Raw genomic sequence first — 72089 nt, 5'->3', positions numbered from 1 at the left:
TTTTTACGTTTTTATTTGCATACATTACATTTACTTAGATACATCAAGACATTATTTAAAAGATCAAAACGTTTTCGAACGACTTAAGGTACACCTAGACCTCTATTTACCCAAAAAAATGAACTTCAAAGAATGTTTATAAAAGTCTGTCACAGAGTTGGTTGATTTGTGATGCCGCCAGCGTGGCCCGTGTCATCATCGCCATACCACAATCACGGGCAACCGTGTCTGTGGTATTGTCATGCAAATCCGTGTCAGAGGCGTTTACTTTTGTTCACGTTTTTCGTTTACACCGTAATGTAAATATGAGTTCAGAGGTGGCGTGGTGTGACTCATGGTGAGCGAGAGTAGGTACCTATGCTCGTATTTTTTAAAAACTTACTGGTATTTTGTCTTCAGACTCAACTTTGTTTTAACTTACAACATGCATAGCAGTGAGCTGAAGTTGATTCTTGGTCACTGACATCAAATTATGAAAATATTTTCTTGCATTCTTCTATTAGCTTCGCTATTATTAGATATAATAAATGGCGCATATAAGGCTCCATACATCTTTGAGAACTTCATGACTTTAAAATTAACGTCATCAAAATAGCTTAGTTCTTGTACAAAATATTAAAAAAAGCATGATGGCCAATGAGAAAAAAAAGACATTTTTTAATTAAAGTTATTAACCTCGTTTTAATACACCTAATAATAGGTGTGTTATGGATAAAAATACCAAATGTGGACACAATACTTTTATAAAAGTTCAGTGATTTATTAAATCGAGTTCAGTTTTAATATTTCAACTAAAATATTTTACTTACCAAAACTAGATTTTCATCGATTTATCTATCCTAAGTGGGCACTATCAATATATTTCGGAATCATCCATGTGTGACGAAGGCCGAGCCTCCGAATGGGGTCAAAAGGGCCGCACCACTTGCCTGACCCTATTCCGCGACCTTCCACTCAATGCGGACATTTGGTAGTCATCCTGAGGCAGGAAGGGCTATTGTTGGTTATTCCATTAAACCTAGCATTATGCCATTATGGTTGACAGTTCGGATTAGAATGGAAGAAGTCAAATGGATAGATTAAATGAAAGAATATACCTACCTAATAGGTGTAGTCTGCTAATGGTTGGGTTCCTGATTTTTAGTTTTGGTGAAATTTATTATAAAATACCAGTGAAAAAATATGAAAATCGAAACTACTACGCAATAGCAATCAAAGAGATAATTTTAGGTCGCTTTTATTTTTTAATATATATATAATTTTAAGTGTGTGTGTGTTTTTATTTGTTGTGAAGCTCTCATATCTCATATACATTCGCGAATTGAAAAATACCCTCATTTAGTTCATTTATTTTGGTGATAAAGCTAATAATAACAACATGTATAAATTTGGCAGGTAGTGTCTTACTTTTAGTTTATCTAAAAGTAGTGTACCATAAAATTATCAATTTGAGTGAGCGAGTTAAGCAGACGACATAATAACTTTGGCAAATAAATATAACAAACACATTCATTATATTTAAATGATGAATCACGTATGCATAGCACATATATCGAATGATCACATTCGTGAGTGCGATATGAATTTATGATTAGCAATATGCCAATTTGTATGAGCGACACACTGTTTTTTATGTCGTAAAAGCAACAAAACGATCTGTTAATACATTAAACATTTCCAATACTCGGAACGTTTTCAATATGAGGTACAATGGCGACGTTTTTAATGAATGAATTTCTATGCAACAGCTTAAAAACAAACAAACAAACTTAAAATATTTTAAGTCTGATTTAAATGCAAAAATATTTAGGCCTTTAGTCACAAATAGGTATGTTGCCAATGCATGGAAAATATTTACCATGTAAGGTACTTGCTCGTAGATGAAAAAAAAGAACTAAGTATTCTTCTTTTACGCGATGGGCTATTAAACTGTCACTATCTGAATTTCAATTCCATCAATAAGTCTTTATAACTGAACTGTACTTTACTGTGTAACTTAAGCTATTAGAAGATCCAGCTCGACACCAAGCCAAATGAGTTCCTTTTTGGATTATAAGAACAGTGTGACTAAAGGGCATACCTACATGATTACAGCGAGACTTTTCGGGCGGGGAGTTAAGGCTCTTTCTAACAGCATTTGCGGAAAAAGCTGGTCACCAAGACCAAGGTTCAACCCTTTTTCTTGGGGGATGAACCTCAACCTTCGACTTTGCCTTTAAGCAAAATGTGCAATGCAAATAACTCATAACATCAGTATTAATATGACCTATGGTTAGGTGCTATAAGGTATATTAAACACCAAGGTATGAGGGATCGATTGGTCTCAATAAATATCGTAATTAACTGATAGCCGTGGCCGAGCACAGCTGTTTGTTATCAGTAGGTGCCATATCAGTATCAGTCGATATCGAACCTGTTTGTTTGATTGTCGCACTTGCTTTCAAGGGCGATAGATTGCAATAATAACTTACGTTCATTACATATAATACGTCTTTATTACCTAACGGGGAATACAGAGTAAACAGTCTTGATAAGAGTGGATAGCCACAATTCAGTTATTGAATGGCATTTACTATTAAGTCCACCATTTGTAATTTAAAGTGAGAGTATATTTTTTTCCATTAATTTGAGAAGAGAGTGTTATATTTATATGTATTTATACCGTCTCAAGAATAATCGAAAAATACATTTTCAATAAAGTTTTATATTCTACTAGCTGCTGAATTACGAAGTCTTGTATTATTAATTTATCAACGATTGGACGTGTAAAAAATGACAGTTTGACTATCTCTTCGATTATGTTATCAGATTACTAATGATAGATACATGAAAAATTAGGATATTTAATATATGTATATCTTCATGTACGCACAAATAAAATATAAGGTAATTTTAATAATTTTTGAACCTTATATAGCGAAACTAAAACTATAGGAAACCTTAAATCACAAGGGAGAAGCCAAAGAAGTTGCGAACTGTCCAACCTGGATGTTTTTATACAAAACTTGTTAAACAGACATCCAGCTAGGTGTATTTCTTTTCCGTAGTTTATTCTTCAAAACAATGTATTTCTATACTTTAACATCAACTATTATAATAGTAGATGTTAAAGTCAAGTCGACTACTTATTTTCGACCATAATGACATACTTTCTGAAATCCGTAGGTATATCCATATATTACAAAACACACCTACTTAATTATTACTTAACATCACTTAAATAAGATTTACAAAAAATATTTACCGGTGCTCATTCATACTGATTTTTTCACTTACTACATAAACTTTTTATAATCATTATCAGTTTTTGCTACAAGAAGTTTCATGCACAATAGTCATAGAATATTTTTTACTGGAGTTTTAAAAAGTAAAAATTATGAGAGGACTATAGACCTCACGTATTTTGATTCCGACGCTGCGTGCCACCAGTCACAACTCTGTCACTGGCTCACATAGTCTTTACTATAAAACCTTGTACGATATCGTAAACGTCGTTGCGGTGGATCCGATTCACTAGCGGCTGAAGTTTGTATTGTTATACTACAAATACATATATTTCCCACGGATGTCGTAAAAAGCGACTAAGGAGAAAGCTTATAAACTTGGTTGATTGTACTTGTAGGTGATCGGCTAACAATCTGTCACTATTTAAATCTCAATTCCATCATTAAGCTATACAGCTAATCGTGGCCATTCTGTCTTTTCAAGAGTCTTAGCTCTGTGTACTCCACAAGGGATATAGACGTGTTACTCTGAATATACATATGTAAGTGAACCTTCGCCTGATCCGAAATTTCTATCCCTTACTTATACTTTTTTAACTATGTTGCAGTGGAATTAAGTTTCTTGACGATATCGTCCCTCATCGTTAGTAGGGGCCAGTACAATCACATCAGCACGCATTCACCGTTATTCTGTGATTGCGCGGCACGCGTGCGCATGGGCCGCTTTCCGACAAAACTAATGGACAAATTGCTCGATGTTCATTGTAGACTGGCCTGCTAACTCGGTTACGCTTGTTATGCTGCCATGCTGGGTTGAGGGTAAAAAAATGTGATGAGGTTATTCTGGTCCCTTGAAGATCTCAAAATTCCCTTTAAAATCTTAATTATGAGTGGTCTTGCCGAGGATTGTTGCAAAGTTTTTATAAAGCAAATCATATATTGCATTTTCAGCCGTCGCGTCAATTTCAAAGAAGAAGTCTCACAAAGTTTTACGGGCCCTAGGTAAACCTTGGGAAACTGACAAGGTTCATATGTCAGAAAGTAATTCTATTCTATTTTGAAGTAAACCTCACAACTATGAAAAACTTACCTATTAAGTAGTGCAATACTTACTAGATACTTTATTAACAATTTTCTTACAAAATTTAATGATGTATTCCAAAGAAACACTAAATAATTCTTTCACTTTTGTGTGCAAGACAACATATTAATTTTGTTTTCATCCTTTCCATTGACGTTATTGTCGCGTGGTTACGGCCACTTTCTCATGGCCAGCGTAATGATTGTCGGCGGGTTTCGGGCACGATTATAATACGTTATTCAGCACAACATGTCCGTTTGTTCATTGATCATTAGTGTTGTCTCACATTGGTGTAGCTTACATACATAGAGTCATGTCTATATCCCTTGCGGGGTAGACAGAGCCATCAGTCTTGAAAAACTGAAAGGCCATGTTGAGCAGTTTGACTTAATGATAGAATTGAGATTCAAAAAGTGACAGGTTGTAAGCTTAATGAAGAATCGCGAGTTTATAAGCCTATCCCTTAGTGCCTCTTACGACATCCAAGGGAAAGAGATGGAGTGATCCTATTCTTTTTTATATTTACCTATGCAACGTGGCATAATTATAAAAAAGTGTAGCTTACATACTTTCAGTTAAAGAGATTTCGTTGTTCGATATGCTGTTTTATAATTATAACTACCTAGTCTTATACAAACCTGAAAAGTACTTGACAATGTATTATTAGTGTAAGTACATCATCCTCCTGGTCTCGCCTCGCGTAAGTCCCGTTGCGTCATCACCCCTTTGAAAATGAGCCCGGGTTGCTATGATTATGATGACGGTGATTGCGTTGCCTTTCTGACCCAAAATGCAAACTTGCTGAATTGCATTTTTATGTAGAGCGACTGGCGATCGAATCCCCTCCGTTCCCAGTCGTCTCGTGAACTTTATCGGTTACGCACATATATGTATTATAAATTATTCCATTGGCAATAAATCTATCAGGAAGTTATTCGTTTCACTCCCTAAGCCCCACCAGCACACCCGACACAACGAAACATAACCCTTATTGAGTCATGGTTACACATCCAGTTGCTTGAATGTTTCTTGACAATATTTTTCCTCACCGCAAGAGTTCCAGTTAGCAATGAAATCAGAAAAGAGTCATCGATACATATTGCGGTTGGGTCCGAATCTATACAGGACGTAAATGAGCCATCGACGCTCGTCTTAGTATTACTCTACAAGTGTTAAAAATACCTCAAGTTCTGCCAGCCCATCGATTATTCAGTTGCACACAGAGACTCATTCACTAGGTACATTATGATGAGCTTGGACTTTTACCACACACAGCGTACATCACCAGCTAATGTTCAAACATTTTAACACAGAGCAAAAGACGCGCGAATATTGTTTTTACTCTGAGTTCGTTACGGTACTTTAGTCAATTAGTGACGAGTCTAGTAGAATGTTGGACTACGTGGAATCGTGGAAACCCACGTACTTTCCTCTACACTCTGTAGTTTGAAGATTTGTTGAAATATAAATACAAAATAGTATATAAGATATTTTGTATACATATAAAGTACAAAAGTTCCATAAAATTTCAATAACAGGATTAAACTTTACAAACCAACAATATTTATAATAATAAGTAATTTATTTAATTTTTGTATTGAATATTAGAATATATATACAAAGTTCAATATAACTTTAGTATGATTATAACTACTAAGTACCGCTGGATATTTGGTACAAAGACAAAGTACAAGTGGGTGTCAAAGCAAATAAGGTCAAACTCAAACGGGCGCGGCGGTCTGTGCTCTGTGTACTTTATATTATAATTACATACATAGAAGGATGTGTCCGTACCACATAAGGAAAGTCGTTCCTTCACCTCTGTCCGTGCCTCTCAGTTCACTTTCGAAGGAATGTTGAGGGGCGCTCTCAATGAGATTTTATCAGAATGGAATTGGTATTAAAGACCAAATAAAAATGATCATCATTCGAATATCCATAATGTTTGTGTGTTTGTTTGACTTTCATGCCAGAACCATGATCTCCATGAAAATTCGTACTCCAAGAGATTCTTAAAAGAAACAGATGAGAGCTAATCATGAACTGAAGATAATTTATTTAACTCTTTATACGAATCCGTTTTTGGGACGGTACGGAAGAGGCACAGTGGCCGAAATACCGGCGTCTGCGCAGCTGCGTAAACTTGTACGCGATTCAAAGAATGTTCCTACCTACCAATAAGCCAACACAGTTTTGTAGAAGATGGAAAATTAAGCCAATTCAACAATATGATTCCTAGCAGAGTAGAAATGGCATTGCAAAGCAGATTTTATTTTTTACACCATTGAAACGTTAAAATGCTAGATCTAGTTTCTCATAACACCCCTTTTTACCGTCGGGGTTAATTATAAACGTCTTCAGTCGAATAGACAACCGGGACACACACTAGCAGGAATACGATCCATTAGTTGTCTCATTGTATTTGAAACATACTTAAGTTTTTATCCCTTACTGGGTAGTCATATTAGAGCAGTTAGTCTTGAAAAGACTGAAAGGCCACCTTCAGTGTCAAATGCTAGCCCATCGCCTAAAGAAGAATCCCATATTTATATGCCTGTCCTTTGATTGTCTTTTGCACAATGTACAATCTGCATGGTAAGAGAAGCAATTGCCACTTGCTACGTTTTTACTTCGATACCAAAGCAGTATAGATTATTTCAGTATTTCAACATAAGGAAAAACTAGATTTTTATGATAACGCCTAAGTAACAGCTCTATCTCTCAATGGCAAGCGTAAGGTCTGTCGCAGATTACGAGATGCATTATAATTGGCTATTGTTCTACGTGCATTGTCTGCCTTTGGGTTACAGGGTATAAACTGGTAGCTTTCCAGGGAACCGCTACTGAACTAATTAAGAACATTAAGAATATGCAGGAAGAATTTGCGTTTTGAATATCATTATGATATTTTTAAAACTATAATCAGCTTCTTAATATTTTACCCAATGTTTCTGAAACTGTCCCGTAATGATTTGAAGTAATAAGTCGTGTCGATTGAACGCCCGAATTTTGACGATTTCATTTTTCGGTTAAATCTGTTTTGACCATGAAATGTCATCTCATTTATAAAGGAATCCTATCCTATCTTAATCTTCTAAAAATGCAGCATTAGCACAACAAACTTTATTAGCTTTTATAACATTCAGTAGCGGTATAGCCCATAAAGACTGTGATGTAACCCGAGTATGCAAATTCCTCAGATTACCGTCGATGGCGGCGGACAGTTGGCAAACCAGTCTATTTGGCTAATTTGCTAACGGGATTCAACAAGGTCGGCGGTGTTCATGACACTGCTGGACGGCCACACGCTGGTCAGTGAGTTAGGGTTTCCGGAGACTTAAAGATAACATCTATTTGTCTATAAGTTGATCGTATCATGGAGGAAGAGAGGCCATATATTTAAAGTTTTCTGGCGGCTCAGCCGTAAAACGTCTCTTTCGAAAATTGTCCTCGATGATACGCATTTTAACTAAAAGAAACTAATCTATTCACGCGGGCAAGAGTAGTTTTGCGTTTGTACGTTTTTGTAAAGTGTGTTATAATGTCTCCAATCAGGTCAATGACCAATTTTTTGTATTGCGTGGGTCTTAGATGTTTATCTAATTATATATTTATTATGAAATAAATGTGCCAGGAGGAAAGCCAAACATAAGTCAAAGTTATAGGTACACTTCGTCATCGTCATGTAATTTTTTACATGACGATGACGAAGTGTACCTATAACCAATAGAAAAGTTTTCAAAAAAAGATGGATGTCTAAAATGCCCTGAAAGTGTGTGTGCCACACACATATGAGGAATTATAAGTTGATCGTTTCATTAAATGTAATAGACAAGTTGTCCTCTTACAACCAGGTCAGTCAGACATATTTGACGAGTCGGGCAAGGTCAGCAGATCGGTTAGTAAGACCTGTAAAGGAAATTTTCATAAATCGTGCACTAAGTTTGTCGTTCTACTTTTATTGTGATTCTGTACTAACTAAGGTTATACTGTTTTTTTATTATAAAACCTTGTTTGCTCCCAATACTCATAATATAAGCAAATTTCCATTTCAAGCAGTTTGATAAGGCGTTATTTGATTTCAATGAGGTTCTGATGAAAAGCCTTGAACGTTACCGAACTTGCTAAGGCATAAGTCTTATCATATTCTATTTCTCTCTATCCTGAAGAGATATTCAATAATTTTGAGGTCCATCATCCCTTTATCACCATTACGTAAAGTGCACCAAATTTTTCCAAAAGATCTCCAACTTGAATAATATGAAGTCTGTAATTAATTATATAGAAAAAAAAAGTAATTACTTAAGCAAAATTCCTTTTCAGAGAGATGAGGAAGGTAATATAAAGTAAAAGTTCATCGTAGCGTGCCTTCTTTCTCGTTTTCACTAGCATTTCTGCCGACTGGAACAAGAAAACAAAAGCTGGCCAATGATAGGCTTGCTGGGAATTCCTTTGATCTGGTGTAATTAAATAAGGCGTCTGCATTCGCTTTTCTACATGGAAATGCTAGCTAATAGCCCACATTTTCTGTCCGGCAGTGCAATCGCGAATGCTAACTATTGCACGCTGCTCGACATGCAATTCCGTTTTTGTCATCACAACAATTAACACGACAAACATAATATTTACTGTAGTTACTGATGCTTCTTTGTATGTTATCTAGAACAAAATTATTTTAAGTATTTTGTTGTATTGATTAACTATTAGGTACCAGTAAATGTTGTTGGGTTTAATTTATTCATACTTAAATTTAATAAGTATAAAATGCATCATGAAAATGTTCTGCTAGATTTGATACATCAAAGATAATTCGATCACATCCAAGAATAATCGTAAAAACCCATTAACAGATATTTCTGGAATGTTTATGATTTTAACAAACACAGGCTTTGATCTCGGCAAGCGTAGGCTTTTCTACCGTTGTTGGTTGTTTCGGCAACATTATCACAGAGCAAAGAACTACTGGCGATGCATGTACGTACATTCCTTAAAGTAGCTATATAAAAGAGAAACAAAGAAAATAACGAAAACAGCACAAAAGGCCCTTAGTGAGACTTTTCCAGCCAAGTTATAAATACCATTTATAAATTACTTGCAGGCGGAAGCCTGGCGTTTCATCCATCTGTGCTATACCTAGACGTTCCACTTTACTGATGTATAAATATAACATTTATACAAATAATTTTAAAGTATAAACCGTTCAGTTATGTCGTGAAAGAATGCCTACCTGCCAAATAAAATTCATCCTTCGAGAGATACTATAAAATATGAACTTAAAACTAAAACACAATCATCTTTGTTCTGTGATAAGTCGTGTTAATGACATGGATCGGTATCGGAGAAAGCTTGAAATCGGAACATTGGCGTGCCTCAAAGATAACGTTTCTATCGAAATTAAAACTGTTCCCAAAAATATTTCATTTCGTTTCGACGATGGCAGGTCAGCTGTCTGCGTTGATAGATTGTCTCTAATTACATGGAAGATTTTTGTTTGATCAATTTTTGAGTACTTATAAGATTCTACCTCGGCCACCGGTGACTCTTTTCTGATTTCTGAGTTAACCGCTGTATTACCGGCGAGGGAAAACATTGTGAAGAAACCTGCCCATTCGGACAATTGAATGAGTAAACATGATTTAATATGAGTTAAGTTCCCCTGCAAAGGCAGCAGAGCTCAGACTGAAGTCGTTTTGTGTTTTTTTTTATTTCAGAACCTTAGGCTCTTCTCCAGAGAGGTGAAGATGTAACCGGGATTAATTTCAAGAGGAAGACAATTACTTCTTTTAGTAAAAGAATGCGCTTATGATGATTGAATTATATGAACAAATCGACTAATTAGCACTCTAGAAGAATGGTGATAATGCGATTATAATGAGGTAACAATATAATGTTACTTATCAACGATTTGACTAGTTGACTAACATTAATAAATCTAGATTAACAAGGTATATATAATGGCCTTTTTAAAACCTGAAAAAAATCCAGAATAAGTTTAAACTTACCTGTAATTATTTCTTTAGATTTATTTAAAATGCGGATTTAATTAAAAAACTTGCTAAATAAATTTGCCTGTTCTAATATCAGCTAACCTATGTGAAACATAATGTAGGTACCATAATAATACCTAGAGGAAACAAAAGTTATAAGTGGTTAGTTTTTATAAATAGTTTTATTTAACATTCAATTATAGGATATGCTTATAAAGGATTCCCCTTTTAGGCGATGGGCAAGCAATCTGTCACTATTTGAATCTCAGTTCTATCATTAAGCCAAATAGCTGAACGTGGCCATTCAGTCTTTTCAAGACTGTTGGCTCTGTCTACCCCGCAAGGGATATAGACGTGACCATATGTATGTATGTATGTAACATTCAATTATAGATTTACCAAATACTTGTAAGTCAAACCAGATAAAGGTAACGACTAGACAATTAATTAAAAAACCAGTTATAAGCACTAATCGCCCGAACTGACCTTCATAATATTGATTCTAAAACGTGTGACCAAAAAAGATTTACCGCTAGTTTTTAGCGAAGTATTTGGCAATAATTAAATGATTTTTCAGTGAGATGTACCGTACCGTTCTCCTTTCATTAAAAATGCGTGAGAAATTTCGCAGTAATACCAAGTCAAATTTCCTGAGACGGTATAACCTTATAATGGTAAGCACAATTTCCTTCCCAAGTGAATTGTAAGTTTAAGACAAGTATTACGGGATACAAACTCATCGATTGGAATTATATAGATAAACATCGAAGACCCAGGCCAATCAAGAAAGATCATGATGACCTGGCCGGGACTCAAACCCGAGACCAGTAGTTTGATGAGCACTATCCCTGCCGAAACATGCTGTTATACTACATACAACTTCGACTTGCATACAACAAATTGTCTTTTCGCCACAAGTTGAACTGCCAGACTGATGTGGGTTAGTCAGGTATTACCTTATATTTATGTTAGCCAATTAGTCAATTAAGTGATATTTCTACAAAGTTATTCCCGTTTGAACTCCATGACCCTTTTAACAGAGGAAATTCTGGAACATAGTTGAACCATTAGGTGAAAGGCCCATTCCATCCCAAATTCCCAAAAATTCAAAGATTCATTGTAAAGGTTACTTTAAAATGCGACCCTAACTAACACTGAATTTTTAATATTCATCTATTCGAAAATTATTCATTAAATTAATACTAGTTTTTCACCACGAACTATTTTCAGCGCCACTTAATAAGCAACGTATCTACTGAAACTGTATACTTTGAGATCACATATTTAAACGTCATATTGATAAACTGATATTGATGCGTAACGAACATAAAAAATCTAGTAAATCAGGCGAACAACAGACAAAAGTTATCTCGTTACAAACTATTTACAAAAAATGTATTTCTGCCCAGTTTTTTAATACCAAGCCATTGCCAAACTATCGTCTGGTACACCGTTAATCTTGATTAGGCAAGAAATAGATCCGAATGAACGCGAAGCACGCACGGCACAGCAATTTCAATATATTGCTGTAATCTTTATCATTGAAATCTTATCAACAGATAACTATCTCAGATGTTGAATTCTATTTTCCGCTACCATTGCCGCCGTGGAACAGAGATCATTATAAATTCATAAAAATAATCCCTACTACGAGTAATATATTAAATGCGAAAGTAAGTTCATTTGTCTTTTTGAAATTTTTCGTACATATAATTAAGAATCTGAAGTAGGATATAGGGTACTTTTCATTCCATTATAAACTATTGTTTCTGTTGATTTTGAAAAAAAAAAATTGGTTCTTTGCGACAATGTACATTGTGATGTAACCAATAACAGCTATTTCAATATATTGCTGTAATCTTGTATCGACGGCATCTTATCAACGGATCGCTATCGCGGATGTTGGATGCCGTTTCCAGGAACATGTTTAATTAAAAATAAATTTATTGAAGATAAGACTTATTTACAGTTCTGTTTATTCGTAACGTTTGGGAAACTTTCGCTCTTTAAAATTTAAGTAAAAAACGTTATTAACAATAAAAATAATTGGTTTGTTATTGTTTTTAATACACTTGTTAAAAACACTTTATTTCTCCATGCATTCCGTTGTAGCATACTTGCAATGTTAACCATAAATATAAACATACATATGATTACGTCCTTATCTTACAGGGTAGACAGAGTCAACAGTCTCGAAAATACTGGAAGGCCAAGTTCAGCAGTATAACTTAATGATGGAAATGAGATTCAAATAGTTATGGGTTGTGGTTTTCCCCTAAAATAATTATTTCCCTTGATTGACTTGTACAAAATCCACGGAAAAGGAAGGTCAGTATAAATGTAAAAAAATACTTTATAACGAATATGGAATTATAAATATTATTTTATCCCTACAATGTATACTTACCCGTAGAAGGCTTTTTGATATCTTACAAAACATGAGGAAATACCTTGATTATAATAGTTTTGATGATAAATTAAATAATAAAGACATTTTATTGTAAACATAAGTGTTTTTAGTTTCACCGTACAAAAGACATCAACGCGATAATTAAGATTTTAAATTTTTTGTCGTTTATTGCCTAAAAAATATTTGATTAAGAACTATATAGCTCAAATCAAGCACACGAACTTCCGTTCCGCACTACTCAATCATCGAACTGATTTATGTAGTCATGAAATTATGTTCTAACATTAAAAATAAAAACATACTCATAAATTTGTAAGAAGAAATAGACCATTTCCTCATCAACCTTATCCCTCCTAATAAGTTATGCTTGACGTATGAATATGCGATCCACCGTACCGTGACTCGAAGACGGCCGGCGCGCGGCAGCCAAGGCGAACCGGTGCGCGAACTTGACATTCGTGCGCCGGCGCAGCTCCTACGCCGACCATTAGGTAGTTGATACGGTTGCACTGATTTTAGACACGTGTTTCCTTTATTTAAATTAAAATTTTGACTTCCAATTCAAACAACGAAATAGTAGGAAGAGTGTGAACAGTGAGCTTATATTGAGACTAAGCAATAGAATGATGAAAGGAATTTGGAAAAAAATCATGTGGTTTTAACTGTTTGTACTTACACGCTAAACTCTGGAACTACAAGACGCATTTTATGAAATTTCTTTTCGTTTTATAGCTATTATTGAATAGCTGGGCAACATATACTATTTATATCCGAGACCTCGCTCCCGTAGGAATTTCTGGAAAAAATACTCTACTTGTGTGTTATTTCATTTTACATTCTACCCGTATACTAAGTTTCAACAAAATCCGTCCAATAGATTTAGCGCTAAAGAGTTATAAACAAACATAGACACACATAGGCACAAACAAACTTTCGCATTAGTAGGACTAGGATAGGTTATCCTCCATGAAAGCAAGATACATATTTAGTTTAATGTCACCAAACTATGTCAACTAGATACCACAACGCCGCTATAGATCGAGGCCGGTATTGTTTCCGATATGAAATATAATATCGAATGGCGGATTATGAAGTGGCAGAACAATACCGTTGCGAAACAGCTTTGACGTGTTAACAAAGCCGTTACTTACCAGAAAATCTATAATCAATGGCATGCATTGTCATACTCGTATTGAAAAAAAAATTAAGTAGGTAGGTACTTAGATGGTTTGTAAACACCCAACGAAATTTTCAGAATGATTTAGTTAGTTATAGTTTTGACAGTATAAAATATATGTTGGCAAATAGTTATTTTATTTTTATACATATTTAACTTTTCTTATAAAATGGCATCATATCAAGGCGATAGTAATAGGCAAAGGTGATTAACTAAATACAGTGCAAACCACTGAATAGATAAGCTAAAATTAGGTATTTGGTAGATATACCTACCCAAAAAGTGGCGAGCGTCTTTTCTGGTCGCCAAGGTATTCTTAGATGTAATCCTCATGTGTGAGCGATAAAATGCTTAGTGCAAAGGATAATAATAAAATCTGGAGTATTCAACTGTTACGAAAATGTATTTATTGCAATAACCTTATATAAATAACAACTCGATTCTGCACAGACGCAAAACGAGCAATTGCTGTATTTTACATAAATAGATAGGATTCTATGTTAACATTACAAATGTTAAGTAATTATATTTTAAGGCAATTTCATATCACAATACTTGGTTTGACAGAAAATTTGTATACAATAGAGAGAAATATTTAAATGTACTCATATAGGAATAATATTTCAGTTCTCTAATAAGGCCACAGTTACAATAAATTTAGTAAATTTTACCACCTGGCACGTTAAATAGAAACAAAACTTAAACACGTACGTAAAAAAATATTGCAACAATTAACGCTATCAATCTCAATAATTATTATTTGATCTATTAACTATGTATATTAAATTAAATTGACTAATTTATTATGATGCTAAATTTTAGACGCAATTTATTAAGGCCGCTTGTACAATTGTGAAAGCGCTGTGCTAGTGTAATTTAAATCCAAAAATCCAGATTTACCCGAAAAAGCAGAGCTATGGACTCGGTCCACGTATGCCGCGACCCTTAAACGACCTTTTCAATTCATTAGAGTCCATATAGTTGCCGTGTTAATAATATACACTACTAGTACACAATTTACAAAAATCAAGTTACATTCCCATTTTAAAATAAAATTCGTATCATATATTCCCGCGATTCATTAATTAATTAAAAATAAATAAGGAATTAAGTACAATTTCATATTAAAACGCTCAAAGGCCTGCTTTGAGTACAAACGCCAGTTCCGACGCATGGCCTCAGTTTCCTAATTACCTACGCAAGTAATTACACGTGCTAACTCATCATAATATTATATTATTTTATGTTAATATTACTCCAATTTATTTTTGGAAACAATGAATGAATCATAAGTTATTTAACCACGGTGCAATAAACAGGTTTGTAAACACATTTCTTTGCTTTTTCTTGTGATCTATGTAACCCCCTTTAGATTTCATAAATTAAGACAGATATTAAGAAGAAAACAATACCGATTTTTGCTTACTGACAACCCTCACTAATAAATTAGGGTAGGCAGAAAGTGTATTGTTACCGATAGATACGATCGCAACCCACGGCGCGCTGGTATTCTTTCACTATCAATTGTTTGGGGGTTTTAATTGAATGCTACCATTTTTCTCACAGTAGGTACGTATCGAGAAACACAGAGAGCAAATAATATGCCAACGTGTTACATACGCCAGCCGCGGCGCCGCACAACCGCGGTGCGGGAAAGCGGTCCCACAATAGTCTACCAGTTTTTCAGCAGCGGAGATATACTGAACAATAGGAAGAAACTATACTACTCACACTCGGGAGACGAGTTCGCATCATGTATTGACTGCGCTTTCCAACGCGCGCATGCGCAAGATAATTGCTGCTACGGATAACCATCATTTGCATTGTTAACAATCTGGAGAAAATTAATTGGTGCACTGTCGATCAGGCGGCGAAAGAAAATTGATTGGCAAAATTGAGGCACTCGCGGAATTTCAGCATTTGCACAAACTGCTTACCTATTACGATTTTGTACTCATGTATGCAGCGTGTAATATGACCTTAGCGCCCCGTATGCACTGCGCGATACGTTCGTTATAGCTAGGACACACGTATCAGGTTTCAATGTAACATTACCGAATGTACTGACACTTAATTCGGCCTTGTATCAATTTCACTCTGTGGTCGATAGATTTTACATTTGCTCATAGTCAATCAATCACATATAAGCGTAACACGCCTATGTTACACACTTAATCCACGAGCCTTCTAGTTGTTATCATATCACATTAAGCTGCCCCAGCTTCCTGTTTTTGTTGTATAATGGATTCCCACTGCGCAATTAACCTCGTCGAACTTGGAGCAAGGAATTCTTGGCCAGGCTCGAGATCGCAAAGTTGTGCCAACGATTTTGCTGGCTTCAGGCTACCTAGAGAGTCTTGTCCAGAACTGTTTCTTGGCGAGGGTGAACGTAATTCCTCATTCAGAGCTTCGTATAGTTCACCTATTGACTTAGTTGCCTTTAGCTTGCCAGGCAATGGAATGTCTTCTTCGTCTGATTCCGATGTTGTTTCAGAGTCGCTGAACTCGAGGTCGAAAGGTTTTTGTTTCTTCCTCATACGTTTGAGTTCGTGTTCTCGATCTTTCATTTCCCTCAGTTCTTTCTGAATCTTTTCCTCGACCGGCACGAAACCTTTTCTTACAGGTTTTCCCTCGGGTGTACGAGTAATAGCGGCTGGAGGCATTTGGACTGGACTTGTGATGACCGGAGATATAGGTATACTAAGAGGAGGTGTTAGGACAGCTGTCGGGGAAGATGCTACTGGAGAAGTGACTGGAATTTTTCCTTTGTTTGCTATGAACCTTTGCATGATACCTTTCGTCCCTGTTTGGGGAGTAAACCGGCGTGTGTAACCATTTGTATTCAAAAGTGTAGGGACGGGAGGCGGAGATGGCGCAATCGGCCCAAGTAGATGTGACGTGGATACTGCTCTGTTGAGAGCTTTTTGGGGTTTGATATCATCATCTCCGTTGACATGGCCATTCTGATGGTTAACATTGATAGTAGATTCTGACAAAAGTCTGTTTATCCTGAAGTGTCCCTCTTTGAATTCCCGTTCTCTTTCTGTAACCTCAATGATTTCCCTCTGGATCCTGGAGAGGGGATCTTCCTTCAATAATGACTGTAAAAGAAAAGAAAAATTCCATTAACTTCATTTTGTGACACAGGAGTTGGATTATGGCCATGACGAAAAAGAGTAATTTATCAATCAATAGGTAGTTTCGATACCAAGTTTTATAAAACAAACTTTAATTAGATACATTAACACATAGATACAGTACAATTTTCTGCGCCACTGAACCATAAAGACCACTGAATTATAAATTATTAAGAATTTTAGACGAAATCTTTTTTTTCAGATTTTGTTCTCCTATATTTTAAGTGAGTAGGTACCTAATAGTTAAAAACAAAATATCCACAATCATGATAATTTCCAAGTATTCATACAAATATTACTTTTCTTCTTATAACATATTGTACTGCCTTAATCTGCCTGGTGGTACGCAGGATGAGGCCCAAGTTGGTGAGCAAGAGAAAAATAAATTTATGCCTACAAAATTAACATACAAACTTACACAACGTTTGCCCCTAAAAAACAAAACATTCCTTCGATTGCAATGGTAAACTATTTCCCTGCTCAACGTAGTAATATAGCCGTTAGTGAGTACTATTTCTAATTTAGCATGCATTGCACGTGCAAAATCTTATCAAAATCAAATGCTATGAAGTCGTCCAACCGAACAACACGAGTTATTTCCTTTAAACGTTCATTACTAAATGGTAATTAAGAGTACGCTTGCCGGCTTCGCTCGTGTCAAGCCAAACCTTTTGTAAAGATCCCTTTCCGTCAACATTCTGGGATATCCTGCTCTTAGTCCACCTTTTGACCGAAAGGAACCCACATTTCAGATCTCTAGACCCATCGGTTTTGTCTGTGCGTTGGTGTCAGTCAATCGGTCAGCATCTTCCTGCCGCTGAAGAACGTCCCGTTCTGTTTCTTGGAGGAGACGCTAGCCTCAAGGGGGTTAAGTGCTTAGGCAGTTTGTAGCTTTTTGACAAATAGGTACTAATGTATTAAATATACCTAACTTTATTTTTATTCTAATGTAAAATGATGATAGAATGTGCATGCGAAGGCCTTTTAAATAATAAAATATTGAGTTTCATTTTGCAGTCGTTTGGGTATTTGTAATGTGTCATTTGCAATTGGTTTCGTGTAGCAAAACATTTAAAAAGATGGTAATATCGTAACTAGTTTTTTTTAATATGATCTAAGTACTATAGATACTAAGTACCTACACTTTGAAAATGAAAGCGTAACTATTAGCAGTGACACATTAAAATTATCCACTAATATTAATGCATTTAGAAGTAATAATGTCTGTTGTTTGATAATAATCATACATTATAGAAAAGATTCCGACTGGCGGTTGTCTTTTTATGAAATCTCATTCATATAATCACGACTGACTACATATACATTAGTATATTAAGTGTCATGTCTTGGAAAATGATTGCGTTTTCATGAAAGAGGTCACGCCGGGTGTGTCGCATCGCAGAAATTGCACACGTTGACCTACGCACGACATATACGGACATAGTGTGTGACGCAATATTACTTATGCGAACTAAGTAGGTAAATTATGGTAAATTCGAAAGTAAGTTTATCTGTTTGTTTGTTTTCCCTTCAACCGTTATCTACTGAACCAATCTTCTTGAATTTTGCGTATATTAAATTAGAGTCTAGAGAAGGACATAGGGATTTTTTTATCCCGGTAAAATCTTTAGTTCCTGTGGAATTGCGTTGCGAATGAATTGCGAAAAACCTGTTTTCTTTTGTACCTAGGTGGCTCTAAGCTGCGGGTAAAATCTAGTACAACATTATAGCAAAGAATAACATCGTAATAAATTTATTAATATAAGGGAAAACACAGACTGATTGACCGACATATAAGACACAGCGCAAACCGCTTTGGTTAACAGATATAAAATGTAATTAAGGAGCCCCTATAAGAGAGGACACCCCAACCCGCGGGCGTTCTCTAGAAAAGCGCCGGATTTATTTTCAATAATATCTACCCACGTAATAACGAAACCTACTAGGTAGTACAAATTTATTTAGTTTCTTATGGACAAGGCAAGAATTTTTTATTTTACCCACTTTTACTTATTTAAAAAGGAACGTTTTATTAAGTACCATAAAAATGTGGATTTTAACTCAAAGGCGATGTAAAAAATTAAAAAAATTAACAGAGTTTATGGGATACGTAACAGGGTACCTATGCGATTGTGATTATTAGGTACCTACCAATATTTTGTTATTTTGCCGTTATCGTTAAATTATAAGCCGATTCCAGTACTTATTCATATCGATAGATAACAAGCCAGCCTTTTGTTACAAGAACATTCGATAGCAATAAATAAAATATAACAATATCAGAGATAAGTGCGTTATCAGATGTGTAACTGTTCATTGTTTAATCTGGAATGGTTTTGGCGATGTGGCCATTTGCCGGCGCCGGGCCAGAGCTTTCTACCGGGCTTACATCGACATACATTCCCAAACTTGCACACCATCAATTTCTCGCGAAAGTATGTACAAAAGCGCTAATTGATCCAGAGGAGCCTACAAGAGCGAGTGACCGTTCTCGCCTCGAACGGCGCACCGTTGACCTGCATCCCATGCCGTCGACCTGCGAACCTAGCGATCACAATCGCTAAACTAGGCGCAAGAGCGGCCGATCTAAACTGGATCACGCTCGCATTCCGAAAAAGACAATGACCAAACAGTACTCACTTCTCCCATTGCGGAATTCCGGCAATCCGATATCCGAAAAATGTAAAGTTAAGCACACATGTAACTTCACGGTTTGAACATCACGGCACCGACACCTGCCACGGTTGCGGAACGATTGTAGCGATCGAGAGGACGTGCGCTACGGAGGGCCGACGCGGGCTAACGTCCTCTGTGCGCCGCGCGTATCACTCACCTCACTCGCCTAATTGGCGCGAGAGTGAGAGGGCCTGATAAAGAGCCGCCTATAGAAAAGAGAAAGGGGCATAACACCTCAAAACACCTGGTGTTGTTTTACCGACCGCATACTGTTTTGCCGTCTAAAAGTGCGCCTGTTTGAAACTTTGCTACGCGACAGGCCGGTGGCGGATTTCCGCGCTATTGGGTTTCGTGGGGTCGTATGTCCACAGGAAGAGGGCGCAGGATTCAGGATATCTACTTAATGGAGCCATGTTGTACCCTAATAAGATAATCGAGACACAATGAAATGCCGGGCTGTCACAGGGTTAAATCAGTAAAAAATAAATGTGCCAAGTAGGGCGACAACACTATTTACTGCATTTTGTTTTTACAGACTTGATACCAATTGAATTGAAAAGATAGGAAACCATTTGAATCATAAAATGTATTTTGGGTAAGCTCCATTCAAAAATAATTTTGAATATTAATAAATAGTACTTAGTTGTAAAAATTTTGCTACTTTCATGACCCATGAATATATTTACCCAAAAATAAAATATACTTACAATAAATGATTACATTGATACAGTATATATAACTGTGGATCATATTAATTTCAAATGTAAATATGCTTTTAACAATTAAAAAATTGACTTTTTGTAATGAATTAAATCATGATGAAAAAAAGAGATATTTGAAGTATATGCTTTATTATGAAATATTGACTAGCTTATTCCATAAATAAAAATACGAGGTAATGTTAATATATGAGTAGTTCATACAAACTAATTATTTTACTTTAAAACCAAGTACAATTTTTAGTAAACAGTTTTATTTAATGGTTCTTTCAATTGGAGATCCATGTGGCTGACTCTTAAATGACGAGAAAGGTCACAAGTGCGGAAGAATCCTCGAGAACAGTGATGACAAATGTAAGGGGTGTTGTTCGTGTGTTGTTTAAGGAGATGGAACTCGAGCATCATAGCTGTGGGGAATGTTCTCGTGCAATCTCCTATGGAACACTTAAACTTTTCAGCGTTCTCATGTTTAAAGGCAGTGTGCTGTTTTAGACTACGCTCTGTAGCATATTGTTGGTTACACAGCTTGCATGCGAAAGGCTTCTCTCCAGTATGCTTTCTCATATGCTCCTCTACATCAGGAAAGGTTTTCAAGCAAACACTACATATGCCTGACTTTTCAGAGTGTAACCTGCGGATGTGAGTCTGCAAATTCCCTTTCATATTGAAAGCAGCCCCGCAGAAACTGCAAATATTCTGTTTCTGATTTTTATGCAAATTCAAATGGGTATTCAATGCACTTCTGGTCTTCATAGACTTGTTGCACAAGTGACATGAGTATTTCTTTTCATCACTATGCACAATCAAATGCTTTTTAACAAAATATTTGTCAGCAAACTTTTTATTACAAATCGCACAAGAATATGGCTTCTCTCCAGTGTGACTACGCCTGTGACGTATTAGACAAGCAATCTGTCTAAACCTACGAGGGCAATAAGAACAAACATAAGGTTTCTCATTAGTATGTGTTCTCATATGTATTATTATATCATTTTTCCTATAAAAGCTACTGCCACACATTTCACATGTGAATTTTTTCTCTCTATTGAATGAGTGTCGGGATTCTATGTGACTTTTCAAGCCTCCTTTATTCCTAAACTGGGCTTTACAAATGTTACATTGGAATGGTTTCTCTCCAGTATGTGTGCGCATGTGAATATCAAGTGCAGACTGGCAAGCAGTCACCAGCCCACACACTTCACAACTCCTTGGTCCTCTATTGGACCGTCTCTGTTTTTTTCTTTCATTGGCTAAATTATTATTTTTTTTATGATCAGATTCTTGTTTCTTATAAGATTCTAATATGTCTGTAAATTGTTCAAGGTCCCTTTGTACACTGTTTCTTATATTATCTGGTTCAGATTCAATCTCAAACCTTTTATTCACTTTTGATTTCTCTGTTTTACTCCTCAAAAGTTGGGTTTCTGAATAATCTTGTTTAATAGTGTCTAATAGTTGATCACTATCATAATCAATAAAATCAAGTTCATTTTTAATGTCTTCTCCATTGATATCTTCTAGTTCGATCTTAGCGTCGACATCGGAGAAGTTATCTGTGGCCACGCAACGGAGCGCCTTATCAGATGTTTCGCATTTTAGGACGAACTCGTACGCCACACTAAGCTCCATGGCACAGCCTTCGCACATCGAATGTGGTAAACCATCGCCTTCCACTACACTTACGTTCACGCAACGCATAATCTTGGCACAATTTTGAATGTTACCCTGGTTTCCAAATAGAGATACGGTACCAGTTTTACACAAACATACTCGGCACAAATTTGGATCCATTGTGATGTGACAACAATCATGTAGATGTATAGTGAATTGAATATATGCATTATATGATACGAAGAACCACTAAAATGATATTTCAATCATAATTATAGAAATAAATGATTTAATCGATACAATTTTGGAAATATCATTTTGTTTTGCGAAGATTAAATTTGTTTTGTACAGCATAAACTTTTTTAATATTTTGCTTGACGTTGACATCCTGGCAATGACAGTGACAGCCCATACTCAGGTACGATTCGTCAGTGTTAGTCCCGGTCCCGGCCGAAATCTGTGACGTAAGAAATGTATGCAAATGCAACAAGTGTGTCAATCATAAAAAAGAAATGTGTCATTATTTCTAAATTTCGTTACGGGAAAATAAGTCAAGTCAATGATATTAGGATATCTGGAAATAGGGATGGCAATTATTTCCGAAAAGATAGATTTTTAAATTAATTTGATTCGTAGCTGCTGTATCGATTCACAATTAAATCCATAATTAAGTTTTTTTTAAAAGTTTGCATGTATAATGTAAATATATATCCATTTTTATGAAAAACAAGATAGGTAGATATCATAATAACTGATTTCTTACCAATAAAATATTTTTTTTGTCTAGGGAATTCCATAATAACAATAATTTTTTTACCATGTCAACGTCAGATCAGGTATGAAAGAAAAGAATTTTATTTCCAAAATGTATAAAAGAATATAAAGAATAGAAGTTAAATGTTCCAATGCTTCATATCTAAACTTAAAAAATCTAAGATTTTCAAGGGTAAAACATTGATTCCCTGGATTGATTCTATACTGCACATCGATTCAAAATATCGATATTTTGGGCTTGATAATCCGCCATCCCTAAAGTTCTTGTATCTCTATTTAGTTTGTGATCCTTGCGGCCAGGTGAAACTATTTTTTTATCTGTGAGGTAAAATTTAATGTTTTGAAAAGAAATACACAATTAACATTTATCAGTACTTTCTTTTTATATTCCACAATAATTTTGATATTAAACTTTCCTTATCAGGGAACTTCCATAAACATTATGACTGACTTTGAGCAATCAGAACCAATCCGGCCCAGCGATTCCCAAAAAGTAAGCTATATCGAAATTATATCTACTAAATTGAATTCCTTAAGTTCAAATTTTTGATGTCCCACTATTTTTCAGGATGTGGACTTCACAGATGGGAAGGCGAAGCTTCGAAAGTGGCTCAATATGAACTTCAGGATTGAAATGACTGATGGTCGCGTGCTTATCGGAGTCTTCCTCTGCACAGATAGAGATGCTAATGTTATTTTGGGTAAAATTTACTCTGTTGATTACAGATTATTGACAGTAGGCACATATAGGTCTATTCATACATTATACATTCATGTACATCACCTCAATATCCCTGTTTACAGGCAACTGTTCTGAAAATACTAAAAGGTCATGTTCAGCTAACTATGGCTTAATGATGGAATTGAGATTCAAATTGTGACAGTTTTCTAGCCTACAAGAAGAATTTCAAGTTTATATGCCTATCCCTAAGTTGCGTTTAACAACATCTGTGAGAAAAAGATGCAGTGCTTCTATTCTAAAGTGGCTGAAACCACACAGATTGATAGATACTGTCAATGATATTATAAAATCTAATTTTTTCCTAAGAGGGTTACATAGAAACTACAACTTTTCTTTATGATATTCACTTTCATCATAAGATACAAAGGTGTTATTCTTTCTATGTGGCTCAATGTACTTACAGCATTGCTCTCAGGTTAAGCATTGGCAAACTATAGATAGTCTACCGTTGAATAGCAAGACAACATTGGTTTGTTTATTTGTCATGTTCATTTTATCAGAAATTATTTGTTATTACAGGGGCCTGTTCAGAGTATCTCAAAAACAGTGGAGGGGAGATGGAGGAACCCAGGGTACTAGGACTAGTGATGGTGCCTGGTCGTCACATTGTGTCCATTCAGATTGATGATACTACTCCACCGCCGAAATATTATTATGATGAATGAATGACTTGATACCACTGTGATATATAATTTAGTCATAAATATATACGTAATTGTTAAATGTAAAAAAAAATTACAAACATTTATTTGAATATTTTAGGAAACATGTGAAACTTATAAAAGTTAAACTATGTATGGTTATACTTTTAAAACAAACCTATAATGCTAAATAGGAATGTTACAAATATTTGTATTCGCATCAAGATTTGCAAATGCGAATCTGTGATGCATGATCAAAGTGAGCAGGATCTCCAGCATGGCACGTGCCGCATGCTACCAATAGATTAAATGTATAATTATTAATAAATTTGTGTTTACTTATTTTGGTTTTATTTATTACCTGAATATTCGCATTCGCATATTCAAATGACCAGTATTCACAGTGGCGAATGTCGAAAATATGATATTCATTTTTTGTGTTAAAATCTCATTCTGGCTAAACTTGTTTATGTTTTGAAATATTTATAAATAATGATTAAATAGAAAAGGATCTGTAAATAAAACAATGTAATATATGCAAATACATTTATGCATATCTTAATTTTTCAATCAATTGTCTCACAACTTCCACTTCACAGTAAATGTTTTTGGAGTCATTTGCAAATGGGTTGTATTCATCAGAATCTATGGGTTTTATTTCATAAATACTCTTTAGTTTTTCGCAAAGCTTTTTGATGCTCTTTTGAGGATTCTCGAAAACAGAAATGAGAAATGTTATTCCTGTTATTTTATGTAAATAAATGTATGGATTTATTGCATGGCCACTTTTGATGTTTGTATAAAATTTAACATTTAAACTCCTTATACTTTCGTCTTCATCTTGTGATAGTACAACAGCGGACGTAATTGCATTTATTTTGGTATCATCGGGTAATATTTCAAAATGAAATGCTATTTCATTATTTGCTAATGCTGAAATATACCTCATATCAGTATCCATTTTCTCTGGATCACTCAAATTAAGTACAATATCTGATAAAACATTCAGAGTAACTATATCTCTTGAGACCCTCACTGCAAACGGTATTGCAAAACGAAGTTTATAAGAAACATTTTCCTTTATATACGTTAAAATAATATTTACATCAACATTTTCGATCTTTTCTATCAATGATATTTCATAAAGTATTTCCCAGATAACTGCACTGTTCCACTTTATACTATAAACTAATAATTGATCTGATATTTTTAGTAAAACATCTTTTGGAATAATCTTATCAGATTTAAATTTACTTAGAATAACAGAGCCATAGTCAACTTTATTTTTTAAAAGTATTTCTAAAATTTCTGGCACTTTTGTCCACGGAATACCTCTCACGTATTTTTCAATTCGCCTCTCCGACCACAGATGAACGCCAGGACTATGCGAATTACTTTTAATTTCCATTATAGTATTGCAAATATCTTTCACTTCATAATTATGTTCAATGATATCTTCAAATAGTTGTCTGCACAAGTATGAATGTTCACCAGAATTCATAATACGCTCTAATTTCACTTTAAGCTTTCCAAAATTCTCATTCTGATAAAATAGCTGAAAATCATTATCCTGTTTCTTGTAAACCGTTAGTAGAACAAGAATCCCATGCAAAAAGTTTTCAGAGTTAATATCTTGAGTAATTATAACATCATACATATCTTCAAATGAAAATAAATTGAAGATGCATTTCACTGTTAACCTTCTAATTATATACAAAGGACTGTGTAGTAATAAGATGAGACATTTCAATAGATTTTCATCGCTGTGTTTATGTGTCTCGATATTAGAAGAAAAGTTGTATCTTCTGGCGATATTCCCTAAGATATTGAGTATGGGAACAAGGTTGGAATGTGACTGGACTTCTAAGGTGTTGCTGGAAGCTTCTAAAGACTGAGTGATATGTGTCCATAAAGCTGGCGAGTGCGTTCGGAATTCGTCGCACGCTACGGTCGCGACGGTCTCATCGTCTTTTCCTGATGCCTTCTTTTGCCCAATCAGCTTGGGTATTAATGCTCCATATAGTTGGAGAGCTGCATTTCTGTAAAAATATAGTTAAATATACCATACCACATTTGGAATCATGCCGTATTGTTCATGGCACTTTAAAATAGAACTCCCTCCTGGGAGGGACCCATGGATGTCTTGGAACGTGACTAAAGGAATAGGCACGTTCATTGAATTCACCTTGATCCAATATGGATTAGGTCCCCCTGTAAAGGTTACGGTTAGTCGGGAATCGTTTCGTGTGAAAACTGACTTGCACAAACAAGGATCATGGGAAAATTTCGCACCTCGGGCTCCGCATCAGAACGGTGAGAATGGAACCAGCACGCCAGTAGGATGATGATGACTTTTTGACGGATGATGTAAGTAACAAAATTTTGTAATCTATACCTACATAAAATCACGCCTCTTTCCCGGAAAGGTAGACAGACTTTCTATTTGCCACGATTTCTGCATACCTATACTAGCTTTATCCACGTTCATTACTTAATCCATCCGAATTCAAGCGAAAGTGAATATAATTAGTTGTATCTTTCATAACGGAAAATACTATTCCCATGGGGATTATGGTAAATAAAGTACTAACTATATGAGAACAAGTAAAATATAACTTTACCGAATCTGCCATCGAGGGCTGGTCAAGTTGCCAAACGCCAGTGCTGCCAACTTAGCCGAATAGTACATCATATCAGACGCTAGGCTGCTGTCCGTTACAATTCTCGTCAGGAAATGTATGTAGATTGCTTGCGGCAAATCCTTCTGATTATCTATGTTAGATTCCTCAGGTACTAAACCAGCTTTGTTGCACGCTTCAAGCAGTGTTGCCATGAAATAGTGGAATAAAGGCTGAAAAGTTTTTTGTAATAATTTGTTTTATTTTTATAGATTTTAGCAACAGAAAATAAAGAGATAATATAAGTCATCTAGTGACAGTTTTTAATTTTAGTCACAAAAATTGCATTTGCCTGACTTATGTCGGCGATAAACTAAAATTCCGTTTTTGTAGCCTTCACTTTGAAAACGTGTGATATAAAGAATATAGAGAAATAATAGAACCACTCCATATCTTTTCCAGGGATTTCGTAAAAGGCCACTAAAGGGATAGGCTTATAAGCTTGGGATATCTCTTGTAGGCGATGGGAGAGCAACCTGTCACTATTTGAATCTCAATTCCATGATAAAGCCATACAGCTGAACATTGCCTTACACTCTTTTTAAGACTGTTGGCTCTGACCACTCCGCATGGGATATAAATGTATGTAAATATATACTATGTACCCACCTTTCCTCTTTTCATATCATTGGACACAATCCTATGCACCATAATTGAGAGTCCTGCTCCTCTTCTCGTGACAGAAGACATAGCTCCAGCCTCCAATATGAGATCTTTCAGTTTCTTCTTTAGTAATGTGTAGGGCAGTTGAGATATAGAAGATTCATCGGGTAACGATGTCAAGTAGTGAATCGACCGTCCTGCAAAGTAAGACATACAAACATACATATGGTCGGTGAATGGCCACGTTCAGTAATTTGGTTTAATGATAGAATTAAGATTCAAATAGTAACAGGTTCCTAGCCCATCGCCTAAAAAAGAATCCCAAGTTTGTAAGCCTATCCCAAAGTAAGACAACAGAATTAATACAATATAATCGGAATATAAATTGAACAAAACATGGAGACTTTCTGAGCAAGTTAGATAGATAAGCTCATCATAGTAAAATTCAGCGCTTTTTACTTGACTGACACCCTTCTTACTTCATATTTGGAAAGACCTTATAAATTCGTGATGGTTTTTGAGAATACTAAAAATATTTTTTCAAAATATAGTTTAATTCTGACCAATAGCAGCTCCAGCAGCTTCAATAGCTCCTTTATGGCGGCAAGTTTCCAAAACGCGAGTGATTATTTTAAGACATCTATCAATTAATTCCACGTCTTCTGTAAATTGCACGAGTTGTGATGCCAAATCACACGAGACCTGAAAAGATTTGTTTTTGAATAATTTCGTACTACATCATATTGCTAATGACGCAACCCGGATTTGCGTTCTATTGATGAAAGTTATTCTGGTATAGGTATATCTGATAGAAGTAATTTTTTGAAACATAGTTAAAATCACCTCGAAAGTGGAACCTGATAAATTATCTTAAAGGTAAGATCTTGAAGTATATTGATACAGTAATTTTATTAAAAGGACTAATTTACCTTAACATTTAACCATAAGCAGTTTAACACAATTTGGTGCAATCCTGATATTTTCGTTTCATCTTTCTCGTCATCAGGGTCATATCCCGACGACGCTATCATACATTGGACCATGTCACTCATTTTGGAGAAATCCGAACTAGTTGATGTATCTTCCCAAGCGAATTGATTCGATATTTCTTCCAACATAAGTACCAGTTTAGTAAAACATTCAACCAGACATGATAATTTGTATGAATTTTGGTAACAAACTTCTAAAACAACAAGTAATATTGAAATCAATGAATGTAACTGTTTCCCACTTTCTATTGATTTCACGATGTTTGTTTTTAATTTAAATTCAGTTACCAAATTATTATACGCAAATAAAAATATATCTTCAACGTTTTTGAATTTCGCTGTTGATTCTTCTATCAACAAGATATTTGTAATAAATTTAAACATGGTCCTTCCACAACTGATATTGTAAAAGAATTTACTTCTTATACTGTTATGAGCATCATCTATTACTTGGTTTAAAAGTAAAGGACATTTAAATTCTTTAGAATAGTGACTGAGGAGAAGACTGACTACATGTTCCCTAATATCGTCACTAGGATCATGTAATAAGCTAAGCAATTTCATCAAAAATGTCTTTTCGTCTAAAATCCAACCACTTTCCATCTTTAACATTAGACTCAATGTAAGTGCTTTAGTTCGACTTCCATGATTCTGCAATTTCCTTGGAGGATTACAGAAACAATCCTGTACAAGTTTGCACAATTTTACACTTGCAATTTTCCTTTGATAGTTTCCATTTAAGCTGAGACTTTGCACAATACATTTTTGAAGTTCTTTACAGAAATACATTAGTTCAGTAACATTTTTATCAGACATCGTATTTGAATTTGTCATATAATTGGACTGTAATCGAGTTAGGAAGTTGCTCAAACTATTCAACATACTCAGTCTGAGTACTGTACAATCAGAATTCATGTTATCATGCACATAACTTAAGATCACATTATATTCCAATAACTCAGGCATTATTTTGCTATGGGACACGCAAATTATATCAAATGCTTGTATTCTTATAGAAGTATTGCAGCTTTCAAGAGCATGAAGCATCAAATCTTTTGGGAATATCGCCTCACAATTCCAGTCTTTTTTTAACAGCCCCAGTTTATTAGCTTGTTTCATCAAACATAAAGTGCTAAATTCTTTATTCACACTCTTTTCAGTTCCCAATTGACCAATAATTGTTTGAGCCAGAGAGGGCATTTTTTTAAAAGTTGTTGAACACCAATAGTTTGTAAAGTTCTGGATTGCTTTGTCAGTATCAGCAGTCAATATTTCAATAAGGCCTTTCAAAAATAAGTCACACCATTCATCATCAAATTTCAGTTTCTTCAAAATAGCAAAGTACATGTCCGCTCCAGCAGAAACCAGGCCTGGCTTATGAAGGCTGTACATAAGGCCATTTACCCAACCATATTCTGTTGCAAGTTTTTGAATATTGTCTGTTCTAATTTCTATAATCTCTGAAAGCATTAAATACTTGGCCTTGTTCCAATAGAAACTATTAACTTCCTTAAAAATTACTTCAAACATTTCTTCAGGTGTATTGGAAATTACCATCCGGAATATTCCTTTGTTCAAATCCCTGATACCAGTTATAGGGTTTTCCCAGTTGTGATTTACTAAATTGAGAAGCATGACTTGACTGGTTGCATTAAAAATGTGTTCCTGCAACATTGTCCCTAAGACCTTCTTGTATGAATTGATAGTTTTAAATGCAAGATATGTAAATCTGGAATATTCATATGCTAACAATAAAAGTAAATTGAAAGATGATTTTAGAATAGCTCCTATGTATTTGGAATCAGTTGTCAATGTTTGTGTTAGAAATGGAGATTGGAATAAACCATACATAACGGACACCACTTCTGCTATTCTTGAATTATTTTTAATATCTTCCTCATTGTTTTTTTCTCTTAGATCCAGCTCTTTAGTAATTTCAAGATTAATGTTATTTAAATAATAATCTGAGTTCTCTGTGTGGAGAAGAACTGAGAAGAAACAGGTTGCACAGAGCAGCTGATCATCATAATTGGGGAGGCCTGTGTGTAAATGTTTGTAAAGAAGATCACATAATTCATTCCACTCTTGACAGCTCTCATTTGCAGTGTGCTTTTTAGCTTGAATTAGAATAGCCTGTAATGACAAACATAAATTTTAATTAATAAAAAATCATATATATCACCCAATCCAGGATCCATGGTCAAGGGCTTACCCCAGGCTCCTCTCCAGAGTGGTGAGGATACAACTGGGACTATAGCCAGGAGGAACAAAAATGGTATATTATATGATTCTAAATAACATAACATAAAATGACGCCTTTTACCCGGATGAGTAGGCAGAGACTACATCTTCCCACTTGCCACAACCTCTACATACTTCCTTTGTTTCATCAACATTCATAACTCTGTTCATGCAAGCTTTTATATGTGATACTCATAATCATTATTCCTCACATAAGTCTAAAAATTGAAATGGTCCCATTGTGTAAGTAATATAGAAATTTTTAAATTGAAACTCCTTTGTTGCTTTGCATAATGCTTTGAACTATATGTATACAGTAAAAATGTTATTTAATTACCTATACCTTTTAAAATTAACATTCTTACCTGTAATACTTCAGGAGAGATTTCTTTTGTAGAAACCATCAGTTTTGATAATGATAACATTACTTTGTCCATAATTTATAGTAATCTTGTTCTTCCCGTGATAAGATTAACAATAGTCAAGCTTATACTCCTCTGAAAAATACAGTCTAGTGTTAATGTCCAAGAAAAAGTCAACTAATAGAATTAATTTGTTTTTTATATAATGTATGTATCCCTCAAAAAATAAATGACTATAATAACTTTACCTAAAACTGTATCTCAATGCCAGGGATGAATGAGTAAATGAAAGCCAATTATAATATTTTAAATAAATTTACTACAGCTAAATTAGTTAACAATATTTACATAGAAAACTACATAAAAGTTATTCTTTAATAGGCTCATAGCCCTCTTTTTGTATTTTTTCTTTGTACACACTAAAGTCCCGTTTTCTGTCGAAATGGGTGACCCATTGCGTAGGGCACGAAGTTTCAAACAGTTTTCGAAGATCAAGACACGCTTTTGGTCGCACTGAACTATCTTTCACATTCTCCCTATCGAGACATTCCCAGTACCGATCTCTCGCGTCCCAACAAGTCTTTCTTTTCTCTTTGTCAGGATACGACATCTTTGACTTTTTTATTCGTCAATAGTACCTAAAATTAAAATATTTTCTTGTAAATTCAAAGACATTTTTAAATGATTTCCTATTTTAATGACAACTCAAAGTTAAACCCTTTAGAAACATATATTTTTGCCAAAGATACTTACAGTTTATTCCGAGAGTCTGCCTAAAAATTGCTTTTATCTCATTTAAATTATAAATCAAAAATCACCCATAAAATACTATCACTACCCATTTAACTAGAGTAAGTACATTACAGGCATGAAAATTGAAAACATAACCTCAAACTGAATTGAATTTCTAAACATTAATCAGTGACTGAGTGTCAATGTAAAAAAAAACTTATACGTCATTGTCAAATTTGTTTGTAAATGTCGCAGTAAATCGGCTATTATAGATTAATTTGTAAACAAATGTGCACAAGAATCTGAGTGAACTAAAAAATATAAAATGAGTGGAATACACGGTGATCTTTTCATGAAAACGTTCAAATATTATAGAGCTCGCGTACCATTATCAACTTTCTCAGCAGTTATCGAAACTGACAGCTCCAATTTTCAGGATAAGGTATATCTCGTTTGAATTATTTTTTGTTTCAGTTCTAGGCCAAGTTCCCTTCCAATTCAAATTTTCCTTTCCAGATAGATCTCTCCAGGTCTACTAATGTAATCTGTTCTATCTTACTACAGTGCACATATTTCCTTTACAGGTGACAAGAGTAACCTTTGATGGTAAGACTCATGATGATAGACTTGAAATATTGGGTTTAAACAGTTTTGATAACTGGCGGGTATTTAATATAAAAGAACACCCTGGGTTAATCTTGATCAGAAACCCTTTTACAGCTCTTGGACAGAGATACTGGATAAGAAAATGTTTGGAGGAATATCCAAGAAAGCCAAATAAGACTAATATTGACATAGAAGTGATGTTAGAAGATTGGTGGAAAGCGTGTTTTGAAGGTGATAAATGTAACAAGAAATTGTTGAAAAAGTTGAGATGGACCACTTTAGGATACCACCACAATTGGGATACTAAAGTAAAATGTTAATATTTATTTTATTATTAATTACCTTTTGTTTGCTTGAAAAGTACCCTATCCTTCTCTGTACTACACAGTATTTAAGCAAAATTACATAAAAATCAGTGAAATAGTTGAGATGGACAACTTTTGGATTGACACCACAATTTGAATATGAAAGTAAAATGTTTAGTTGTTTTATTATTAATTTTTATTGTGCTTCACTTTTTAGATTTCCCAAAAAAAAAAATAATTCTATTTGAGTGCCAACCAATTAGAAACTGTGTAACCATTTTGTTTCTCATCTGTTAAATATTTTTGATTGTAATTTGTCCATTCCAGGAGTACAGTGAAGACAACCGGGGTGCCTTTCCGAGTGACTTAGCACAGTTATGTGATGTGGTTGCCACTTACCTAGGCTACACTGATTTCCGGGCCGAGGCAGCCATAGTCAACTATTACCATATGAACTCCACTCTGTCTGCCCATACTGACCACTCAGAGGTCAATTTAGATGCACCACTGTTTTCATTTAGGTAGGTTAAGTATGAATGAATAGACTGAATGAATGGGATGAAAACAGGACTCAGGCTATTTTTAGGGAACTGGAGGGCCAGGTCACCGGTGCTCATTTGGCTCGCTTCAAGGCCGCAGCTGAACCGGAGTCGGGCGCTTGGTTGCACGCTATCCCATCCCCACAAATGGGAACATTATTAGATAACGATTCCCTGAGAGTAGCCGTAGCTTTATGGTTGGGGTGCTTGTGTGTCAACCTCATCTCTGTATTTGTGGGAAGATGGTGGAGGCCGATGTACACCATGCTCTCGGGTGCGCACGTTGTGCGGGTCGTCTGTCGCGGCATCACTCGTTAAATGACATTATACGAAGGGCTTTAATATCTGCCAATATACCTTGTCAGCTGGAACCGCCGGGCCTGTCGCGTACGGACGGGAAGTGACCTGATGGACTCTCTTTGGTGCCGTGGCAGAGAGGACGTTGCCTGTTGTGGGACGCGACGTGCGTTAGCACGTATGCGGCGTCCTATCTCACTAACACTGAGCGTACACCCGGCGCAGCCGCTAAGGTGGCTGCTGAACAAAAGATTAATAAATACTCGGTTCTAACAACTCAGTATGAGTTTGTTCCGGTGGCCATAGAAACAGCCGGTCCATGGCTCCTCTGGCGCTCCTCAGGCGAGGCTCTTTATTGGTGAGATAGGACGGCGTTTAAGGGCACGTGGTTATGACTACCGCTCGGGATGGTACCTGGTGCAAAGGCTCTCCATAGCTATCCAAAGAGGGAATGCGGCAAGTTTAATCGGTACTTTTGAGCTGGGTGCAGTCCAGGGTGGTATTTTTGATTAAATGTATTTGTTTGTTTGGTGATTGTTTCTATTTTGTATTACCTTGATGTTGACGAAGCTGTTGTGAATATTTATTTTGTAATATTTTGATAAATAAAGTACCATGAATAGACTCTTTGGCTTAGTGGTAGTGTTCCTGCCACAAGGTCCAGGGTTCGATCCCTGGTCAGTAGAAACTTAATATTGCCAAGGCACATGCCTTAGAGAGAGAAAAAAGATAGGACATGCCAAGTCAACATGAGTGAATAGGCCCCTAGTTCATGAATAACAAGACATTTTCTGATTGGCCAATGTATTTTAACTTGAATTTTTTGCAAATGATCTTGTTTATATCTCTTGCGGGGTAGACAGAGTCAACCGTCTTAAAAAGACTGATAGGCCTTGTACAGCTGTTTGGCTAAATTATAAAATTGAGATTTAAATAGTGACAGGTCGCTAGCCTGTCTCCTACAAGAGGAATCCCATGTTTATAAACCTCTCCTTCAGTCGCCTTTTATGACATCTTTGGGGAAGAGATGGAGTGGTCCTATTTTTTGTTATAGGTGCCGGGAACCATATGGCACTGCAATACAATATTTTTTTGATAAATTTTGCTATTTATGTATTGCTTTTCCTCAGCTTTAGTCTTAAACAGTAAGTTTGTTGTTGTTGTTTATTGTTCACTAAAGAAATACATTACAAATATAAAACAGTAGCACAGTACAAAGGCTGGCTTATCCCGAAGTGGGATCACTTTTTGTTATATGTATTGGTAGAGTCCGAAAATACAAATTTGTATTTCTTATATTTCAGTTTTGGCCAGTCAGCAATTTTTTTGATCGGCGGTAAAGATAAGACGACTGAGCCATCAGCAGTACTACTTCAAAGTGGAGATATTTTAGTGATGTCCAAAGAAGCCAGGTTATGCTACCATGCCGTACCCAAAATTCTATCTGCTAAAACTTCTACATGGAATAAAGATGTTCAAAAAATTTATACAAAAACTAAACCGAAATTTAAATACATTAATGAAATAGAACACATTGAGTCTATGAATAGGAATTATAATGACGAAAATTGGTTTCTTTTTGACGACTATGTACAAGAGTCAAGAATAAATGTAAATATTAGACAAGTATTAAATGAAACACAGAGTAAATTATGTTAAACATTTATAAAAGTATGCCTTTTAATAAATAAATTTTACATCTGTTAATTGTAAATATTATTCAACTCCGTAAATAATGAATTCCTTAGTGATAGGGTTCTTGTATGGTAGGATTTGTCCCTTAGGTTGTTCTGTTATTACTGAAAAAGTAAATGAATAATTGTATAACTCATTGCTACTACCCATCAGTATTACAAGAATACCAGAAATATTATAGAGAACCATCAACCGAAGTGATAATTAAAAAAAAAATGTGGCAAAACTATGCGAGGAGCCGACACTTCCGGAAAGACTATTTTTGGTAGTCCTTAAACTAAGATTCCCCTTCTCCATATTATACGTTGGGGTTCCAGGTTCGATTTTTAACTAAATACCTGCAGGTTTTCTTTTGTAGAGCATCAGCGGTCGAATCGGTAACCGGTTGAAATGCGCTAATTTGATGAATTTTGAAACAGTTAATAAAAAAAAGCGAGCTCCATTGGGTCACCCAGGCGCTAATAAAATATTTACACTCAAACAAAATTTCATGAAAATCAATCCACCTAAGGTAGGCTTGCTTCAGTTAACTCCACCGTTAAGAGTAAGTTCATAAATTTAAGAAGAAGACTTTTTTCAGAAGATTTCATACATACATACATAAAATCACGCCTCTACATCTTTCCACTTGCCACGATCTCTGCATACTTCCTTCCCTTCATTCACATTCAGAAAATTTCTGTGAAGAATATTCCTTTACCTTTGTCCTCCTGACTATTGATCAAGCCCTCATGGCTCTTATGAAGGTCGCACAGCCCCCAAAAGCATTTGACGTAGCTATCGGCGTAACACTGGTAATCCCCTTGAGGTGCGAAAAGGGCTAGCCTTTTGCCCGCAGGCCTGTAGCAGGCACCGCATTCGTCTTTGATTACCATTGTTATTAGCACAGTAATTTGGTTTCCATTAATTAATTTCACTTGAAAATTTTTAACTTTTCATCAGAGCTTCAGGTGGACTATGTCATGATGAATTCTGACGTGTTTGTAAATCTTGACAGAGTTTAAAAAAGTTTGCATATTATTCATTTTAATTAAAACTAACTTCATTATATTTTTGTAATTATTTCAACAAAAATAATTGAAACCATATTAATAGAAATAACGTGTGACTATGTCAGTTTCTTACATTTAAATCTCTTGAAATTAATGTGCCTTTTCTATGGCTAACGATTTTAATGTTGACTGCTACAATTTTCCTTACTCTTTTTCACAGCATAAGTCTCAGGTGTGTAAGTTGTGAAAGATGAACGCGTTTGATGATGAGAGAGAATGCCTATCATAAAACCAATTAATGAAATTTAAAATTTTCATCTCCCCTTGGGAAGTGTAAAGTTTTTGGATTACTCGTAGGTATAGGGACTTCTTACCTTCATAGAGCCGGTACCACCGTTTACATTTTTGTAAAAAAATAAATAAATAAAAAACTGATAACCTTAAAAAAAAAATAATAATAATTCTAACAGTTTTAAAAATTGATAGCTGTTCCAAAACGAGTTCTTTGTGCCGGCTCCGACAGTTTGTTAGGTATTCGCCATATTAGCTGCTCCGACATGGCCTTTGCAATATTTTATAGGTCACAGTAGCTCCGGCATTCATCTGCGACGAGATGAAAGCCCCAATGGCTTCAATACCCTTTGTATCGAGTGTAGGCATTCATAGGGAGATCGGGTAAGGACTGAGAATGACTATCGCTGAGTACAGTTCAAGCCATTTTTTGTTGGCTCGGTTGCCTATCAATATTGAGATTACAGAAATTGCCTTATTATTCAGAATTCTATGACTGAAGCTAACCTTTCTTGGCGAAAGCAGGATCATGCTGAATACAAGAATCACATACTTACCTATAGTTATTTTTGTCTTTAAGTCTTATCAATTAAGGGACTCGTGTTGTTTAATAGAAAAAAGCTTGGCTTCGCACGCGTGAGAATTTTTGAAAAATGTTATTCTAGATTTCATTCTACACGTGTTTCAAAAATTTTTCATCAAAATTTGTCCAGTATTTTAAGTGAAATTTACTATTTTAACAACATATCGTCACAGATTTTCTCATTTATAAAATTTGTATGAAGAATAGTATTAGGTATTATAGTTTTGCAAATGCAATGTAAGGGAAGTAGCATGGACTTTTATAAACCTCGTCAGCTTCCTGGCAAGCGGAGGCAAAGGTGTGAATTTGCGCACTTCTGTCAACCTACTTTTTATCTTTTAAACATAATACACAAGGATAAGCAAGAAGTTATTAGTCTGAATGTACGGTCGATCTCCCCTTGCGAACTGTATCATCTGGCGTTATCGTACCGCTTTCCGCGATCCGGGAGTCGGGACGACAAAGCGCACGATCCAGCCATTTGCTCAATGGAAATGCCATTTGGCATTTCGATTGAAAAACGATGATTATCCAAGACGCGGGCGCGCTGCAGTTTTGTTATAGATGTGATAGACGGGGAGTGCAACACGCTTTTATGGCCATATAATGAGAAAATCTAAATGTACCTATTATATTTTTATTTATTTAAACTTCATTGCACAAAATACAAGTGTAGGTATAGCCTTATTGGCGGACTTAATGCTAGAAGGATTACCAGTGAACCATTCATTTATGACTCAGGGATAGAAGGACTCTATGGCACTTGTTATGGAGGTTTTCGAAACCTAAAAATACGCATACATAATCTTTGTGTTCCTAAATCGTTAAACTACTTACAACATAATATTTACCATCTAAAATAGGTTTTGAAGGGGAAACAATAGTAAGTACGCATTGGAGGTTTGATGCTGTGCTGTCATGGATTATCAGAAATTGGTTAATTCACTACACTGTATTTGACTGGAGGCAGTCCTGAGAATGTCATACGCGTATGCATATTCCGCTCCGATTGATATGGTCTTGCGTTCTGGCCCTGAGGGCCTATTCACTAACATTGACGAGGTGCATTAAGTATCTTCCCTCTCTGTCCATCTCTGTTCAGTTCAGTCAGTCCAATTATAGAGAGAGAAGAGAGATGCTAAGACATAGGTACTATGTCTTGTCAACGTTGGTGAAGTGAATAATGGACTGTATTATTAGTAAGATTTCTTATTATCTACTTAAGTTTCTTAAAAGGGTCATTTGAAGAAATTAGGTAGTAAGTAGTTTTTAAAAGTTTACGAAGAAAGGGAGATACAATTATATTCTTCTACCGTTGTTCTTACGCCCGGAGAAAGAGGAAGAGGAGATGTAACGACATCTCCTACTCTTTGAAAAAGAATTGGGGCACCTATGATAGGATCCTGGATTGCGTTATTTACCTTTATGCGGCTTCTGTCTTGGCTTCCAAGTTCAGGTAAGAAGAACACTAAACTACCGAGATCATCTCGGTCAATGAGAGTGATGTATCCGAAAAATATACGATAATAACCAGTAGAAAGATGAAGTTTCTGCTTAGGTACCCCCCGGAAAAAGCCGTGAGGATTTTATCAAAGTACTACCACCAATTAAGGCAGTTAAATAGGCAATTAATTTAGTAGGTATCTTGGTCTACTAGACTTACAGATAGACGTGGAATGCCTAGAGAAGTCTCATCAGTGTCATTATTTTATGTCCAATTTGCCTTTCAGATACGGGACCGCTGGTTTTACACTCCTATCAGGGCGTAGGCAGAGTAACACGCAGCAATTTGCAGTTGACTCTCCGTAGTTAGGCTTGCACGCTAAACAAGTATGGAGAGAACAGATAAATAGCAGATTAAATTAAAACTAATTTTAATTTCAAACTACTTGGGACTTTCCAGAAAAAAAAAAACTTCAGGATTAATTGAAGGTTTTTTCTGTTTGTGTTAATTTATTAGTTACAAACACAAATACATTTTTTAAAGTGTCCTCGTGTGGTAGAGTCGAACATAATGATACATCATTGTTCTTATTTCCCAAATGATTTGTAACTATCTAATAATAATAAAGTAATAGCTGAACGTTGCCATTCAGTCTTTTTAAGACTGTTGGCTCTGTCTACCCCGCAAGGGATAAAGACGTGACCATATGTATGTATGATTTGTAACCAATATGCTGCAAACCAACAAAAACATAAAAGTTTCATCAAAATTAGTCCAATATTATATTAGATACATAAACAGCTAAATAACAGTTCAAAATTCAAATTAAAAATATTTATTCATTATGATAGAACATTTCAAACATTAGTTGATATCAAATAAATAACTTAAAACTTAGTTTACTGCCGCTTTCATAGCGTCAGTGCAGAAGCGGTAGCAAACTGCACAGCAGCATTTTCTTCAATAACGCCAGCTTTACAATTATCCAAACTTAAAATAGAAATGTGGACGAGAGAATACATTGAATAATTGCAATTTAAAAATATACAGTTTGTTTTTATATCAATATACAGGCACACTTTTACAACAAGGCATTTTATTATTTATTGAAGTATTGATATTGATAGGTAGCTTCAAACCGAAATACCGCATATTTTTTTTAAAGCGTCATCTCTTTTTCTCTTTATTTTTCAACTACCTTTTGATTTGTGATTTGGAGGTAATGTCATTTGTGTGATTGATTTGACGATTTGTGTCTATCATTATTTTACTCGATTGCAAAAAGAGGTAGCAATCCAATAACCATTTTAAAGTGGTCGTAAATACTATTGTTGATAAGATTGTAATCAACAGCTGCAATGCCTTCTTCTTGAATATAAGGACGAATGTATGGATGATATTTTTATTGTGTAAAATGTGGTTTGTATACTATTTACATAGGCGAGATAGATTTAAACACTTCGATTAGACACTATTACTTTATAATTTAACTTGAACACAATCTCACAATGGTAGTCTCTGCCTACCCCTCTGGGAAAGAGGCGTGATTTTATATATGTATGTATGGACACAATCATCGTCACAGTTTATGTATATACATATGTATTTAGGCTGAATGATATTAGTCAAGTAAATGTAGCACTTAATTGAATGTAGCGTGAATCGCGTCAGTAATTACAATTGTTCGTGAACAAATATTGACACTTTGTCTGGCCACGATTGTCATCAAAATATGTATAGTCGAATAGATTTAGTTCTTAACAGCGTAACAGTGGATTCAGTTATTACTCTACTAGATTGGACCTTAAAGAGTAGCATGCTACTTTTGTTCATTCGAATTCTCAGCTCTATATAAAATCTAAATAAATGTAGATTTATCATTTGTCTTGCTGTCATTTTTGTGGACAGTTACAGGAAGTTCTTCGCAACATTTATGTAAAATAATCTTTCGTTGGATTGAGAAATAGTACCCGGTAGTTTTGACTATATCTTGCATTATCTAGGTATATATCTATACTAGTCACCTAGCAAACGTTATTATACACATGTAGGTATGTTTAGATACATTATTATAGGCAGGTTTGTATCGTCCCACTTGCCGTAACAATGACTAGTATAAATCATTCGCCGTCGCCTATCCCGGCTAGAGTATGAAGTTCCACCGTACACCTTTGTATGTAAAATTTGCGCAACATTCGTCGGGCCGCAAAAAGGCATCTCTCTTTTATTGACATTAAATGGCCGATATAAATTCCACTGGCGGATTACGAGATTTATTGGCTTCAAAATTAAAGGAGACCGATTTCAATGGCGGCGGTTGACAGCCTTCGTTTATGGCTGAAAGGAGAGGATGTAAAAAGGAAGCAATTGCTAAAACCCTTATTGAAAAACTCGTCTTTTTAATGGCGTGCGCCACGGCCTTGTATTGTGGTGGCGATCCACCTTATTTATTTCATCTGTGGACTGGGACTACTAGTTTTTTGTTTGAATGCAGAGAAGCCCAGTCACTGAGTTATGTTGCTTACATTTCTGATAACAATGATGGATATATTACAAAAATAAACGATGCGCGGCTAAGTAAGCATCTACGAGTAATTGAATACCTTGTAAGTACAAAAAATTCTTACAGTTACATGGTTACACCGTTGTAATTTTACATAGGTTTTGTGTTTACGAAACTTTACTATTGAATAACTCTCGTTTATGTTCTGAGGAATTGTATTCTCTTGAAAAACCTACATATTTTGAACTAAAAGGTCTTACAGAAACCTCAGGTTAACGCTAGAATAATTTTATTCAGTAGCTTTGAATTGAGGCATTATCGCCACGGTCATGAATGTAATATTGAATCAAGTAAACAAACATTAATTATTGTTTATACATTTTGTGGTAACACCCAATACGATAACTCCAATATTCTGAAATGATCGATAAACAGATATTCATTATATCATGAATGACTGGAATATGTAATTTAGATTTCAGTAGTGTTATTTATTAGAATTGCATTATTTATTAGATCAATTGCAGTTTGATAACAAATGAAACTAATTTATATCTAATCAAACATTAATAATTGTATTGAAAATGATTGTATAATATTCAATTTTCGGTGAACAATTACTTCAATATTAAAGCTTTTATACTGTTGTATAAGCAATTCATAAAAAATTATGTCGTCAGATAAAAAAGATAATTTTCAAAATAGATGATGTGGTTTCAACGCACTACTCGTATTATGTATCCGCAATTATTTCTAAAATACTTTTTGAGAAATATAAAAGTACTAAATTGTGGGTTCAGCAAGGTAAGTCTGTTTAATATGGTAAACCGTTTTTCAAAATTAATGTTATAAAAGGCGACGAAGGGATACGCTAATAAACTTGGGATTCTTCATTTATGCGTTCGGCTAGCAACTTGTCACTATTTGAATTTCAATTTTATCATTAAGCCAAATATCACGTGGGTTATCTGCCTTCTCAAGACTATTGGGTTTGTCTACTCCGCAAGGGATATAACATGATTATATGTATACTACATACTTTTCACATCGTTGACACACAACGAATCAAATAAAACAAAGGAATATCTGTAAGTATATTAGCTAGATTTTGATTGATATACCTACCTTTGATTAATATAACTTGTGGCTATAACAACAGAAAACCTACAATTTTACCATATTGCCGTTCTAGTACGAGTACTTGTCCAAGTTAATCAATCTAAATTACGAAGTCTGAGTGCTTTTGTTACGGTATAGGTACGATATCCCTTCGTGAAGTGTTGAGACCTAATTCGTTGAAGTAGAGAAATTGTTTCTTGAAGTGTCTAAAATCACACCAACGTTGTGGTATTATAAAGAAAATCAAATAACTTGTGGCTATTATATCAAATATAACAATGGAAAACCTACAATTTCATATTACTGTACTATATACTTGTCCCAGTTAATCAATCTAGATTAAGAGGTCTGAGAGCCTTTGTTACGCTATTCCTTTTGCCGTGCGCGGTCCGCATCTATTATTCAGGGAACCAGGCGAAACTTCTTTCACAAAGGGACTTGGATCGCGGTACTTCACTCTTTTGATGAGCCGAATAGCCATGTAGGCAAATACTTCCGGCTACTTTGTTCACAGATTTAGTCACATGAATTAATGAATATAGAGGAGAGAACATCCAAATTGAGGAAGCATTAAAGTAAGTTCAACATACATACATACATATACATACATATGGTCACGTCTATATCCCTTGCGGGGTAGACAGAGCCAACAGTCTTGAAAAGACTGAATGGCCACGTTCAGCTATTTGGCTTATATAATAATAGAAATAGAATTGAGATTCAAATAGTGACAGGTTGCTAGCCCATCGCCTAAAAAAGAATCCCTAGTTTGTAAGCCTATCCCTTAGTCGCCTTTTACGACATCCATGGGAAAGAAATGGAGTGGTCTTATTGTTTTTTGTATTGGTGCCGGGAACCATACGGCAAGTTTTAAGTGTTAAGTGTAAGTTCAAGAATTTGATAATAAAGTTCTTTTGTTTATTTGTAACTTAAATTAAGATCATTACAATATATTTAATCATAGCGAGGGTTAATAAGGTTGCTGTGAAGGTTTGGTACCTGAACTAGATATCCTTAGAATCGTTCTTACAGGTCACCACAAGACAAATTGCACCGATGGAGCTGGTCAAAGTAACTACAAGACTTGTTTTAAGGGATACTATTACATACATACATATGGTCACGTCTATATCCCTTGTGGGGTAGACAAAGCCAACAGTCTACTATACTGATACTATTCTGTAGCTTTATTCTATTGTTCACCTTTGATTCTGTAGGGTATACTTAATATAATGTCACCTTTGAATTAATAAACCAGTCAGTAAGCAACCGCCATCTTTTATTGACGTTCCACTGGCGACGAGCATTGCGCGTTTGTTTATTCGTGATTGTTTAAATAACGGGAAGTGAATAAGATGCCGATAGGAAAATTGGAACCTTTTGACTTAAATTCTCAAAAGTGGCCGGCCTACGTGCGCCGAGTGAAACAGTATATTGTGCTTAACGAAATCAAAAACGAATTGCGTGTTCCGTTATTGATAACGATTGTCGGTCAAGACACATATTCACTTATGTGCGATTTATGTTCGCCGGCTCATCCCGAGTCGAAGACCTTCGATGAATTAGTGAATCTCGTGGCACAACATCTGGAACCGCAACGATCGGAGATCGCGGAACGCCATGTGTTCCGATTGCGTAGACAGCGAGTCGGCGAAACGCTCACGGACTACCTACAGAATCTGAAACATCTCGCTACAACCTGTAATTTTGAGGCGAACTTGGAAGAGAACCTCCGTGATCAATTTGTTTCGGGCTTGGCGAACGAGGCTATGCGATCTAGAATTTTCGCGGAAAAAGATATCAAGTATAAGGAGGCGGTCGAACTGGCTCTCGCGCTGGAGGCTGCAGAGAGGCACGCGGAAGTGAGCGGAGCCCTTTCGGTGGGCGTGCAGGAGGCTTCAGGTGCGACCAGCAGCGGCGCGGAAGAGGGCTTGCATCAGGCGAGGACGAGGCGAGGCGGCAGCGGGCGCGGCGGCAGCGGGCGCGGCGCGCAGGCCGGCGCGGGGTCAGCGGCCTGCTGGCGGTGCGGGAAGGCACATCCGCCGGACCGGTGCCGGTACGCGAATTATAACTGTGATGTGTGCAATAAGAGAGGTCATTTAAAGGTGATGTGTAAACAAGTGCGTTATGGTAATCAACCCTTCGGTCGACAGAATTTTGTATGTGAACCGGAGGAGATTTCGGATGACGAGGACATCTTCAACATAGAACTGATGGCTAAAGGTACAAAACCTTTTTTTATTAAAGTGCATATTGATGGTTATCCCGTAGAGTGCGAAATTGACACAGGCAGTCGCATTTCGGCGATAAGTGAAAGTTTCTATAAGCAACATTTTATACATAAACCAATAACTAGTCAGAATATTTTGTTACGCAGCTATGCCGGCTCACCGATCGAGTCTCTCGGATCGATAGCCGTAAATGTGACTCTTGGAAAAGTAACTAAAAAAAATTTGGCACTTCATGTTATTAAGAATGGTAGCCGTCCATTACTCGGTAGGGAATGGATTCGAGCGCTAAGTATCAAACAAATCAGTTTTTTTCATGAGATCCATGAGGACTCGATTGTGACTCGGTTGGCTGCAGAATTTCCCGAAGTTTTCACTGACAAGTTAGGCACCTGTAAAAAAACAATAAAATTAGAATTAAGGGATCGAGAACCAGTGTACTTTCGCGCGCGGCCCGTGCCGCTGGCGCTGCGCGCGCGCGTGCGGGCCGAGCTCGAGCGGCTCGAGGCCGAGGGTACCATATACCGGGTGGAGCATGCCGAGTTTGGCACACCAATTGTACCTGTGGTCAAGGAGAATGGCGATATTCGAATATGTGGGGACTATAAGGTAACGATAAATCCTAAATTAAAACGCGAATATTACCCCCTCCCACGCATCGAAGAATTATTTTCGACTCTCAGTGGTGGGGAGGAATTTAGTAAAATTGATTTAACTCATGCTTACGCACAAACGATTTTAACAGAAGATTCACAACCTTATACTGCAATAAATACCCACCTGGGGACGTTCGTGTATCGTCGTACTCCTTAGATATGGCTTATCCTGTATTCCAGAAAAATTTCAAAGACTCATGGAAGAGACCTTAAGGGGAGTGCCAAATACTGTTGTATTTTTGGACGATATCGCCGTCACGGGAGCCACTAGGGCTATACATTTATGTAATCTGAGACAGGTATTGAAAAGGTTGAAGGACATGGGGTTAACGGTTAAAATAGAGAAATGTAAATTCTTACAAAATAGTGTCAAATACCTGGGCTATATCATTGACAAAACGGGCTTACACCCTGATCCAAAAAAGGTAGACGCCATAGCTAATGCTCCACGACCAGCTGACGTCACACAGTTAAAAAGCTTTCTAGGAATTTTAAATTATTACGGTAAATTCATACCGAACTTGAGTATCATGTTACATCCATTACTGAAACTTTTGAAGAAAGACGTCTTGTGGGAATGGTCGACAGAGTGTGAAAGCGCGTTCAATGAGGCAAAACAGGCGTTATTGAGCGACCGGGTACTAGCACATTATGAGGAAGGGAGACCCCTTGTGCTGTCGGTAGACAGTAGCGCGTACGGCGTGGGCGCGGTGCTCGCGCACGCGCTGCCGGACGGCGAGCGCCCCGTCAGCTGTGCATCGCGCACGCTCAACCAGGCTGAGAAACATTATAGTCAGTTGGATAAGGAAGCGCTTGCCATATTCTTTGGGGTAACGCGTCACCATCATTATTTATTCGGTAGACAATTTACATTGCGTACTGATCACCAACCCTTAAGCCATATATTTGGTTCGAAACAGGGCATTCCCCAGACAGCCGCGAGCCGGCTACAGCGCTGGGCCGTCCGCTTAGCTGCGTACGACTTTAAAGTAGAATTCATAAGATCGAGTGAAAACGGTCCAGCCGATGCGCTGTCCCGCTTACCTTTGTCTAGTGAACGCCGAAAGCGCCGAACGCGAACTACACCACACAGCCGCGAGGTTATATGAATGTAGTTATAGATAACGACAACCTACCGGTTGATTTCCGAGACGTTAGTAAACAAACAAATGGTGATGAATTACTAAGTAAGATTTTAGGTTATGTTAAGTTTGGTTGGCCGTCAAAAGCGTGTTGTGAGGAAGAAAAGCCTTATTTTGAACGAAGAAGAGAGATTGTTACGGAATTAGGCTGTCTTATATACAAATATAGAATTATAATCCCTCCAAAATTACGTAAAACGGTATTAGAAGAAATCCACGAAGGTCATTTAGGGATTAACAAGATGAAAAATTTGTCACGTAATTATGTTTATTGGCCAGGATTGGATAACGATTTAGAAAATGTCTGTCGCACATGTGAAGCATGTCGTGCGGTCCGAGATGCACCCCCCCACGCTAGGATGCATCCGTGGGAATACCCACTGGTACCTTGGCAACGTATTCATGCAGACTTTGGCGACTGTGCGGGTACAAGGTACCTTATAATAGTAGATGCGCATTCCAAATGGATCGAAGCGATACCGATGACCCGCACCGACGCCCAGGCCACAATTTCAGCATTTAGAACAGTGTTCGCTAGATTCGGTCTTCCTGCTCAGCTCGTAACGGACAACGGCCCACCATTCTTTTCCTTAGAATTTAAAAGTTTTTGTTCTTTAAATTGTATCAAGCACGTGACATCGGCACCCTACCGACCGCAAGGCAATGGGGCAGCAGAAAACGCAGTCAAAACAGTAAAGAAAGCTATTAAGAGGGCTTTACATGAAGGGGAATCCGTAGAGAAAGCTTTGAACGTGTTTTTATTCTCCTATCGTAACTGTGAACATGCAACTACGGGAGTTCCGCCCGCAGTCCTTATGTTAGGACGGCGATTGCGCAGTCGCTTAGATGCGCTGCGACCAGACCTGTCTTCAGTGGTACGTGCCGCACAGCAACGTCAGGTAACCAATGCGGGTGGAACCACCAGAGCGATGAACATTGGTGAGCCGGTCCTGGTCCGGAATTATTCTGTGAAAGGGAATAGATGGGAAAAAGGTAGTATTTCTGAAAAAACGGGCCCCGTTTCGTATAAAGTAAGTTTGGACAATGGATTACAGTGGCGTAGACACCACGATCAGATATTGCCTGTAAAAGATAAGTCCCGTTTTTCATTAGCCCAGGCCAAGTTGAGCTCATCTCGCGAGAAAGAGGACGTGGGTCGGGAGGATGCCGATGAGTCTGAAGACGCGGCGGACGTGGGGGACGTGGGAGTAGATGAAGGAGATGCGCGACGGGTCACTGTGCAACCACCGAACGAGGGCGATTCAAAATCTCCCACCTCCCCTGGCGCCAATGCGTCTGCCCGCGCACTGCGTGCATTCAAGCGGGCAAATAAAAAATAAATGAGATTGCAGTTTTCTTTAAGTTTAGATAAGTTTAGATATACTCCTAACTATAGTAAGAGGGGAAAGGTGTAGGGTATACTTAATATAATGTCACCTTTGAATTAATAAACCAGTCAGTAAGCAACCGCCATCTTTTATTGACGTTCCAGATTCAACTTTCTTTTTTTTTTAAGATGTGGTTTCTGTAAGATGTTAGAAATGTTCTTTGTTCAGTGGGTTAATACGTATACCTAAGTACTTTGTCTAGCCAACGAGGAATTCAGAAACTATGCTGTAAGCCCGGTTGAACCTTCAGCAATGGAAATCACCTGTACATTAATTGTGAAATTCGCAGCACATTCCAGCAAGCAATAATGGGACAGGCTAAATACACGTTTGCGATCCGCCACAAAGTACAAAGGGTGTTTGTAAACAGCCTTATTGCAGCTAAATTGATGCGTTCTCGGTCTTGTGGTGAGGCGATGGCCTGAAGTGGCCCAATATGAGGCTAGGGTTGGTAAACAAGACTGTTGATGAGATATAGCTTTGGCTAGATTATATTTGACGGTTTTAAGATTCAGTAATAATGAGAGGTTGTTAACTCATCGCCCTTTCCTTGATTGACCTTTACAATCTGGGCGGGCAGAGAACCAACTGGAACACACTATGTTTATTTTTCTCTACCAGCTACGGTTATACCAGCTGGTTATACGACGAATCATGGAAAGAAGGACTGGTCTTTGTCATCAGGCTTTGTCATCAGTTCAAAATAATATGAAACTTATAATTAAAATAAGTGGCAACCCTTTGTCTCTGGTGGGCAGAAGGCAGTCGCCCAAGGTTCAATCACCGAGACGTTAATTGAATGAGCATAAACTATTCATAGTAAATGAATGACGCTTACAATTAATTGGTGTTCTGTTTTGAATACGTCGACCGACGATTGACAGTAATTAGAGGGAGGTGGAACTGGATTGGCGTTCATTGTTATGTATGAGTATTGCATGTGTTTTGTGAGATTTAAGATTAACTTTGGGTAATTGAAAATGATAATGGCGACGACATGAACAGCTTATAAAAATATGTCCAAAAATATCTAACAATAGTTACCTACAGGTACAACAACTTAACAAATGATCTGGGCATTGAACACCGCAGAATAAAGACCCAATGCCCAAGTCTTAAAGATTTACAAGTAAGAAAAGTTCAATAAATATAATAGCGCATTCTTGATTGCATTTTCAACTAAAACGTAATCAAAATAGACCTGACATCAGGACCAGAAAACAGTTACATGACCATTATCAGATTCTCAGTATTATCTTTTTTTTGCTAGTAGATAAAATGTTAACAATATATAAGAAGCATAACGACAGCATATATCGAACAAATGATTAATGAAAACGTATTTAGAACTGCCGACTTCCCAGTTTCTATTCGCAGCTCGAACTACCTAATTTGATGGGCCGCACATTGGATCGGTCTACATATTCTCTCTATCGAAGCCAATTTACAATGATGCAAGCAAAATACAAATCCGAGGGTCCAGTGACAGGTTAATTAATATGATACATTGGGTGGAAATAACTGTAAACGGGACATTATTGATTTCGTCGTCGAGATATATGGCATCAGAAATCGTAGTCGATTTCTAGTATTTGAAATTAGTAACATAGTTTGATATTTCATTGATTAAAGAATTAGGAAAAATACTATAAGAAGTTAAGTCGAAGAGTGTCGTTGATGAATGAAAAATTTAAGTAACCAAAAGAGTGATGTACAGATTCTATTCAAATCCTATCAAGGCCATGTATCAATGACTCTTTCCTGAGTTAAGCCCATTAGTTTAATTTCTAACCGTTGCTTTTACTGTAAAGAATTAACATAGTGAGGAAACAGCATATTCAGAAAATTGAATGTGTAACCATAATCCTATACGGGTTAGGTTCCCCTGCAAAGGTAGCGGAGTTTTGACGGGAGTTCGCTTTCTGTTGTAACCTGAGAATATCATGTTAATAATATAATATCAATGTCATATGTGGATCCTGGGTTTTTCTCCAGTGAAGAAGCAAGAGTAGTGACAGGACGATGTTACAAGATGATGATGATTTGAGACAGTATTTGAGCAAATATATTTTAAATTTCATAATTACTCCGTAATTTAATAGGCATGGCAGTAATGTAGTTTAACGAGGATAACTTAACTGCATAATCTAATATTAAGGTGTTTACTGCTGTACTCATACACCCAGGCATCTCTTACCCTCCCCTCTTCCACTACCTAAGTGGTCATTTAGTATTCCTAACAAAACTCTACACTAATTGATGATAAATGTGAAGTTCCATAGTACAAGCCTTGGGTGTCCTGGGACGTTGACTGACTAGCCTGTCCTAATTGCGAGAGCTCATCGATCATGATAACGACGCCTCTAAAACTTTTGGCCAATTTGTAGTAAATTACAATCCGATTACTTTTGTTGGAATAACATTAAACTTTTTATGTCGTAGTTTTTTAGCTCAGCATTTTGATACGAGTACATTATTAAAAGAGTACTCATTATTAATGTTCTTCTGTTGTTTAGGTACATAATTATTGCCTACTTTTATTGTAATTAATACTATTAAATAAGAATATTTGTTTTTGTGTGGGTAAGGCATTGACTTTAAAAACTTTTTTTATTATATTATAAATTCTTGTGAGTGAAGCTGTGATCAAAAGACTAATTAAGTGGTGTTCCAAAATGGCTTAAAGATGTCTAGAGGTCATTAATTCTCCAAAAGCGGTTTGCGGAAATATTTGACAAGTATTTCAAAACAGCTATACAATTGACCAAAAACTGCTCAAACTATATTAAAACTAAAAATTGTAAAAGCAGCACATTTCGGGGCTCGAACAGCATTTCGTCTAACGCTCGACGAGTGGTTCACTCCAGTGCTCGGCTGGTGAACATTTTAATTGGGATCAATTTTGAAGCGTCTGGGCTCGTATGCCACCACGGACAAATGAGGTGCTGTATGTATTTCACTAGAGGTATGGATTTCGGTAATTAAAATTTGCGATTCAATAAGCTTTCTAGAATCATCATAGTTTGGAGTAATGTCACATGCTTTTGCGTGCCCGTTCCAAGGTTCGAATCTTAGTGCTGCCATGTAGGGGGAAGTCCCGTAACGCCGGACGGCAGCTAGCGCCGGACACTCGTACTATTCAAGCGAGTACAAATCAGTTCGATTCAAAATACAAGTGAAAGGGGTGCTGGGGCATACAGGTACAAGATCACGCGCCGTGCTTCGCCAGCGACGCACACGGCCGCGGCAGGAGTAACCATTTGCTGTTTTAGGCTCGAAATCACGGCGTCACCTAAATATCAATGTAAGTAATTCTAGTATATTTATGCATTAACATTTGAGTGGTATTCAAAGATAAAATCAGTACTCGATTGTTATCCGTAAAATGGTAGAATATTATTACATCTTTTAAACAATTTTAGTAGGTACCATCTAATAAACGAAAATGTGTGTCCCTTAGCACCGGACACTAAGTCGTCCCTTAGTGCCGGACAGTAAACATATTGATATTTCTTGTAAGAAATTACGTATTTTATTCTAATTATTTAATTTTGTTTTAGAGTATAAAAGAAAGAAGATAGTTAAAATGGAAGAGAAGAAAACGAAAGGATCCTGGGATCCACAGAGCTTACAAACTGCTATTGATAAAGTTATGTCAAAAGAACTGAGTGTAAGACTAGCTGCAATGCGATACAATATTCCTAAAAGCACTATACATTAAATAAAGGCCCTAAATCGAGAAGAAGTAACAATGAAACAAAATCAAAAAAAAAAAAACAAAAAATTAGGTAGATTCACTAACACCTTCTCAGCAGAGTATGAAGAAGTCTTGGTGGACCACATTAAAGATTTATCAAATAGATGCATGCCGCTCATGAAAAAGAAGTTTCTAAAATTAGCATACGACTTAGCTGAAGTCATGAAGATTCCTCATCGATTTAATAAAGAAAAAGGCAGTGCTGATAAATAAAAAATAAAAGTCGCAATAAAAAATTACGACTTCATGAAAAGGCATTCTGACATTTCGTTGAGAACACCGGAATCGACAAGCATGATGCGCCCCGTAGGATTTAACAAACCACGAGTGGATCTCTTCTACGACAACCTTGAAAAGCTGATGAAACAGTACAACATTCACACCCTCAAGAATTTATAACTGTGATGAAACTGGTGTCAGTTGCGTGCACAAATATTCGTCAGTACCACTTTTTAAAATTATGTTTTTTGTTACCAAAGTTTGTTTGATAGTATTCATTATTTTTTAGCAGAGGTTGCATTTTTGTTAAATTAATTTGATTTCCAACTTTGTTATCTAATATAAGTCATAATTTTATAAACATTCCTTAAATATTTTATGTTTTATTTTGAAATAACCTTAGGTGTCCGCCACTGGGGGACTTCCCCCTACTAATTGTTGACGGATGGCCAAAAGTGTATAAATGTTTTCTTTTTTAATAATATTATTAGAGTTGATATTGACTATGTCAGTGGAAACTAAAAACCATATGTCTTTATGTTAATTTAGTCCTGTCTAATTAATTAATTAACTTATGCCTGCCTTTCTGGGAAGAGGAAAGCTGTGGGTTTATCATACATAATGAATCCATAACACTTATACTTCTTTCAAAGTTTTTAACATCAGTTTGATTGCTAAACGATGTTTTTATGGTGAGACAATATCGTGATGACATTTATTTTCTTGATATTTCATTTGATGACTGACATTTAGTATATGACACCAATAAGGCCACTCAGTATAAATTATGAACCAGTCTGTGTTAGGGTAAGATCCAATTGAGACAACTGAAGCCCCATTTATTTTGTAGAGTAATAAGTAGATTAATGCCCATACAGTTCCGCCCGACATTACGAAAACATTATTAAAACCTTAATACTATCAAAATCGGTGTAACGGGTTTCACAGCTTATCAGGTAGATAAGTTTGTCTACCTGATAAGCTATCACACCAATAATATTAGGAATGTATTTATATAAGTGTTTATAGGTACATAGATGATAGAATGAATACAATATAACAGCCGTCTCTTTAGAAGTTATGTTGATATGAAAACGAACAAAACTTGTACAAAATATTAATTAGGTAACGTATGTGCGAAGTCGTTTGTTTGTTTAATTGGCTCGTCACAGGTTTCCACCGCAGCCTCAAACTACACGTTTGCGACAAAAACAATACCTTTTCTTGTGTCGCGCGGTTTTCGTCAGGCTCTGTGTTAACTAAGTGTATGTTGTTAGTTCTGTTGAAGTTTTGTTTTGTTGTGTTTTGGCATTATTTTTCATTTGGTTATTTTGTCGTCATTTTCTTATAAAAGCATATTCCCGTGTAGTGATTGTATGTTATTCATTGTACGGTTGGCTACCTGTACAAGATTTATTACATTAGTCCTTAAAGCTTTTTTACAAGAAGAGATGGACTGGCCGCTAGCTACCTATTAATCTTTTTTGTTTTGCTACTCTATACTGAAAGGCAAGTTTAAACAAGTTTCAAGCGAGGAGACTTCTCCAATTAATTCACTTACCAAGGTCATTATTCCGTATTCATAAGTCTTCCAGTATTTTTATAACAAACTGACAGATGTCAGTGTCAACAGCGCGAGCGGCGATGTCGCGAAGTTTAAATGAAATCTGTCCATGTCTGCGTAATTACGGAGGCGGTGTGCGGCGGCCCTCTCAACCGTGTAATGGACTTTTCAAGTATTCGTAACGTGAAAACTTCGCACCGAGTTAAACGCCTCCGACAATGTACTTAACGATGTTTTTAACTACTCCATTCCGAGACTATATTGCACGTTGAATTAATTATTCGCCTGTCAACGTGACCGGCGCGCCCTCTGGTGGCAATTTTGCGCGATCACGGCGCGCGTTTCAGCGTAAATGGGTGATGTTACTTTTTAGCGCTCTTGTGATGTGGTGGAATGAACGTGTATAAGATTAAGGTAAAAGATATTCTAAAATCTTTGTATGGTAGGTATTATTAAAAGGTTCAAGCCAGGATTTGACGTTGGCATAGAATTTTTGTTTTGTGCAAACTACGCTGATATGAATCCTAATTTAAAGAGCTACATACATGACAGAGACCAGTAATAGACTTATTTTTTCTAAATTATACCAAATTACAGGCTGAGTGTAAGTTGAAATAATCAATTATTCGAGAAATTTCCCTATGAAAAATTACTATGCACGTCACTGATCAAAGATGAGGGCAGTAAGTCACACCAAACCTCGCCATTGACGGTACTTACTCGCGCCATTCGCCTTCCAATTGGCTGGTTTGGCAATAAGCAATAACCTTATACTGCACCCTCGTAGGAAGTGCGGCCAATGGCGCAGATAACGCTAATGACTGCCTTAACGAAAAATACTTGGTTTTTATTATAATTCTGGCCTTGATGGAATAATATTGGATAAATGGAATCGGATGACAAAACGAAATTTCATTAGTATTTTAATCTTCTGTACGTTTTGTGTGTGCATTAATTAAATTAAATGTTAGTCGTATTATTTTTATACCATTTTGTAATTTTCTTTGTTTTTATTTAATGCTTTTATCAGCTAATAATTAATAATAATTATTTACTACAATGTTTATTTAAGGATACCTCAAACATATCCTTTAAGATAGAGTATTCTGTGTGACTACACTTTTGAATTATATTGACAACAATTTGAATGAATTTTCCCGAATATTATTTATTGTCTTTAATAAATTTCTTCATACTCTGGTTATACTGTTTAGCCCCATTATAGTACCTTAAATACTTTGAAATTCATAATTAAGATAAAAATAATAAAAGTCCACCACCCGGGCCTTGGCAAGCAACGTCACGCCCCGCCCCCAGGGCTCTGCAGAATAAATCTCACTGATTGCACAAAGCTCCTTCCGAACCCTCTCATTCCGATATCGCTGCAATTGTATTCTCCTTTGAACGATCTTAATAACAGAGCAAGAATGCAATTTTCTATGCATTGTGTAGCCGAGACGATTTTTATCACATTTGGATAATTTGCGGTTTGATGAATCTGTTTGTGTTTCAGTCTTGAAAGCGTACCGAATGTAAGGTGTTCATTTCAAAGCCTGAGATTCTTTATGGACGTCTTTTGAGTGATATTTGAAATAAGTTCAGTGAGCGTTCGGGTCGTCTAAATAAATGACGACCAGAAGTGACGGGGTCTAAGTAAAATATTTCCACTACGTTAAAAATTCTTTTGACTGCACTGGACACTATCTGTATCCCTCGTAAGGGTAAATGAAAAAATATTGAGAGAGAAAGAGTTCCCATATGTGAAGTCACTAGTACACATGGCTCAGGAGATTCCTAGGGCACCTTCCTTACTCTAATTTACGCAAGGTGGCACTGGTATCTCCTGAGCCTACCGTACATCAGAAATTGAAAACATTTTTTTTTTAATTCTTACTAATATTATAAATGCCAAAGTGTGGTTGATTATTAGCTCTTCACAGTTAAACCATTGATACGACATCTATGATTATTTTTTATTAAACATTGTTTTTATAGTGTTAAAGATAGTTAAATTACTGTTTCTCGATGGTGGCTCAGTGACGCATGTGACCCAAAAACCTTCCCAATACATATGTGACGTTGTATTTTTTTAATAGCGTTTAATTCTCGGCCGGATATGAGCGGGAAATGAGACGATCTTTTTCGACCGCTCGTATGAATTACACCGCCCGATGATCATTAATTTGTATGAGTATTTTGAGAACAAAGTCATTTCGGGCCGTCCCTGGGTTACGAATTATGTAATATGATTGTTTAAAGATATTGTATTGCAAAAGAAATACGTTTAACGTATTCATTATCATATATATTCATCAATATCTTTCACCAGAATTAGGTACATGAGTTCTGAGCTTCAATAACATTAAAGTGTTATTGTTTTCTCTAGGACAATTAAGTTATAGTTTTATCTGTATTGGAAACCCTGTATGCTAGTTTGAGTGTGAAAAAATACTATAGAATGTTCGCTTATCGGTTGCAAATTCGCAGTCGCTACAAATTTGTTGATACATAAAAAAATCTGCCGCCAATTACTATTTATTAAGGAAATTTCAATCTTTGCTATTATTTCCCATGGTCTAACTTGGAATATAAACATCTAGTACTTCTATCTTCAAATACAATTTAAAATTTCAAATATTTAGCTGACTGCATGCTCAAACAGCTAAACATTAGAACGACAACAAAGTCAGAGTAAGCCACCACATAACTATGTGTTTCAGCCATTTAAATCAATACGAGGCTTTTAAACCATTCAAGCACGCCAATTAGACCAACAATCTAGCGACTGCACGTCTTATACCAGGGCATAGCAATATATTACAAAAGAAGGTTAACTTTAGTGAGGAACTTTTTAAAAGTAGCGACGTAGTACGTAGTACGCGCGAATGCGTAAATTCTGCATGTTTGAAAAATTACGCATCCAGTATATCAAATCATATCTATGTGGTCTGACTACGAGAAGCCCTATATGTTCAAAGTTTTAGAATTTTTTGACTTAACTACTAGTTTAATGATTCTATTGCATCATGGCCAATTCGATTTTCATTATTAACTTATTCAATTATCAATATTGATTGTGGATATCAGGAGCCATTGTCGTTCTTTTGTTTTAGAATTCGATGATGGGTCAGTACCTATAGCTTTTATGATACAATCCCATCAATTTCGTTTAATATTTGATATAGACAATCTGTATATAATATAAATTAAAAAATGATCAACATAGACATAATGATAACAATACAAAGGCGGGCTTGTCCATTTGTTGAATTATTCCTTACCAATATTTTTCCGTTCGAATAATGATGACATTCTGTTCACTCTAGACTGTACGCAGACAAGTCAGATAGGTCTCGAATCAAGACGACGGTAAACATTACTCGTTGTAATGAGCACAGCGGCCTTTAATCATCGGGATGGGCTCATAAATCCTAATTACCGGTTATAATCGAGTGAGCTGCAATAAGAGAAGTTGAGATTTCAAGAAAAATGTATTCATACTCTCATGTTTTATACTACCTATAAACATAATACCTATATTCAATTTAGTTTGTTGTTTTAGACTGAAACTTGTTTTAGACTGAAAACCTGTCCTTATTTTTATATGCATTATGGTAGATGGTAGAGTGTTATGCAATGCTGGTCAGTTAGTGAAAGAGACATGATGTTTGACAGCAATTATTTTCCCCGCAAACAAATAAACTTACTTTACTATAAAATAATTACATCTCGTAATAAAAAAATATTTTATTACATTATAAATTATCCACTGAAACAATTTTAGGCCGTCTTGCGACTTCCATCTCTATCTGCCCCGTAAAGGATTTTCTCTTTATATATACGAGTATATTTTTGTATTTATCTTAATGTAGATGTCAGCTGTGTTTATCCACGCTTGCATAAAGCGTACATTACGTTGAACAAACTCTGTGGACGTTTTAAAACGCAGCGGAAAAAGTAAATCTGGTGTAACATCAGCTTAGCGGCCGCTTAGCGAAACTCAAGGTATGAGACTACGCGTGTTCCGTAATAAAACTGAGGACAAATTGTATAGTTGTTGTTGTTACAAATGTTATTGAAAGTGCATTGATAAATAAATATTGCACTTGCACTACATTTCCAAATATATTTTTTTACAGCGAATAATTGGCTGTGTTTATAATAATTTTATATCTGTGATATATTTCAAGTAGATCTAGAAAACTATACAAGGTTGTGTAGAAGGAATATTTATGTAGTAAAAATAAGAATATAATAAATTATGTATAGTATAAACTCGAACTAGACAACACAACATATTATCCAGATCAATACAAAAATTGAACTACATAATATACGTACGTTATTTTTCTATCTTTTCGCTTGTCGCTTGTAACACAGTCATGCACTATGCGCCGCCGTCCACTAAAATTGCATTCAACAAAACTTTTGGTGACGGCTACAAGCGCTACGAGTGCTACGAAGTGCTACAATACTGCTACAACAACGTAAAAAGCGTTGATTAAAAAATCCACTTACTCTTAATAAAATATTAGAAAATACAAATATACGTACGTAATATACGTACACATAAGAGATTACCTATACTTATGTATCTTTTTGAGACTTAGAGACTTCATCTGACCACTTCTCGATCGAAACAGTCGCGATTGTTTTTATAAATTGTCCTCTTGTCCTGGCGGTAAACAAACAATAAAAAAATATAGTTTTAAAAATTTTCTTTTAGTTAAAAATTTGATATACCACCACCCAATTAAGGGGCATAATTATCTAAGTTTTAGAATGAACCAGATAGAGGTTCGAATAGTTCCGTTGGGATTATAAATTAAAATGAAAACATAGTAAACATGCTATAACATCAACGACTTCAATTTATCAAAATTCTTGTAGTACTGAAAATCGAAATGTCTACACCATTTTAAACTAACTGAGTGATACCAATTTCCCTTTACCCGCACGTCAGGTAAGGCGTCCTACAGGGAAAAGTGAAACAATTTGAACTTTACGTTTTCAATTCCGGTGTTTCTCGCATGTAGAACGGATTTGGATAGCGAGCTCCGTCGTCAAAGGCAATCCACGTGTTATGGAACCGCTCGGTCGCCAGCAATAAATTCACGATTGAAATCTGTACAATTTCAAAGAGATTCCGAGAAGATTTCTGCAGGAATTCTTCGGAATGTTGGACGAAGTCTAGTATAAATGTATTAGTCCGCAAGATTATTTCACGGTATATATGTTTATATCGATCTTTCTTTAAAAAATATGCCTGTTAAAACTGACTGGGGATCGACTCGTGATCATGGTACACCAAAAAGCGAAAAGTAGATTTGATAACAATTTAAAGATTTTACGATGTATCATTATCGACAAAGATTAACCAAACCCTTCAGAAACTTGAATGAAATGCCAACAGTCCTACTTAAATTTGTCATTGAGAACGCCTTTTCATGCAGAGTTATAAATACCACATTTGCACAGCGCACGAACAAGCGAGTAATTTCTAGCGAAAATGTTTTATTAAAGACGTAATGCAGCAAGCTGTAACATAAAGTAGGGTTTTTGCTGCAACGCCCAAAAAGTTGAATTCGGAAGCGTCACCTCGCCTCGCATGAATATGGAACGACTCCGACACTAAGTTAATATGTATGAATGTAACTTGTTAACTCGGCAGCCGGCAGATGGCGACGCAATGTGACCTCCCCCTTCTTCACCCACTTTATAATTCAAAGATTTGCTCGCGAATAAAGAGGCGTCTTTGGTAAATTATTCAAAGTATCATATGTGTATTTCTTAATGTTGATTAATCGAGTTTCTACTGAGTTGTAATTTCATTACACATCGTTTACGTTAAAAATGTTTGCCCCTTCTATACTAAGTAATGACAAGATTATTTGGATTATTTAACCCTTACATTTTTCTTAATAATGAAAAGATGATAAGGGTATAAAGTGTTTGCAATAATCTATAACATCATTCAAGCGCTAGTCGAGCTATTGAAGCCACGAGCAAGATACGAAAACATCTACGTACAATAGCTTAGTAAAATGCATACAAAATTCTCGTAAGTATATGTACTCAAGCCCCGATGGTGCAAGATAAAAATAACATTACCGTTGGAATATCGGGACTTTCAGGACGTCTCGAAAGGGGCGAGACGAGCGGGCCGATAAATCAGGCGCTATTGTCGGGAAAGTCGCAAATCGGCGCGGCAGAGCCGATTCGCCTTTCGTCTGAATGTCGCAAATAAAAGTTTGACAGCGACGTGCGGCGCACACTGCGAGAATATCGTAAATTCATTATTGCGACTATCGTAAACAGCACGCAAACAAAGAGATTGTTATCGTTTGATGGGAGTAAATAGTTATGAAATTTAACGAGCCGTACTAGAGTTTATGGAACCTAACGACGTAGCCGCAAAAACTAATAAAATGCAGAATAAAGCAAAATAATAGCTTTATGTAAAACTGACAAATTAATTTGATTTTAAAATTAATAACTAAAACGTTTAAATATTTAAAATGAAATGTCGGCCATAATCCATTAAAAGATAATTAAAGTAGTTTCTAATCATTCAAGCAATATTTTGCTTTTGCTTTACGTTTTGTTTTTAATGAAAATCTACAGATTCTCGCATCCCACTTCATACAGCAAGCCCTGTAATGATGTATTCAATTAGATTTCTCCAGAAAATAAAACAAAAAGCAAATCAAACAAAGATCTAGTCTCATTTGTTTGAACAGCAAGTCTTGTAACGATGCATTGAAATGGAAATCCCCAGAAGTGTTATTCCACCGGGAAAGCGTCGGTTCTCCCCGTCGGCAATCAGCCGCAGATGTCGGCCACTCCCAGTGCAAGCTGCAGCTGCTACGAAAACCTCGATACCAGTTTGTGATAGTTATTTTTTGGGTTTAAACTAGGTCGTTACATTGTAGAAATATTTTCAGTTAAAAGTAGTTTTGATTAGATTGAAGAGAATTGACTGTAACATATACAAACATATAAATGTCACGTTTTTATCTTATATAGAGTAGAAAGGGTTGCTTTGTTTTTTTTTAAATGTGCTCAAAAAGACGTTACGCGAGAGAATGAATTGTGTTGGTCCTATTTTAAAGCGCCAGAAACCACACGGCAATACAATATGGCAAAATCTCTAGATACACTATTTAAATGAATATAATAAGTAACCTGAAGCTAAATCTATGTTTTAGATAAATAAATATATAGGACAAATTACACAATTGTGTTTTAGATGAGCAACGACATTATTAAATGGGGTTTCTACGCTTCAAAACTTCAATTACACTATTATTCTATTATATTTTAATTTGCCATGCAGTCCAACATATAACGTTTTTAGTTAACTAGTTAGTGACTAACCAAATACCGTTTTGTGTTAATTTTCGTGTCTGTGAAAACACGCCCCTGTCAATTTTCTTTATGGTTTTGTCCGTTCAGCCGAAAATTCACCAATCGCTATGCAATTGCAAGATCGAATCACTCGGTACAAACTGGAATTAACTTACGAACCTAGTACAACCTCGCTATCCGGGTACAGTGTTTCCAACTTAGCGCGAAATCCAGCGTCAATAGGCTATTTGACAAAGTTCTAAAAACTATCTTAGGGTATTTATTTGTTTATAAGGAGCCCTACAAAAATACTTTTCAGCCTTTATTACAGCTATTTTATTAAAAAATCGAAAAAGAAAATGAAATATTCAAATATGCCGCCAAAACGCGACTTTTAGCAATATGGCGGGCATGGCATGCAGTGACGTAAATTTCGTGTAAATATCATACAAAGCTTGTTGGTGTTTCGAAAAGTTTTGATTTTCTCTTGTTTTATTTAACTAGTGCCACGTCATATGTGTGAAAATTATTAAAATGAGTTCCTATAAATGTTGTGCAGTGCCTCAATGCACTAATACAACAATAAAATCTCCTACGAAACTGTTTTTTTCTATGCCGATGGATTTAAATATTCGCAAGAAGTGGTTTCCGATCATGATCTAAGATCAGTGGTTACCAAGATATACTTACATTGATGTTTTCACATTCCCCAGTTCGGCAGCATAGAAAACTGGATTGTCTTTGAAGAAGACGCCAACCATTATTGCGTCCACTTTTGGTAGGTTTCGACTGTCAGCTTTCGCGGAATTGGTTTCCATTATTAAATACCTATGTTATCTGAGTAATCCTGAGCGATCAAACACTTATAAAATCTTGAAAAATAATAGCGAACACTAAGGAACGGTACGATCCACAGTCTGTTTATGGATAATTGACGTCATAATAGAAATAGCCAATCACGTTCGTTTTTAGTCACGTGACAGCTGCATAAAAAAACCTAATTTTCTGAGACGGATTTTGTTAAAATAATGCAATATTTTTATCTCGCGTTATTACAAATCGCTCCAAAAAAATAATATTAAGACTGATGACATAAAAGAAATGTATATTTTTAATACAGTCAAATAGCCTATTGTGCCAACGCTCAAAATTCGGCGCTAGCGCTAGGATCTTTTTTTTAAAAATCTAGCGCTGTGTTTTTAACTATTGATTCGAGTATTAAAGGTTTCCGGTAGTTTGAGGGTAAATTAAAGTAAAACTTAAGCCGGCGAGCACAATTAAGTTCGTCAAAATAAAAGGTTTTCCTCAAATTTCAATAAATTAAATACAAAAGTCGATACACGACATTTTATTTGCTCATTAAAATTGTTCCAAAGATGTTTGGTTTTAGCACCCAGCGATTATTTAAGACCGATTTAGCGCCTTCTCATCAGAGACCGTTGGCAACAGAACCCGAGTTCGTGAGTAAATTCGCCTTCACTTTACGAGCAGTTGAAGTATGAACTACGTGCCGGCCTTACGGCGGAAATAAAAAATCTAATGAAGCCGGTTTATTACCTGCGTAAAACGCGATAGTTAGCCGGAACTCCGGCAATGGTAGCCAACGCGATTGTAGGAACTTTCTTGCATTTTTTTTACGTGAGTGAAATGGAAGATAAAATTGTGAAGAAAATTACTGAAACAAGCAAAACCTTAGGTTCTTACGACGGCGAAATTCGACACTCTCAAAGGCGCCTACTCTCTTTTCAAATTTATTTATTATTTTGTCTTCGTAATAAAATTATGCCATCTATGCTAATAGAGTGATCCAGTACATGCACATTAGTTTGAATAGTAACTGATGCTCTTACGGCGAGAAAAAACATCGTGAGGAAATCTGCACATTCAGGCAACTAGACGTGTAACCATTATCGATCCAATTCGGGTTAAGTTAACCTGCAAAGGTTGTGGAGGTCGGATGAGAGTCGCTTCGTGCGAGAGTCGATGAGTTCGCTTGTAAAAACCTGACTCACCCAATCCAGGATCCATGGTCAAAGGCATACCCCAGGATCCTTTCCAGAGAGGTGAGGATGCAACCGGGACTTGAGCTAAAAAGGAGATGCTAATAGAGTGATTTAGATCATTTTCCGTTCTCGTAGCATAGTATCATTCGAAATTACTTTATGACATATGTATATTTTTGTCACTTTATATTGGAAGCCTATTCTGAAGCTCTCACACTTCCTTCGATTGAAATTTTACAATTCTTAAACGGACATTCTTACTGATTCGGTACAAATGCGTATTCAGAATGAGATTATTGGGGTGTTGGAATCAGGATATCTATGATTTGGGTAGATGTAATTTATGATCTGATCATGACTTAAGATCTTTGTACGTAACGTTAAAAAGGAAACATTCCTCTTGACTAAAACTTCTCTGGCTCGTAGGTTCTTATTAGTTTTTACGATTACGAACTGTTTTTTTTAATGTTATTCAGTTAAGACTTTGGACTAAATTGTTTGTCTCCCAGATCATTATGCAGTTTAAATTTCTGCTCAGCATACAAATTATTCCCATAAAGTTAATACACACGTTCGGGCTTATTGTAATGAAACGGAGATATGAATATGGGTTTTAATTACGCGAACTGCTTTTGTGCGTGACTTCATCAGCTTTCCAGAAACGTAATATTATTTGATGTGCTTCTTTGGCTGGTTCTTATTAATTTTCGAGAATTTGTAAAATACATTGTTTACAAAGGAAAATTAAGGTTTTAAAATGACATCTATGCTAATTTTAGGCGTGACATACATATACATAATTATTTGTTTCGAAACTTTTACACAAAACGTCACTTTTTAAATAGCTTGTCCCAGCCCTTGTCGTTGGACTTATCGAAAGCGTTTTCCTTTTTTTCCGTAAAATTTTTTTTTAAGATATCTCGATAAAAATATTTGATTTCAGACGCTCTGTGGACACAGTCAATATAATTCGTGGGTCTGGGGTGTGAACTAACGAAGCCGTACGTGATAATCCGAGCCCTGGGGAGCCTTTGTGCAATCAGCGCGGTTTCTTCGGACACTACGGTTCACCGCGAAATATTTCCCCTGTAGCGCATTGAGCTGTTATATTGGGAGTCGACATTGTTTATACACGTTTAAATACTTGAGAAAAACATATAAACATTGCAACTAAAACAGGTGGAATTAGTGCAAAATTTCAATTTAGATGAATTGGATTTCTTTTTAGGGGATAGCCTTTCAGTATTTTCAAGACTGTTGGCTCTACCTACTATGGATATAGACGTGATTATATATGAGTATGCTATGTAAAATGCATTCTGTTGATATTGTGGATAACAGGTAAAAAAATAAAATAAAGAGATATTCAAATAAAAACTAGCTTTATTAGGACCAACGACATAGGCGACTTTAATAATTTATTTTGCAGTCAATCAGTCAGTGTGCGTTTTTATATACAATACTATTCTGGTATAATAAAAACAAAGTGGAGGCAATTATCTTGATATTGTTTTATCAGAGAGGAAACTTTTGTACTGCTCTTGTAGTATGTTTCAATGCGTGAGGTTGGTTCATATTTATTTATCCCTTGAGAGCGATAGGTAGCAGGAAGATCAATAGAGTAAGTGTTATTGTCGAAATTATAGATTTGAAAAGCACTTCTGAGACGCCTCATAAATGTTGGAAACAAATGAAAAAAAATTGAGTCACAATAAAGTATAATTCCAAAGGTGTACTAAAAATTAGCGCACATAATTAGTTAGGTACATTATGAACATCTGAATAATTTTACATTTGGTGTTACTCCACGATATTTCTGATTTGGACGAGAAAGTACTTACCACTGCCGTAAGGCGTGACTGTGTGCCGTGTGGTTCCCTGCACCAATTTAATAAAGTACTTCATCTCTTTCCCATGGATGTCTTTAAAGGCGACTAAGGGATAGGCTTAAAAACTTGGATTTCTTTTTTAGAGGATAGGCTAGCAACCTGTCACTATTTGAATCTTAATTCTAATATTAGTGTTTTCAAGACAAGATTAGCTCTGTCTATCCCGCAAGGGATATATATGTATATTTTATGTACATTTCGCACGTGCTTTATAGAAGCAAAGAAATCTGCAGATTTTTGTGACAAAAAGGTATATTTTCGCCAACACCTTATTAAACAAAATTAGTCAAAAGTGTAATCTTCGTGAAAAATTCGAGAGCATGATTCTCCGTGCCTAATCCTGTGGACAATAATTCCCCGTCGCGGGACCTCTAAGAGTTTTTTCTCATAACTCAAAATGAGATCATAACGTCGCGAATCCCTTAGGGCCTTAAAGAATAACAAAAGAAAGGTCAAAATTACGCGGCCCAAGTAATTTGGGGGCGAAACCACAGCATATGTTATTAAACAGAAGGAAAATACTTACTTGCTTATGTTTCAGATATGTACGTTGCTTTGTAAGATTAAATATATATTGTTGGCATATTAATTAATATACAAAAATAGAAATTATTTTCATTAAATTGTTTATGTGCTATTAGAACGAAATGTATCCTTCTCCGATAACTTAACCAGCTGTGGACTTCAGAGGATTGCTCGCATTGCTCATTTCTATTCTACTAAAAACCACATGGCTTGCGAACCATATCTTAATACATATTCAGGATGACAGCGGGCCCCAGGGCCGGAAGAATAGTGACGGAGGGTGCAATCGGTGACACGCAAGGATGAGAAAGAAAGAAATAGTTTACCGGTTCAACATTTCGTCGTTTCTGTAATTCTGAAACTTTTGCTATGACAGCGGGATGGCCCCGGTGGGACGAGCCGGCGATTACGCGGCGGCTTCATAGGCTTGTTATGTTTTATAGCCAGTATAATGTTTACGGCTGTACCCGGCCTCCAAATAAGTGGACGTGTATTCGCAAATTCTGTCGATATAAAATTTTATAGGAGGTGAACATAGAGACGTTATTATTTCCCTGAGGACAGCCGTCGATTCATTTTGAGAATATGGCTCCGTATTTGTTGCCAGTATGTGGCAACATCTTAGTAGGTTAAATAAACAGTTATTTTACTAGTTCTTCTACCTGTCCTTTATGGTGGAATTATTTCTCCACTCACTCCTACCAACTTGTCACTTACAAAGAAATTTTCATAATTAATGTTCTCCAACTTCATTCCTACGAATTCCTCAAAGCTGTTATAACAAATTGTAAGAAATATGTCTGCAGATGCTATCAAAAATTCAGAAATTAGTGAGCTTTCGTGGCAACATTGTATTTCAAGTGGAAATATAAAGTGGTTCGCAAGAGCCATTCCGCGGCTGGTACTGCGCAATCAGGCGGAGAGCCTTTTAAAATTAAAAGTGTGGCCACCGCTGCTTATTTACGGGAGTGCACAACGGTGGCTAGTTTTCAAGGAACCTTTAAATAAACATGGTGGATTTAAAAGTAAAACTCTCGAGGCAATTGATGTTACACTTAGTGTTAAACATATTGTGATTAAAGTCATTTAAAATTAAAAATTGCTTTTAACCTTCTCAAAGAAGTGGTTGTTTATTTGAGCCGGTTGTAAATGTAAACAAAAGCAACTGAAAATCAGGTCGTATTTGCCTTTTAGCTACCTGTTATTCTAATAACATTTAGATACCAATTACATTACGTTATTGATCACATTTTATATTGAGAATTTCTCATTGAAGTAAGCTTTAAGACAAATAAAATATAACGAAAGCCAAACAGTTCATAACGATTTCTAAGTTTCAATTTCTTCTGACATACCTACTGGAAAATAATTGACAGATTCTAGTGTTGGCCTTATCGTTAATGCACACTCAGTGCGTAACATCAGATACCTACGAAAATTATACGTGAAAGTATAACGAACTATTGTTTTGAATCCTTTTAAAAGGTTTCAAACAACTGTTTGTTTTAACCTTTTTTATTAGAGTGTGCACTAGGCTTCCCATCCCGCTAATTTCAACTGAAATTTTGGGAAATTTTCTCTCACATATCAAATTTCAAGATTTTTTTAATGTCATAAAATTTCGAAATTACCTTTTTGTTTACAATATCTTTATTACACAGAAATTTACACAATTAGAAGTTATAATATAGGTATATAAAATTAATAAATCACTTGCAAATACAGGCTTATTCCATGAAGGTATCTTCCAGTCAAACGGCAAACAATAAAGGAAGTAGATTATTAAGTTAAAAAGCTGCAAGCATTTTATTTATTTTTTACTTTACTATAATAACAGAACATAAATCTTTCAGAGCAATATACTGTTGAGCAGATCTAAGACAAGATTACAGATTTTCTCCACCGATTATACTTACGACCTTGGTTCATTCAACTGCTGAGTCAGCTTTTAGCTTCAAATCTTAAGCTCAGTTGCAGATAACATCAGCTGAATGTAGGGAGAACTGCTCGTTCACCAGATAGGAGAATTTGACGCTGTTTGAATGATCCAAGTGCATATTGGATACCTACGCGATGCTAGATGAGGTTTTTTCCCCTATATCTTTGATTTTATCAGAATTGCAGGTTTATAGGTAATTGTAAGGGTTAGCTGAACGCGACCGAGGTGGAAGACTAATCTTTGCGAGACTATTGGCTCCGTCTTCTTCGTAAGGGATAAAGACGTATGTACGTGTGTATTTTGTCATTAATTTGAATTTTAAATTTGATCTCATTAGCGATATCTTATTTTTATAGGCGATTTACAGAAAACGTCATTGTTTATTTTTTCCTAATTGAAAATTCCAAGATGATGGTGTGGCAGGGCGTCAACCAAACGTAAAACATCATTTCACCATGTATTGTATGTATGTAATGGCTATTATGTCTTTTGAATCACAGTGGTTGAAAAATACAATTAGGACCTACTATGATGATCTATGATGAGATAAAGTCTCTTTGAAAATTCGTAACTTTGAAAACGGTAAATTTTCCACACGCGACATAACGAAACGCCATGAACCTATAGAAGAATATATTGTGACAATGACTTCAATAACAAATAGACTCGCTAAGTCCCGCTCGCACAAACAGTCCCGGGGCAGATGGGCCATAAACACGGCTCTATGGCTCTGCGCGCAGTTAACGCCTTGTAACCGTATAAACTATAGACTAACTAAGTAATAGACAAAATATTTTGAGGTGAAAATATATGATACAAGGAAAGAGAAGTAAAGGAAAGGCTAATAAACTTGGGATTCTTCATGTAGGTGATGAACTAGCAACCTATCACTATTTAAATCTCAATTCCATCATTAAGCTTTACAGCTGACCGTGGCGTTTCAGCCTTTATAAGATTGATGGCTCTGTCTACCTCGATAAGCATAAAGAAGTGACGATGTATATATGTAAAAATAAGAGATGTTTTTCTTAATACCAAAATTTAAAACAAATAAATAATTTGCTCCACGTTGGGCGCCATTGGTGTTTTAGGTAAAACGTCGCATGTAAGAGAGATGAGATATAATTTAAAGATACATAAAATAACTACATTAACCATTATAAGGGAATATTTTTACAAATTTATAAAGGTCGTGGGTTTAGCTATAGACACGCTATCCGGCCAGAGGATAGCGAGCTACTTGGTGAACGCTGTAGTAGTCCAAAGATCCCGGGGCGCGCGCTTTTATAGGGCTCCCGGGATGTGAAGAGGGGCGCAGGGGAGACTGAAGCAGCATGACGTCACAATAATACAGTTTAATATATAACATACAAAGCATCCGCGTATAAAATATGAGCAATTTATTCGCTGCCAAACATTTGTTTTAAATCTAATTGCAGGTCTTATTTTAATTTTGTGATCAGAAAATTAAGTGCTCTATTATGGTATCTATTTCATTACATACCCAATGTTTAATAGGCTTGTAGGTAAACTCGGTCCTATGGATTTCAATTGGATCAATAAAATAGTTTTTATATTTAACCTTTACCTTTTCTGGTTTGTTGATACGATTTAAAGTTGTAATTTTGCGATTAAAATAACAGTTTCGTGTCTTTTATAGACAAACAAAAATCTAAGTGACTACTTTGTCAGATACCTTGTCTGTTAGTACTTCTTATCGAATTTTGATCACTTTTATTTGATATAAGATATCTTGACCTTCGTTAACACAATAATCTCGACGAGCGGTTGTCGACACGGCTGTCATCACAGAGCTTGAAACGTCACGCAGAGGGCGTCTTGGCTGGGCGTGGTCTTCAGTGCCCTGTGGCTGTCACCAAGTGATAAGGAGACGACGTCTAAGTACTTAAGCGGGACACTACTTGACCTGAGACGTGCTAAACTAATACAGGGTCGATATGCTGTCATCTAAACATGTGCTGAGATATAGATCTTTGGAAATTTATATTTTATGTTTCGCTAGCGGAAACGCATAGTTTTTACCATAGTGATAGGTTGCTAGCCCATCACCTATAAGAAGAATCCCAAAAAGAAGTGAAAGTGGTCCTATTCTTATTTATATTTGTGAATTTGTTATTAATTTCTTAATAACAAGTGTTTTCATACATGTTGTACGTGTTCGATCAGGCGATGATAATTTTGAGGATGAAGTTATTTATTAGAAAGCGTGTGAATGAAACTAATAATAGTAATCATACTATCAGCAACTAGATATTTTGCAACTACAATAAGCATCGAATATTACAAGATAATATATATAGGAAGGTTCTATTCTCTGCATACGAATTATTAGTAATTGCATCGATGCTGTATTCTGCCGATATCATATCAGCAGTTGGCCATCGATTGTCTGCAGGTTAGTCTAGGCCATGTATAGACATAGATTGGTAAAATGTCGTAGGTATGTGGTTACTGCAAAATTTGATTATTAGGACAATATGTTAACCTCACAATATAGATAATCCTGGATCACATAAGAAAAATTTCTACAAGTTACAGCTTAAAATATTATTATTAGTTATTAGTTAAATCTATATATAAAGATTTAACTAGTCTTACAGTAAGGTTGATAGGGAGTATCGTCGAGGTAGCATATCACCCTTGTTTTACTATTATACTAACTCAATAGCTGTCTTTTATAAGGTTACTTATAAGAATTACATGTAATTCGAAAATGACCATTATGAAGAAGCAAATAAAATAAATTGTGTAACTTATACATAATCGGGTCTGTACTGTCTGACGTTGTATATAAGATCCTACTAGAGAAATGTCTGATTCCACGAATTCCACCACAGAGTCAAATATAGCGACACTACATGTAAATTCATCATTATGTCTCCAATGCATGAGAAGTAAGCGGATCTGATGGTTATAAGTTAAGCCTTGCGTAGCCATGCTATAACCGAATGGTTTCCCGTAGTTTTTATCCTGAAGATCTAATATTTCTTGTTTTGTTAATAAGAATTCCAAATATATGCTGGCTTATCAAAGAAAGTGTCCAACATCTTGTGCAACCGATGTGCGAATTATAATATAAGCCGCGTTTAATCCCACGTTTGCCTCAGATCCCACGAGGTCGGAGTAGTATAGTATACTGGATCCAACTAACATAATCTGGAGAACTTCTAAGAACATGGTGGACATCCTTAATAACTGCTTGTTCGGACAAGCAGTGTTCTGTGCCAGACTTGCCAAATCTACCCAAGTCAACCTGAGCTGTGCTGCTCTCCGTGAAAAACTGGTACAAATAACTCGATGCCATCAGTCGATGCGTCTCAATGCGCCCGTCATTCTGCCAATAAACAATTTATTACTTTTTCCATAGACTTTAATACATGTTTCTATTTCAAAAAACGGATGATTTAATTTAAGGTATTCTAATTATTATTGGTATGTTGTTACACTTACCACGGTGACAGACTATGAAGTTCTTACATACAGATTTCTATATAATTCGTCCCTCTGAATCCTGTAACTTGCGACGGCCTTGTGTGTGGCATCGCAGGAAGTCTGTCGCGTCGGAATGCACGGAACACGAAGTGGGTCAAGAGGCTACTAGGGGTCTAAGTAATTTGTACACTTGCCACAGTAATTCATTTTAATCTAGGTGCTTACGGTGCCAGACTTTGAGGTTGATGTATGGTGGGTGCGTTTAGATTTATGGAACCTAAAGGTGCTTTAGGTCTGGGAAAATTTTGAGTAGATATATATACACGTCTGTATCCCTTACGGGCTAGACATATATATATATTTTGGTTTTAGTTATTTTATACATTTTATTTGCCTCTTTTCTGTCACTCCAGAAGTGCAAAAATTACGTCTTACCACTTTCCACAGCGATCACTGTATTTTTTTTTTGCTTTGTCCACATTTACCAAAATTCTACTGTAGTCTTGAATTGGCCATTCACTTAATGTCTCTTAAAATGGAAAAACTAAATGTGCTCTCTCTGTATTTCATACAAAGTTTATATATCCTACTCCATTAAAGATTAAGGGACGGCATGATGTAAATAAATGAATTTTTACTATAAATACCATTATTCTTCTTCACAGCGTAACCCAAAAAAACAACTCGCATAGTACTGAAAGTGCAAGACATAACTCACAGCCCCCCTGGTTTTAGCGACTTTATCGTAACGCGTTCAATTTCCATAGGAATTTCCCCATTATAAATAGTTGTAGAATGCATTTCAGGGGTCAATAAAGCCTATGCCCCTCTAGCTGTCAGCTCGAGTTATTCACCCCATGTCAACTGGGGTGAGAAGTTATCGGCGGGGTAAAAAGGAAAAGCTATAAAGATTTTGCAAATAAAAAAGTTTCGTGACGATAACACGTGAGTTGGAACCGATAACATGACTTTGTGATAAGTTTGTTTAAAGTTAGAGAGGGTGGTGTAAGGTAGAATATGAATAATGTTAGAAATACCTTGTTATGATTTTGGTCCCTCCACCGCAAAAGTATTTCTGACGCTTTTGATATGAACTTAGATGGCATACGTCTTATCTAACCTTGGTTGCTAAGCTATGCTCTTTCTGTATTTGAGGAAATCGCAAAGAGAATTGCGTATTCAAGGTATCTGGACGTGTAACCGATACTATTCAGTATGAGTTGAGTTTCTTTGCAAAGATTACGGAAGTGAGACGGGAGTCGTTTTGTATAAAAACCTGACTTACTCAATCCAGAATCATGGTCATACGGTATCCCGGTATCCACGATGATGATAATAAATAAATGAAATTAATTCAAATTTCTGTGAACAAGATTATCAAGCTAGTACGCTATACATGAATAGCAGTGATTACCTAACAGCGGTAACGATGCAGCGCGGTGCATTATTGCATAATGTCATCATCTAGCCGCCGACTAATGTCGGTTAATCAGGGGACACTGTGAATATTTACCCAGAATATATGCAAATTAGCCGGCCAAATTGAGAAGACGAATTTCGGACAATGAGTCGTGCAATTTGCCTAATAGTCCAATGTGATGGTCATAGTCTTGTTATTATGCTGTCGAGGTTAAATTTCGCTTAGGTGTGAAACTAATATGTAGTTAACTTTAAAAGCAATACTATAACATCAAAATAAAAATATCTTCAATGGGATTAGAACGATCTGGAAAGTAAATTTCCTGAATCACTGCAACACGTAAAAAAACGTGTGCGTATAATCTCAAAAACCTATAAGAAATATTATTTAGTTAAAAACTA

At 36.0% G+C, this 72089-nt stretch overlaps 8 protein-coding genes across 10 annotated transcripts; 4 read left to right on the top strand and 4 right to left on the bottom strand.

The window, feature by feature from the left end:
* Positions 1–14263: 14263 nt before the first annotated feature.
* LOC106135730 (uncharacterized) lies at positions 14264–19839 on the bottom strand. Its single transcript, XM_013336099.2, has 2 exons — positions 19657–19839; positions 14264–16980 (listed from the first exon to the last, which is right to left on the bottom strand). The coding sequence occupies exons 1-2, from the start codon at positions 19663–19665 to the stop codon at positions 16087–16089; spliced, it is 903 nt and encodes a 300-aa protein (XP_013191553.1). The 5' UTR covers positions 19666–19839; the 3' UTR covers positions 14264–16086.
* A 695-nt stretch (positions 19840–20534) lies between these two features.
* On the bottom strand, positions 20535–22417 carry LOC106135729 (gastrula zinc finger protein XlCGF57.1-like). The gene has a single exon (XM_013336097.2). It carries the CDS (start codon positions 22200–22202, stop codon positions 20652–20654), a length of 1551 nt encoding a protein of 516 aa, XP_013191551.1. The 5' UTR covers positions 22203–22417; the 3' UTR covers positions 20535–20651.
* A 487-nt stretch (positions 22418–22904) lies between these two features.
* LOC106135727 (N-alpha-acetyltransferase 38-B, NatC auxiliary subunit) lies at positions 22905–24521 on the top strand. Of its 2 annotated transcripts, none has more exons than XM_060948268.1 (4): positions 22905–23096; positions 23221–23289; positions 23365–23497; positions 24058–24521. In XM_060948268.1, the coding sequence occupies exons 1-4, from the start codon at positions 22920–22922 to the stop codon at positions 24201–24203; spliced, it is 525 nt and encodes a 174-aa protein (XP_060804251.1). In that variant the 5' UTR covers positions 22905–22919; the 3' UTR covers positions 24204–24521. The 2 variants fall into 2 exon arrangements, with proteins under 2 accessions (XP_060804251.1, XP_013191549.1); XM_013336095.2 differs by having other exon boundaries at positions 22993–23121.
* Positions 24522–24718: 197 nt separating this feature from the next.
* On the bottom strand, positions 24719–31431 carry LOC106135725 (uncharacterized). The gene is made up of 7 exons (XM_060948266.1): positions 31301–31431; positions 31056–31187; positions 28390–30582; positions 28024–28162; positions 27467–27657; positions 26801–27030; positions 24719–26218 (listed from the first exon to the last, which is right to left on the bottom strand). Exons 2-7 carry the CDS (start codon positions 31125–31127, stop codon positions 24727–24729), a joined length of 4317 nt encoding a protein of 1438 aa, XP_060804249.1. The 5' UTR covers positions 31128–31187; positions 31301–31431; the 3' UTR covers positions 24719–24726.
* LOC106135728 (cytochrome c oxidase assembly factor 6 homolog) lies at positions 31349–31959 on the bottom strand. The gene is made up of 2 exons (XM_013336096.2): positions 31806–31959; positions 31349–31690 (listed from the first exon to the last, which is right to left on the bottom strand). The coding sequence occupies exon 2, from the start codon at positions 31660–31662 to the stop codon at positions 31420–31422; it is 243 nt and encodes an 80-aa protein (XP_013191550.1). The 5' UTR covers positions 31663–31690; positions 31806–31959; the 3' UTR covers positions 31349–31419.
* Positions 31960–32026: 67 nt separating this feature from the next.
* Positions 32027–35203, top strand: LOC106135724 (nucleic acid dioxygenase ALKBH1). 2 transcript variants are annotated; one of them, XM_013336093.2, is made up of 5 exons: positions 32027–32226; positions 32369–32390; positions 32505–32698; positions 33023–33216; positions 34836–35203. In XM_013336093.2, the coding sequence occupies exons 1-5, from the start codon at positions 32110–32112 to the stop codon at positions 35188–35190; spliced, it is 882 nt and encodes a 293-aa protein (XP_013191547.1). In that variant the 5' UTR covers positions 32027–32109; the 3' UTR covers positions 35191–35203. The 2 variants fall into 2 exon arrangements, with proteins under 2 accessions (XP_013191547.1, XP_013191546.1); XM_013336092.2 differs by having other exon boundaries at positions 32030–32226; positions 32369–32698.
* An 8227-nt stretch (positions 35204–43430) lies between these two features.
* On the top strand, positions 43431–45211 carry LOC106135665 (uncharacterized protein K02A2.6). The gene has a single exon (XM_013336027.2). The coding sequence runs from the start codon at positions 43514–43516 to the stop codon at positions 45197–45199; it is 1686 nt and encodes a 561-aa protein (XP_013191481.2). The 5' UTR covers positions 43431–43513; the 3' UTR covers positions 45200–45211.
* A 28-nt stretch (positions 45212–45239) lies between these two features.
* LOC132902575 (uncharacterized protein K02A2.6-like) lies at positions 45240–47524 on the top strand. The gene is made up of 3 exons (XM_060948341.1): positions 45240–45872; positions 45963–46095; positions 46464–47524. The coding sequence occupies exons 1-3, from the start codon at positions 45240–45242 to the stop codon at positions 47522–47524; spliced, it is 1827 nt and encodes a 608-aa protein (XP_060804324.1).
* The last annotated feature ends 24565 nt before the right edge of the window (positions 47525–72089 follow it).

Source organism: Amyelois transitella, chromosome 15 (genome assembly GCF_032362555.1).
Source record: "Amyelois transitella isolate CPQ chromosome 15, ilAmyTran1.1, whole genome shotgun sequence".
In the NCBI taxonomy this organism is placed as follows: Eukaryota; Metazoa; Arthropoda; class Insecta; order Lepidoptera; family Pyralidae; genus Amyelois; species Amyelois transitella.
This window is presented reverse-complemented; position numbering and strand designations above follow the sequence as displayed.

Coding starts and splice junctions, on each gene's coding strand:
- LOC106135729 (XM_013336097.2), bottom strand. CDS start 22,202: ATGGATCCAAATTTGTGCCGAGTATGTTTGTGTAAAACTGGTACCGTA.
- LOC106135727 (XM_060948268.1), top strand. CDS start 22,920: ATGTTCCAATGCTTCATATCTAAACTTAAAAAATCTAAGATTTTCAAG. Junction 23,097..23,220: donor TTTGTGATCCTTGCGGCCAG/GTGAAACTATTT, acceptor TTTCCTTATCAG/GGAACTTCCATAAACATTAT. Junction 23,498..24,057: donor AGATGCTAATGTTATTTTGG/GTAAAATTTACT, acceptor TTGTTATTACAG/GGGCCTGTTCAGAGTATCTC.
- LOC106135725 (XM_060948266.1), bottom strand. CDS start 31,127: ATGGACAAAGTAATGTTATCATTATCAAAACTGATGGTTTCTACAAAA. Junction 28,163..28,389: donor GCTTATGGTTAAATGTTAAG/GTAAATTAGTCC, acceptor AAATCTTTTCAG/GTCTCGTGTGATTTGGCATC. Junction 26,219..26,800: donor AGCCCTCGATGGCAGATTCG/GTAAAGTTATAT, acceptor ATATTTTTACAG/AAATGCAGCTCTCCAACTAT.
- LOC106135728 (XM_013336096.2), bottom strand. CDS start 31,662: ATGTCGTATCCTGACAAAGAGAAAAGAAAGACTTGTTGGGACGCGAGA.
- LOC106135724 (XM_013336092.2), top strand. CDS start 32,110: ATGAGTGGAATACACGGTGATCTTTTCATGAAAACGTTCAAATATTAT. Junction 32,699..33,022: donor ACCACAATTGGGATACTAAA/GTAAAATGTTAA, acceptor TGTCCATTCCAG/GAGTACAGTGAAGACAACCG. Junction 33,217..34,835: donor GCACCACTGTTTTCATTTAG/GTAGGTTAAGTA, acceptor CTTATATTTCAG/TTTTGGCCAGTCAGCAATTT.
- LOC106135665 (XM_013336027.2), top strand. CDS start 43,514: ATGCCGATAGGAAAATTGGAACCTTTTGACTTAAATTCTCAAAAGTGG.
- LOC132902575 (XM_060948341.1), top strand. CDS start 45,240: ATGGAAGAGACCTTAAGGGGAGTGCCAAATACTGTTGTATTTTTGGAC. Junction 45,873..45,962: donor CGCTTGCCATATTCTTTGGG/GTAACGCGTCAC, acceptor GGTTCGAAACAG/GGCATTCCCCAGACAGCCGC. Junction 46,096..46,463: donor GTCCCGCTTACCTTTGTCTA/GTGAACGCCGAA, acceptor TTTATTGGCCAG/GATTGGATAACGATTTAGAA.